Source organism: Oryx dammah, unplaced genomic scaffold (assembly GCF_014754425.2).
Source record: "Oryx dammah isolate SB20612 unplaced genomic scaffold, SCBI_Odam_1.1 HiC_scaffold_12, whole genome shotgun sequence".
NCBI lineage: Eukaryota > Metazoa > Chordata > Mammalia > Artiodactyla > Bovidae > Oryx > Oryx dammah.
In genome coordinates, this window is record NW_024070196.1 from 40,227,062 (window position 1) to 40,299,150 (window position 72,089).

Consider the following 72,089-nt stretch of genomic DNA (forward strand, 5'->3'; position numbering starts at 1 on the left):
ATTCATTAATAAAACCAATATCTGATATTATACTTTAAAACAATAATAAAATACAAGATCATGCAATAGCACAACCAAAATGTTTTTTAAATGTGCAAAGATATTAAATGCTCTTGAATAGAAAGACTCACTATTTGAAGTTTATGTATTGAATTTTTCAAATTTAACATTAAAATTAAATCTGAAAATTCAGATACTATCCCATAAATATACCAGCAGACATCTCATTGCTGTTGTATGTGTTTGCTTGAAACTTTATAGACTTATTCTAAGTTCATCCATAAAAATAAACATGCAAGAATAACCTGGAACAATGTGAAAGAGAATAACAAAGATAATGGACAAGCTAAACAATTTAAATCTATATTGTTAAGACAGTAATTACAATTCTGTGGTCCTAGCACAAAAAAATGATTACATGATCCAGAGGTTGATGATTCAAGTTCCTATAGGAATCTAGCATTTCTAAAAACATTGCTGAACACTGGATAAAAAAATTATTATTTGGCAATCAGTGCTGAAATAACTCATGAGGCGTTTGGAAAAATAATATAGGTAAGTCTTCACCCCTTACTCTAAAACTGACTATGTGTAGATTAAAATTTTAAATGTGAAACATCAAAATGAAAGTGTAACAAAAAAAAAATCACAGAGATTAAAAAAAAAAATTATCCCGAGAGTGTGACCAAAATCCGTTAAATGGAGACATTTGATACCTTTACCATATAAGAATTAAATGTATGGTAAATATCAACAAACCCAAAATAAATAAACTGGGAAAAATGTTCATCAAAAATTACAACACAGGGATTAATTATGTTGCAGCAAAAACAGGAATGAGTAATTGGTCTTTGGCACATACCAGCCAAACATGCCTGCAAGAATTAAACATTTTTGGACATTCTTCAGCTGTTACAGTAACAAACACTGGTAGCTGGACTTGTCCTTCACAAGGCTAATTACTCTCTGACTCCATATATTAATAGATTATACTCTGCACCTGGCATTCTTTCCCCCTAACTCCCTTGTGTATGCGTGCTAAGTGGCTTTAGTGGTGTCCCATTCTTTGCCACCCTGTGGACTGTAGCCCATCAGGCTCCTCTGTCCATGGGATTCTCCAGGCAAGAATACTGAAGTGGGTTCCATGCCCTCTTCCAGGGGATCTTCCAAAACCAGGGATCAAACCTACGTTTCTTATGTCTCCTGAATTGGAAAGTGGGTTCTTTACCATTAGCGTCAACTGGGAAGTCTACACTCCTTTGTAAGATTCTGTATCTCAAAAGGAAGCAGCTCAGACAATAATTCAGGGACACCAGACAGAGTTGCTGAGCCACCTAATGCCAGTTTTTGGCTCTAAACTTGTAGGAAAAAATATATATACAAGACCTTCATGAGGATATAAAACTTCTCCCTATTCCCCTGGGGAGCGGGACACAGTTCTTGAGGCACTGTGTTAATTGTTCAGTCGTGTCAGACTCTTTGCGAGTCCACGGACTGTAGCCTGCCAGGCTCCTCTGTCCATGAGATTCTGCAGCAAGAATACTGGAGTGGGTTGCCATTTCCTTCTCCAGGCGATCTTCCCGACCCATGGATCGAACCCAAGTCTCCTGCATTGCACGCAGATTCTTTACCTTCTTGAGGCGCTAGCCTGCTGTATACTCCCCTTTGCCAGGCAAGGCCATTTTTCTATTTCCTCCAAACTCTGTCTCCATACATTTTTTTTTTAAGTTGGGGGACAGGGGGCCAGGATTTTGGCAACAATTACACCAAAGAGATGAATTCTTTTAGTAAACAAAGGTATCCTACAAATTATGTTTAGACCCCAAAACTTCCTAGGAAAAAAATCAACAACAGGAGCAAGAAGAAATCACAAGAAAGGCAATACAAGGAGCCAATACACATAGAAAGGATTGATCAGTTCTGTCCACATATTAATGATCGCTTAGACACATTTAGTGGTTTAGATGCCATTTTAACCACATTGCGTTGGGAAATAAGAAAGAAAATCGTTTTAGCAAGTGTATGGAGAATCTTAGCAGTGTTAAAATATAGTTACAACTTTTTGCAAAGTATTATGAAAATATATACAGAAATTTTAAGTGTGTAACTATCTCATGATACAGTAATTCTACTGGGAATATGCCTTGTAAACAAATGTATCACAATATACAATGTATATGGAAAGATATTAATGGCAGCATTTCATTTATCTGTTAGTAACAAACAGGAAATGCTAGGACATTCTGTGTGTGTAAGAAAGAAATTGAGAGACTGGGAGACAATGAAAGCATGAATAAAGGTGCTAATTTACAGTTTTGTACTTTTGATCTTTCACTATTTTAAAAACAAACTTGTTTTACTGATAAACAAACAAACCCACTTAAACAATATCTATCTCCATTTTGGAAAGAATTTAGATGGTCAGCGTAAGATACATGAAAAAAAAAAAAAAAGAAGAACCAGAATCTTGTTCTATAAATAACTTTTAAAAGTATAATTTTAAACTCCAACCAGTATGAATAGCAATTTATGTTGATGTGCTTCTCTTTCTTGGACAGGTCAGTTGCAATCAGAATGGACTGTTTTGGCTCTGCTGGATTTTTCAGAGACTTTTTTGAAAAGTTTGCCTGAATCAAGCAGCTGGGGCTGTAGAACCCAGTAAAAATCACACAGCACCTGAGGATAATTACATTTTGCCCTTTTCATTCATGAACATCTTCTCAGGAGGAAAAATCAATCCCACATAGCATCAGAATTAAGCAGTGATTGGGCACTTAGAAGTTCTGCAGCAGTCATGTAAAAGACACCCACATAAAACAGCAGAGCATGTGGAGACAGCCTGGTTTCTGCAGAAAATCTTTCCTCTGCAAAAGTGCCCAGTACAAAGTTGCCAATAAAATGCACAAAAACCTATTAGAATACATTGAGTTAATTATATGTATTTTTTCTAACCACATAAGTTCCATGTTAAATTTGAAGGCCTTATTACTAAGACAACACTTGTATGTGACTTTGGAATTTCAGGCTTGAGGTCTTCTATAGGAAGCAACACAAGGTGATGTAAATGAAGAGATAGGATTCTGAATGACATTTATTGCATAAATGAAGAGAAATTAAGATGCTGCTGCATAGTCGCTCAGCTGTGTCTGACTCTTTGCGACTCCTTGGACCGTAGCCCACCAGGCTCTCTGTCCAAGGGGATTCTCCAGGCAAGAATACTGGAGTGGGTTGCCATGCCCTCCTCCAGGGGACCTTTCTAAAACCAGAGATTGAACCCAGGTCTCCCGCATTGCAGGCAGATACTTTACCATCTGAGTCACCAGGGAAGCCCCAAGATGCTGGAAAATGTCTCAGTTTCTGATTTGAGCATTCGAGGCATGTCCAACTTCCCTATCTCCGTGGAATATATTATGCAGTAATTTTCCACTAGGCATTTTGGCGTTGATGCAGACATCATGTTCATTTGCTATCCACTTTATGTCAAATAATTCACTTTAGTAACACATTGTTCTGTTCCCTGGAAATAGAAGCTGAGGACATGCCTTCCTGAAGACAGTGATGGCAAAACCCTTCAGAATCCATCCAAATTCAGCATTTGATTACTTAATAGCCTATTTGGAAAACATTTCTTTCTCTCGGTTGCAAAAGTTTCTTCAAAAACAGCAGGGCAAGTAGTCCCAGGTCTCTTTGACCTAAAATGTCTAACAAAGCTCAGGAATTATTAGAACTTACAGAACCCTGAGACCACTCAGCCTGATGATTTGATAATGATGTTTCTGTCATTGGGGCAGAGAATGTTGAGACTTCCAGCTCAGTATTTGCTGAGCACCACTCATAGTGTTGGCAGCACTGGCTGTGAGAATTCTTCTACATCCTTAATATTCTTAGGTAACACGTTCTTCTGTTTGAATAACTCTAGGGGTGGATTTATTCTGCGATGTGTTCAAACTTCTAGGAAACCAAATGATAGAGTGCAAATAATAAGTTATAAAGGTGTGAAAACTTTAAGAAAGCAGATGTTACAGTGAGGATTTGATTGATACATTTGAGATATAGGGTTGTTGCTCTTTAGTTGCTAAGTCATGTCTTTTGTGACCCAATGGACTGCAGCTCGTCAGGCTCCTCTGTCCAAGGGATTTCCCAGGCAAGAATACTGGAGTGGGTTGCCATTTCCTTCTCCAGGGGATCTTCCTGACCCAGAGGTTAAACCCGCATCTCCTGTATTAGCAGGCAGATTCTTTACCACTGAGCCACCAGGGAAGACAAAAAAAAAAAAAAAAAAAATTTACATTTTTAAACAGACTATCACAACTAAACCTACACTGCCCTCTGGTGGTCAAATATGAAAACATTTATACAGTTGAATTAAACGAATGATTATTTTACACATACCAAAACAACTAAAGGTAAGGCAACCAGGTGCCTCATTTTGCATTTTCAACAACTCACTTGACCCAATTTCCCCTAATTATCAAGGTTGAATGGCTTCTTTATGAAGACGTCCCAATTCTTCATTTTTAAACTTCAATACAGAAGCTTTATGTAGTAAATTGTATTGAGTACTACTACTTACATACTTGGGATTTAGGTATTTATACATGTGACAAGTTATGCTGAAATAATAAGAAAAATATGTTCCTCAATTTGTTACACTATTTAAAGAGTAAGATGATGAATTATTTAATGCCTTAATTTTATTATGCATATTAAAATGAGTATTTTAGGAATACAGACACACAATTATCATGGTATGTCAGGTCATAGACTTAATCCAGCAACCAAACCTAGTGTTCTCTTTTGTTAGATAATTTTTCTGATTGACAGTTTTTTTTTCTAATTTGAACTTTACTACTTGCACAATAAAAAATATTCTTAAAATATTAAAAAAAATACTTTTGTTTATTTATTCACTAGGCTGCACCAGGTCTTAGTTGCAGCATGTGGAATCTAGTTCCCAGACCAGGGATTGAACCCGGGCCCCTTGCATTGGGAGGCAGAGTCTTAGCTACTGGACCACCACGGAAGTACCAAAAAATATTTTTTTACAAGGAAAAATGTTAAATCAAGAGGAATCAGTTGATATGTCCACAGTTTCACTGCTGGTTGTACGTAGGTGTCCTGATACCAAACAGCGGTTTTCTCTATAGTCTTCAAATTCTGATATATTCTCTGTTGCTAACAAAAATGTAACATTTCCTCCAAACCTGCTTTTTATTAAAATGTGCTCTTGCAATTTGCTTTCAGTCACATCTCAGATGTTAATTGCTTTGGGGTGAGTGCTCAGGCATGGGACTTCAGACCTCAAGCCTCAGAGTTTCTCAAGAGTTGTTCCTGGTTGCACTTCCCAGCATGTCTCAGGGGTCACTAGTGAGTGTCCACTCTTAATGGAGGATGTAGGACAGATGAAGAAGCTTCTCTGTACATGTGTATACACTGAAAACCAGTGGAGAACTATCTGCAAGGTCAGACCAGGGCAACTACCCCCTTGCTCTCTGCCCACCTCCCTTCCTCACACCACAGACTTTGTTAGGACGTGGATAAGAGACAAGTCGGTCTGTGTGGACTGTGCTGATGCCTCAGTGAAGAGGCATCTGACTTTTCTTAGCCATGTCCTATCACCCTGCAAATTGCATAATTTGCCTCAATAAGAGTAGTCCTCAAAGTTGCCCCAAAGCCTTTTTCTTTTATTATATCACATTTTGAACTAAACGGAAACACTATTTTGAACATAGGTTTAATACAATTTCTCCCTCAAAATTTATGGAATTTTATCACATACTAAAACATTTTGTGTATTTGAAACATTTATCAAATGAGTTCACCACCAAACTCGTAATGCTGTGACCACTCACGTAAATGACAGCTTACTCTGCCCCTTTATATTTCAACAGCTTTATGTCAGGTTTCAGCTGAAAGATAAATTACACACAGAGAAAATATTGTTTCCTTTTTCAGACTGTGCAAATTTCTTAAAAGGCTGAACCACATTTTTTACATGGTTTCACGTTTAATTCTGCAGAGTTGAATTTGACTTTAATATAAGTGAGTGAAATTTGAAAAAATATCAGATCAGGTAAGATCCAGAGGAAAACTTCCTAAGAATTATATATTCTTTTGTGTGTTTATAATAAGCATATTTTAACTATAGTCTCAGACATATCATAAGCAATCTCTACCTATCAGTATTACCAAACAGTGTATTCAAGTATTTAAACTCAAGTTCTTTTTATGATTGAGGGGTAAAATATGATTGAGTACGAGAAAATATTCTCCCATATGTGTGATGGTTAATGCTATGTACCAACTTGGCAGGGCCACAGGGTGCCCTGATATTTGGTTGAACATGACTCTGGGTGTGTCTTGTGAGGGTGTTTCTGGATGAGATTGGCATTTGAATGGCAGAACGAGTGAGGAAGATTGGGTGGCCCTTATTCCATCCACTGAAGGCCTAAACGGAATAACAGGCTGAGTAAGAGAAAAGCTGGGCTTCCCAGGTGGTGCTAGTGGTAAAGAACTTCCCTGCCAATGCAGGGGATTTGACAGACGTGGGTTTGATCCTTGGGTCGGGAAGATCCCCTGGAGGAGGGCATGGCAACCCACTCCACTCTTGCCTGGAGACTCCCACTGACAGAGGAGCCTGACAGGCTCTCGTCCACAGTGTCACACACGGTCAGACATGACTGAAGCGACATAACACGCAAAAGAGAGAAGCCACACTCTCTCTGCCTGTCTCTGGGTTGGGGCAGGGGTCTTCTCCTGCCTTGGGCAGACCTGGACTCAGACCAGAACCTATTAGAACCTTGGTTTTCCTGGTTCTCTGGCCTTCAAACTCAGGCTGGGCTTGACACTATCAACTCCTTTGTTTTCCAGGCTTTTGGACTCAGACTGGAATTACACAAGCTAGAGGGTCTCTAGCTCACCAACTGCAGACTAGGGACTTAGCCTCATAATTGTTGAACCAATTACTTATAATGAATCTCTTTTACATAGTTATGTACAGGTAACTCGAGCACCAGTATAAACAATGATGAGTGAGTCATAACTCACATAATTAAAATTCTGTGTTATATTTTTCACTAGAATCCTTAAAAAGATAGGAGTATAATTATCTTCCAGAGAGACAGTTTATCTTCAATAGGAAAAAGAAAATGACATAGTTCCCACATGAGTACATCAGTAGCTAAAAAACGATTGCGTTCACGTTAATGTCCTGTTTGCTAGAAGGATCTTACTGTCAATATCAAGAAACTTTAGACAAAGTTCTATTATTTTCAGTAGAACATAAAGTTCTAGTAAAATGAAGTTCTGTTATTTTTCTTATCTAATTCCTGTTTTCTATATGGAGATGTCTGCCTAAGATGCTTTACATAACATCCCAGATCATCAGGCTTATTTCCTTTTTAAAAATGAAAACCAAACAAATGAAAAATCGCTTGACACATTTCCTTTTTACAGAGGAAGAAAGGTATGCCCCCTGTCACACTAAGATGAAATGCACAACTCTTTCGAGGCAAAACAGCCACTTTTTCAGACCTTCACAAAATGTAATTTTCTACTTAATCTATGTTTGCCCTGCAGTTTAGCCAGCATCTCTATCTTAGTAGTAGTATTGCCAGGGCTAAAGTTCATAGTTTGCATTTTTACATCTTATTTGTGCAATATCGTGTATGCTCACTGGGTTAGAGATACCTGAGTTAGTTGCTTAGGGGTGTGTGCTCTCTTACACACATCTCTGGTGGCTATCAAGTCTGAAATTAAGACCTTGGCAGGGCTGTGTCCTGAAGGATGTGGGGAAGAAGTTCTTTCTGTCTCTTGGTTTCCAGTGCCTGCCAGCAATCCAAGTCATCTCTTGGCCTGTAGTTATGTCTCTCTTATCTCTGCCTCCCTTTTAAAGTATCCTTCTTTCCTGTGTTCCTGAGAATGTCAAATAACCCTCTCCTCCTCCTATAAGAGTTAGAGTCCATATTAAATCCAGGATGACCTCACTATGAGATCCATAATTTAATTAAATCTGCAAAGACCTTATTGCCAAATAAGGTCACATTCATGGGTACTGAAAATTAGGACTTGGACTTACTTTTTGGGTAGTCACACTCAACCTGGTATAATGCCTAATTATTATCTGATGTTGCTGATAATGAAACTGTGACAGAAGAGAAGTTTCAGTAATTTAACCTGCTACAGTTTAGTAACATAATGCTCACCAGAGGGTTTCTGCTTCTGGCAAAGATGAAATAACTGAAGTCACATTAATCTTCACACAATAAAGAAATTTAAACATGAGTAAAATATATAAAATATTGGGCCATAGGCAGGACAAGACTGTGATACCTGTTATAAAGGGAAACAAGTTGAGTTCTACAATTTTCCAATTTTACTTCCTGGATAGAGTTTGCAGGCTTCAGTGCAGTAAGGGGGAAAACAAACAGACCCCAGCAATCTTCTTGAGTTGAGTAGACAGAGATAAGAATTTGGGAATGTCAAGGTACGTACAGTAAGTAAGATTAAGTACTAAAGTGGGGGACGGGAGAGAGTGAGATCTAGAGACCCAGCAATATCCAGGGAGTTTCTCAAGTCTTCAGGTCACTAAAGTGTTGCAGACTGGGCAAAGAACCAGAGAAAAGGAAAGAAACAGGTGGGGAAAAAAATCCCCCAAATGACCTAGAGTTTGGGAGATTTCAGGTTCACCACTGCCAAACAAAACAAAAAACCAACCTCCCCCAATACAAAAAACAAAACCTAACAAAGAGCAAAATATCAAATAGCAAAACCACTAAAATTCTTATAATATAAAAGGATCTGAGTATCAGAGTACACAGAAGGGTAATAAGTTCTGAACTATAACTCAAAGATATTCTTCAGGGTATATGGTAAAAAAAAAAAAATTAAATGACATTCACATTTCATAATAATTTTAACTATCAATTGCCTATAAAGCTCATATAATTCTCAAATAAAGGGAGACAAAACAGCTTTCTCTTTCAGAAAAACTTAGAGGTGAGTTTCATAATTCAGAACTTTATGGTATATGTGAAAGACAAACTTATAAAACCTTTAATTATGGAAGGTATGAATGAGTTAAGAGTACTTACAAGTATCTTGTTGGTAAGAGAAAAAGGAAAAATAGATCTCTTTCTTAGCTGTGTCTCCTCACACTGGTCAGAATGGCCACCATCAAAATATCTACAAATAATAAATACTGGAGAGGGTGTGGAGAGAAAGGAGCCCTCTGACACTTTTGGGAGAAATGCAAATTGGTGTACCCACTATGGAGAACAGTATGGAGATGCCTTAAAAAAACTGAAAACAGAGCTACCATATGATCCAGCAATTCCACTGCTGAGCATATTTCCAGAAAAGATGAAAACTCTAATTTAAAAATATATACACAACTCAGTGTTTATAGCAGCACTGTTCACAATAGCCAAGGCATGGAAGCAGCCTAAATGTCTATCAACAGAGGAATGGATAAAGAAGATGTGGCACGTGTATCCAGTGGAATATTACTCAGCCATTAACAAGAATGAGATAATGCCATTTGCAGCAACATGGATGGACACAGTCCTGAATATTCATTGGAAGGACTGATGCTGAAGCTGAAACTCTGATACTTGGACCACCTGATGTGAAGAACTGACTCACTGGAAAAGACCTTGATGCTGGGAAAGACTGAAGGCAGGAGAAGGCAATAACAGAGGATGAGATGGTTGGATAGCATCACCAACTTGATGGACATGAGTTTGAGCAAGCTCGGGAGTTGGTAATGGACAGGGAAGCCCAGCATGCTGCAGTCCATAGGGCTGCAAAGAGTCACATGACCAGGCAACTGAACTGAACTGGATGGACATAGAGATTATCAAATTAAGTGAAGTAAGTCATACACAGAAAAACAAATATTATATAGTATCACTTATATGTGTATCTAAAAAATGATACAAATGAACTTATTTACAAAACAAAAACAGACTCACAGACATAGAAAACGAACTATGGTTATCAAAGGTGGGGAAGGGATAAACTCAACATATACATACTACTATACATAAACTAGATAATTAATAAGAACCTATTGTATAGCACAGGCGACTCTAGTCAATACTCTGTAATGACCTGTATGGGAAAAGAAGCAAAAAAGAATGAATATATGACTGATTCACTTTGCTGTACACCTGAAGCTAACACAATGTTATAAATCAACTATACTCCAATAAAATTTTTTTAAAGAAGAAAGAAAGGCACATAAAAAAGAAAAAATAGCCAGTGTCTTGGAAGACTCTATGAGGTTCTCCAGAAAACCATGTGGAATGCTGTATTTGTGACTTATACCTGTAATAAGTAGTAAGTTGGGGTCAGGCTTGCAGCCTGCTGTCTCTTGAACAATTTTTCTTGATCTCAAACAATTATAATTCATTCTCAATTATTTTCCCTAGTGGAAGAAAGCATATGTGTGTATTCAAAATAATAAAAGCAAAAATGACTAACATTTGGAATTATTATATTTAAGGTGAAACAATTTTCACCTTCCTCTCCAGTTCATTTCTGGTGATTTGTTTCACTGGATCTTGCTGCAAAATATCCATTTGGAAGTTGGGATTTTTGTTTGTTTTCATGAGATCTTGTCAATATGAATTGTGTTACAGATTTTATTATTAAAGAAAGAAAGAGTCAGTTTGCAGAATCTGACATAAAAATAGATGTGGCCACTACCTGGAGATGATTCAACATATGGAAATTAAATGTTTGAACCAAAAATAATAATACAATGCTCAGTTATTATTATTGTTATTTTTTGCTAAAAATACCACTTAAATGGAATGGTTTTAAGCATTTTGTTTTTTTCTCCCCCAAACCTTCATAAAATTAAATGAATACCTGTTTTTTAAAAATGACTTTTCTCTCTTCCTCTAGAGGTAGAAGACAATACTCTTTATTTTGTAAGAACTTAGTACTTTGAAATTCTTTAAATATCAAGGTATAAGTCACAGATTCAAAAGAATTTAGAGTTCAGGTGTGATAAGAATCACCAAGAGCACTTGTAAAAAGTGCAAATTCATACTTTCCAGCCCCGAGATAGTAATCCATTGTAGGAAACCCAAGAGTATGCATTTTTTTTCAACATGCAGAAAATGGAGGTGATCTGGTTTAAGCAGCTTAATATTTTGCAGCTCCTCAAAAGAGAACATTAAAGAATGGGGATGGACTCAAAGAGTAGCTAAGAAGTCTTTTTAATTACACTGTTAATTTAAAACAATGAATTTCTGGAGCAGGATAGCATCACACACTTAAATATAATAATCCCAAATGTTAGTCATTTTTGCTTTTATTATTTTGAATACACACATATGCTTTCTTCCACTAGGGAAAATAATTGAGAATGAATTATAATTGTTTGAGATCAAGAAAAATTGTTCAAGAGTGGCTAGAACATGAAAGAAATCAGATTTGAAGGGTATATTATATATGATCTCATTTATATGAAATTTTAGAATAGGCAAAAAGTAATCCAGAATGACAGAGAACAGATCATTCATGGCCTAGAGCATAAAGTTAGCTCCAAAGAGGCAGAAGGGAACTTTTGGGGTTGAAGGAAGTGTTCTGTGTGTAGTGAGTAGTGGTGCTTATATGAGTGTTGCAAAAGCTCATATAGCACTGGTCACTTAAAATGGGAGAATTTTATTGGATGCAAATTATACTTCATTAAAGTTAATAAATAGACTGTAAGATATTTGTGTGTGTGTGTTTTTAATGAGGCCAAATTTCTGAAACAAGTATGTTCGGTAGCTCACAGGATCTCAAGCAGGACCATGGAACTAGGCTTAGATCCTACTGCACGGAGGCCGTGAAAGTGAGTTTCTGGCATCCACCTTTAGGAGGTCGGATTCCCAAGCTGGAAAATTTCCCAACTGTCTTGATTTTTGCTGCCTTTATTTGTGTGTACCTGTGTGTATGCATTCTTGTTTTGAAATTTTAACCAGTACCAAAAAGGATAAAGAGGAAAATAACAATCCTCCACACTCTCTTTGCCTAGTTTTAATTACTTCAACATTTAGACATACGCTTCCAAACTATTTTGCTATTGATTCTTTAACACATATTAACAAACACATAGATAATTCATTGCCATAAAAAGTAGAGTATTACAGGTAATGCTCAAGGTTACCTTGACCCAATGTTGCCATTTTTATCTCATTTATCCTCATTAGAAGCAAACCTTATGAGTTTGGTGTACATGTTTTTCTAACATGTTGCATACATATGAATTTATAGAAAATGTACATATTACTTTGATTTTTACAATTTTTTAAAAACGGTATCACAGTACTGTGTACATGGTTCTACAACTCATCTTTTTACTAAGTGTGTTTTTCAGAAACTCTCCCAATATTGATACACACAAGGGTAAGAGGTAGCAACTCTATTAGTACAAATAAATCAGTATAACAGGGCTAAAAGAAGATTTGGTAGCTAAGAGGAAATGCTATATTATTCATGCTTTAACACTTGTTAGGGAATTTTAGTAATCAGGAATTTTGGTTGTGGTGGTAGAAAATTCTTACTCTGGATGCCAGTCTCACTGGGAATAAGTGCTGTCTCTCTGCCCAAAGAGACAGAAAGCAAGGACAAAGTTAATGCAAACACAAGAAGCTGACCATACTAATCCCCAAACTCCAAAAGACATGGGCATTAACTTCCTAAGGCAAGCAAAGTGGAGATCTACAATTGCCCATTTAGACTAGCCTGTACCTAAAAAGGTGCTGGTTTGGTAAGCATTTCGAAAAAGCTTCTTTTCTCTAACTTTTACTAACACTACTCTCACTAACACTATAGGCACTTGCCTGGTAGCAGAAACTATACAGTGGTAATGAGATTTTTTTTTTCTTTCATTTTTCCTCTGCAACTGCTTTACTTCACATTTAAAATTTTGCATACAAATTTGCAACCTCAACTAAAAAGTAATTCAATGCCATTAATATAAAAAAATTAAATATATTTAAATGAGAAAAATAGTTTTGCTTCATATTAATTTATTCAAAGCTATCAGTATAATTAGTGACTTTCAGGTTAAAATTAAATGAGATTTTGGAAACTTAATCAAATATTTACTTATACTTGCAATTCAACAATTAAGCAGTGTCATTTTTAAACTGTACTCATAGACAGGTATAAGTAGTTGTTTGGGTTGTGGGGGAGTGGTAAGGGAAGCAGTTCTTACAATGTATTCTCTGATCTACAGACACAGGCTTTTTCCCTGAAACAAGATGTAGTAATAATAGCTGAGAATTAGACAATGCTTGCCAAGTGCCAGACAATCAGGAAAATATAGATTTTCACTAATTTGAACTTCCTGGTAACCATGTGAGACAGATGCTAGCAATAGCCCCAGTTTACAGATGAGGAATCTGACTCAGAACATTTATCGAAAGTCACACAATTAAGATGAAGCGGAGGTGAGATTTAAACCCACACAGATCAGATAGAGAGTGACACACATTTTGCCCCTCCAAGTAGCAAAGTAATGTGATATCATCAAGTGGGAGTGGGTGAAACTTACACTGCACCATTCCAGTTTTTTTATACTATTATTTTAAGAGTTCGGGAACCACTGTAATAAACATCGTAATAGCAGTTCCATTTCAGTTTTCTTAAAGACAACTATCATGTTCTGTGATTTTCTTTGATCTAGTGTAAACCACCATTTAAAAATTGAAGAAAACCACTGGTTACAAGAGAGGTTTCAGAAAAAATATATTTCAGAAAAAAATTAAATTGTACATCTAATGGAGTGTATTAGTTCCTTAAAATTCTCACTGTGATAAGCTAGAACCCTGCTTCAGCTATTCTAGAATTTCTCCACAAGTTAGAGTACATACATATATGTGTGTGTATTCATGGGTGTGTAATAAGCTAGAATCTAGCTTCAGCAGTTCTAGATTTTACCCCCAATTTACAGTAGAACATTCATATATGCATGTGTATTTACAGGTGTATACTTGTAAACATACATATATGTGTTACACACATATTCTCAACAGTGGGAAGTTTTCTCTAAAGATGGATTTTATCTGGAGATATCAAAGGCATTTTGAGCTAACTGGGTGGGTGATTGAGAATCGGGCAACATTAATTTGAAGTAAAAATAAGTCTGGGCTGAAAATAATGAAATGGCTTTTTTAACACTCATCAACTCTGACATTTACTTTTTCTCAAAGGCTCCAGATTATCTTTGGATCCTAATTCCATCATAATATACGTCTTCTTCCTGTTCCACCCCCCACGTTTTTATGCCTGTCTTCATGAATGAGGCGCATATTTTGGAAATGTGGACAGATACAAAACTCTTGACATGTGACTGCTGCACTGTTTGCTAGATTATGTACCAGTAAATACATATTGTGGTCAAAGCAGCATCTTCAGATACAATGAGCTCAAGTCCTACCTTCATAAACAGTTCATTAGAAGAACTTCTCATTTTTACACTTGACTGAAAGCTGGTTTTCCTTCAATGTCACATTTGTGGGAAAGAAAGTCATTTACCCTAATCCAGGACGGATGAAGATCCACTTGCTGTGTGAACATGAGCTCTGTTCTCAGCACAATCTCTTGTGTCCAGGAGAGAAGTGCTCTCAAGTGCTGCTGCCATCTGCTGGCCTTGTAGTCGTCAAATTTTAGAAAAAGCTGTGCATAAGGCTCCAGTCAAGATGATGCAAAATGCAAGCATCATCAGCAGGTAGTTTTTTCGACCCTGAGTAATAAAAAGAATAACTGTCATTAAGAAGACCTGAATCAAATATGTAAAAAGCACAAACTCTCAAGATTTCTGTGGGCTTTACTAACCATCTGGTCTACCTCTTGTATACTTTTTCCATTATTCCTCTGTATGAATCTTCCAGATTCTCAGGCCCTCTGCCATTACCCATTCAATAAATACATGTGCACTCTCACTATCCATCCCCATGTTCTGGGATTAAAATGGTAAGCAAAACGTGCCCCTATTCAGTGACTTATGTAATGTGGGAGATGGGAATGAGTACATGTAAACAGTGGTGGCTGTTGTGAGCGCCTCACATAGAAATCTTAAGAGGCAGATCTAGAGTTGAGTTGAGCTCCTAAGTATCACTGAATTGGGGGAAGAGGAAGGCAGCAGATACAGATTTTGAGTAGAAGGAATGTGTGTGCAAAGCTCTGTTGTAAGAGAAACATGGTACTTTCCAGGGACTGAAAGAAGGTCTGAGAGAGTGCGGCTCAATGAGGCTGGAGGCTATGCATGTGCCTGAGCAGGCGGTATCTTAGAGGCCATGTCATACTTTGGATTTACTTTTCAAGCAATGGGAAAACATGAGAGGAACCTGCAGAGCCAACTATGTTGAAAAGACAGGCTTGCATTTTGTAAAGCCCACACTTTTGCAGATTAAGAACAGATTGGAGGGGGCCAGACGGATGTGAGGGGACCAATGAGGAGGGGACCGCAGTCCTCCTGGGAAGAGAGGATGAAGTGCGGATGCAGAGACAGAGACCAAGCTAAAGGGCAAGCGAGAAATAGAAACAAAGATGACTCCCCCAGCTACACGTGGGTGCACTGGTCTTAAAGGTGGAACCACGGAGGATGCCAGCCAATCTTCATATGAACAAACATATACCACTCTGTGTTCAGTAGAAATACTGTATTTCTCACAAGTCCCATCTCTAAGAGTACAGATAGATCGATTCTAATTTCTCTCCCACAAGATAAACCCCCAGACACTGGAAAATAAGTGTGCTGTATCCCTGAAGCATCTTTTCCCTTGGTCAATATTTTAGCTCCTCTGACCATCTTTCATAGGGAACAATTTCAAGCTCCCACATAGTCTTAGCTTTTCTCCTCTGAATGACTGCCAGGCTAAACAGTCTATATGACTGTTTAAATGTAGACCCAATACTCTGAGGCAAGTGGAACAGGATCTCAATTACACTGAGATCTCCTGGTAGTCAAATCATATGATACTATTATCAGCTTTCAGTAAAACTAATGACAATTAATATATAACCAAAATGTCAAAAATGTATATCCCCATTTTTCATCTGAATAAAGAATTGAGTTAGAGTAGGTGATTCTGCATCTATCTGATGACCAGAGGGGTCTTTTTAAGTTGGATTTGGCTGGCTGAATTGTCTGATTCACTGCCAGCACAAACTCTACAAAAGTCACTCTGGTATAAGTTCTACAAGTGAAAGACAGCATAAAACCTTGCCAAGCACAGGGCAGCTAATTTACTCACACCCACATACAACACACACAGACACATAAACACACACACACACTCCTGAAGGCTTTAAGGTTTCCTGACAACTTTTTCTTAATGACTGCAGCCTTTGCCTAGATACCAGAACTGGTGCAGAGTAGGCACTCAATAAATATTTGTTCAAAGAGTCAATACACTCAATTTCCAAATGTACTGTGTGAATTAAACAACTGATGAGATCATTGACATAAGGAAAAACAATATATGGGGTCTCAATTATCAGCCCTTTACAACCAAATTATGTGAATATGTTGTAAGCTCTCTGTTTTATTGTCTTTGGAGACAGAAGAACAATGTTCTCAGGGACAAAAATTTTTTCCCTTTTAAGGTTAAGAATCTGAGCAAACTTCCTAGTTTCCTAGAGAAAAAGACCAATTATATTTGGGCAAAAGCAGTAGTTTTACTTTGTCAAAGGTGAATGCGAACTCTTAGAGCACGCTAACATTCTCCCCAAAGCAAAAAGTGTTTAATGTGGATTTCTGAGACAGGTACTAAGATAACAAATCATCTCATTCTTTATCTGGGAGTCGCTATTGACTTGTAAATTGTGGTAACAATTCCCTGCATTGGGTTTACTGTGGACATTCTGACTGAAGTGTGTTGCTAAAAATATACTGGCGGTCTAGCTTAAAATAGCTAAATATGACATTCTAAAACAAACTTTCCAAAGAGGAACAGATATTAGATATAAAAGAATGTCACAAGGGAAAAGCATCCAACCAAAGCACTAACGGCATTGAAATGAAATAAAATCTTTAAACTCTTCCACACAGTACTCGGATCTCCGATTAAGTCCTCACTGTTGTAAGTTGTGGACTTTTAAATATGTGTCTTCAAGGACTGCTTCAAGACATAGCTGATAGGACCTACAAGTCACAAACATAAAATGTTTTGCTAATAAGGACCTACCGTATAGCATGGGGAACTCCACTCAATACGCAATGACCTATATGGGAAAAGAATCTAAAACAGGGTCGATATATGTAGATGTATAGCTGATTTAATTTATTGCACAGCAAAAACTAATAGAACATTGTAAATTAACTATACCTCAATAAAAACTTTTTAAAAAATTGCTTTTTTTCCCCTCTAGGGTTTTGTTTTTAAGAAAAATAATTTTAAAAATTCAAATAAGATTTTGGTTTCAGTGTCTAGTTAAACTCTTAAACTCATTGGCATATAAAGCATTTAAAACTGTCCTTTAGGTCATCTGTAAAGAGGCAGTTAGGCATTTGCTTTGAATGATAAGTACTGTGGACACTCCTTAAGTTCTGCTTGTAGACAGATTTGTAAGGTGTTTTAACTAGAGATAAAAGGTCAACAAAACTCATTGAGCTTTCAGCTGTAGCCCTCCAGGCTCCTCTGTCCATGGGATTTCCCAGGCAAGAATACTGGAGTGGGTTGCCATTTCCCTCTCCAGGGGGTCTTCCCAACCCAGGGATTGAACCCATGTCTCCTGCTTGGCAGGCAGATTCTTTATGACTGAGCTATCAGGGAAGCGCAAAAGGTCAACAAAATTTGCTGTGCTTTCAGCTTGCCTTCCCTCTCTCTATTTGGATACATACTTGGCCAAACTCAAGCACTCACCTGCACATCTATAGATGGAACACCCTGGGATTTTATTGGAATTACACTGATGGTGAATGGAGATGCTGCCCAGTAACAACAGGGAGCTGTTCTATCAGGGATATGGTGAGTTGCTCATTTGTTATGACAATCTTTTTGTAGTAAGCTTCTGCAGTATAGGAAATTATTTCATAAATCCAGCACATTTCTTGCTATTTTCTTACATTTTTATCATTTTTGTTGGTATTAATAGCATTTATTTTTTTCTTTTTAATTGGTTCTTGACAGCATATTGGAAAGTTACTAATTTAATATTTTTATGTCAGTGCCTTACAAAGTGATCTTATTGGTTCTCCAGATTTTCAGCCGATTCTTTTAAAGAAGAGAATATTATATGCAAACAATATTTTTTCTTAGTTTTCTCTTATGTCTTAATTTTCTTAGCCCACTGGCTATGATCTCCAGAAAATACTGAGTAACAGCAATGATGGAAAGATCTTTGACTTATAGAGAACTCATATTCTTTCAGTTCTATTGAGATATAATTGACAGAGAATGCTTATGTTTCACTTTAGTTATGTATTTACATAGTTTTTGATAGACATCTTATATCAACTAAGCTTCCTCTTATTTCCCATTCCTCCTATTGTTAAAGGTTGTTCTCTCAATTAAAAACTGGTTTTTAATTTTAGTAAATACTTTTTGAATATATACTATTATACAGTTTCTTTTCTATGTAAAAACAGTACAATAAATTACATTATACATAATATGATCCATCATTGCATTCCTGAATTAAACCCTACTTGAAGTGAAGTGAAGTCACTCAGTCGTGTCCGACTCTTTGCAACCCCATGGACTGTAGCCTACCAGGCTCCTCTGTCCATGGGATTTTCCAGGCAGTAATACTGAAGTGGATTGCCATTTCCTTCTCCAGGGGATCTTCCCAACCCAGGGATCGAACCCGGGTCTCCTGCATTGTAGACAGACACTTTACTGTCTGAAAAGCCCCTCCTCTAATTGGTCTCAGCTTTTTTTCCAGGTATCTTAAAAAGTCATTTTGTCTTTTATGTGTCTCTTTAAAAGACTCTCAAGAATTAACAGTAGGCCCAATGGTTAGGTATTCTCTTGCTCAAGTAAGTTCCTCTATCTAGGGAAGAAGATTTTAAATTCAGTATTGTTATACTGTAAAATAATTTTTACATGCTTCATAATAAATCTATTCTTAGTTTATGTTTATTTATACCTACAGTTGTAAATAGGCTTGTGATTTTCTAAGGTTTCAGCATGTTATGCTGAATAATACCCAGTTCTTAAATAGGAATCATTATCCTTCATGAAGCAGATGAAATATTTGTGAAGAGATACAGACTGTGCTTTGGCATAAAATTATTTTTTTGTGTGGAAAGCAATCCTAACTAAAATAAGTAAAAAACATATTTAAAAGAATAACATCTATAAATGTTTTAAGTTGTCTTGTAAATTTAAAAATACAGCAATCAAGATTGTGATCCAAATATCTTCTAAACAAATTTATTACTTCTTTAACCTGAAAATCTTACTTAACATCTTATGACTTTCTAAGTCAACACATTTCATTTGAAATGAATGAAATGACTTTTTAAATCTAAAATTGAATAATCACTTTAAGAATTTTCCAGGGACATGTTCACTTTATGGCTCCCAGAGATTAGCAACATCAGATCTTCTTAGAGATAGGAATTATTTGCTTCTTGTTAAGGCAAAAAATATTATATCCATAATGCCTTGACAGTGTCTCTAATTTATATTGTTTTCAGTAAAAACTACTATGAAATATCATTCACATAGCCTCAACTGAAGGCTTTTGCCACAAATAAAGGTAAAGGGGAAAAATCTTAAAAACAATTTTTAATGAAAACACACACACACACATCCTAGAACTACTTGGTAAAAGCATTTTAAGTCACCATCATTTACACTTGAGAGGGTGTTCTATAAAGATGTTGGTTGGATGTGGAGGACTTTGGAAGGTATGAGATTCAACAACAACAAAAAAATCTATTCTCAAATTCCATTTGCTTCAAGGATGTTTTAATTTGGGGGGTAAAAATTTTCATCTTGTTTATCTAACATTTTTCACTAGATAAAATTTATATCTATCTTATTTTATTGGATGATTTAACCAAAATCTCTTAAGGGAAAATAAAGTCAACTAAAGCATTTTTCCTCTAAGGTTGGGGTGGAGAAAAACATCCATAATAATTATCATATGGTTAGTATTTTCTTTTCTAATTAGAGACGGTAACACTTTGAATATCTGACCTGTCAAATTCATTCACATGTTTTCTGCTCTGGGCTTTGGTGTTGCAGTTTTCAGAAATAACACACAGTATTAAATATGTTTCTTGACTGGATCTACACCTTTTGTGTACATACCTGTATTTCCTTAAACACGAAGACACCCCACATTGTAGCTATAAATCCTGGACCCTTAAATTAAAAAAAATAATTAAATTGGCTATTTTTCTGTGACTGTACTCTACACAAATACAGTAAGTTGGACACTTTTATCAAATAAACTTTGATTGTAAATCAATATAATAACATTGTTAGGAAAAACTATTCATAATTTTAATTCAAACTTAACATTAAGTTAAACTAAGCAGCATTAGGAGAAAAACGAAGACTTTTTTCCTTTTTCTCTTTATGGTTTTCATTTTTATTTTTTTGATGATGATAGAATATTGTGTGCCATAGAATGTTTTTCTTCAATGTGATTTATAACAAAATATTTTCATAAGCAAATAGATAATCTTTTTCACTAGTTCCTCAAGATACTAGAAATGGGCTTAATAGGAAAAAAGTGTATGAATAAACATAACTTCCTTCAGCATGGGATAATCTCAAAGCTGAAGAAATTCTAATATGTTATTTTGGACCTGAAATATAGCACATACTTTAAAGTTTTCCTTAACAGGAGAAGGAAATAGCAATCCACTCCAGTGTTATTGCTCTAGAATTCCATGGACACAGGAACCTGGGCGGGTACAGTCCATGGGTTTGCAAAAGAGTAGGACACGACTCAGCAATTAACACTTCAACTGATATTACTGGACAGTAATCAGCTATATCTCACATCTCACTCTAATGAATGCTAAAGATAGTATTATGGCAAGATGGAAAAATCATGATGGAAAAATAAACAGTGGGTTAGTGAGCAGGAGACAAAGATAGGAATGAAATAATATAGGACAAAAGAGAAGAAACGAGATGGAAAAAAGGTTTGCAATTTGAAAATTTTAAGCTCTTAAAGCATATTATTATTATCATTATTATTATTTTTTGCTGAGAAAGGAAAACATTGGAACTTAGATCAGTTGCCGTCTTTGTGGAAAAGATGTATTGCAAGTCCTGCACGAACTCTGGAAGATTTCCAGATGAACAATCCCAGCCTGTTTCCCCTGTTGCCCAGTCACACATGACTGGATCAGCAGAGCTGTACTGCACTCCTGATAGGTAAGCCAAGCAATGGGAACACATTCCATTCTGTTTATCAGGTTCCAGAAAAGTCAAGAGCCAAAGAGCCAGAGAAATAGGTCAAAGGAACTGTCTTCCACCCTGATGTATGGTCTTAAGCCTCGAAAATCCAAACCAAACAAGAAACACCTGGGCCCTTTAGCAATTCCACGCTGACTTTGGGCAGGATGGGAGGGAACAATAGCACAGGGCACAAAATATTAATGTTATCATGCCAATCACACTTTATCCTCTTCAATCTGGAAACTCATTTCCCTTTCAGAGTACGTGGGTGAAGACTATACCATGAGGCACCATTGACCTCTGCAGGTTTTTGGCTGATGATTTTTTAAAATAGGAGTTTGGCCGTGGCCTACAGGTTATTGCAAGGAGCAATGTAGTGCTTTGCTAGAAGTAATCCAGGCAGAAGTCAATGTGCCTGGCTCAGCTCAGGCAAAGGAGATCCGAGTAAGGCTGTTTCACACCCGAATCTTTGCGAGGAGGGAGGGCATCTTAAACAAAAGAGACAACTGTTTTGGCATTGGGATCACGCATTTTTCTGCTGTAAATTAACACAAATTACACATTTATAAATTGACCTTTGAAAAGAAGGTGAGCTGGAGCCATCTGGAGAGGCTGACCCTTCTGGAGAAGCTGATTTGGCTGTTAAGCTCCTTGAGGAAGACTGGAAACAGAGCCCTTTGTCCTGCTACATGGGCTTTTCTTCTTTCTTCTCCTTTTTGCTTTTTAATTGAATATTTGCCAAGGAACTATATAGATAATGCTTTCAAGGAACGCCCGGTTTAGTCACCAATGGATTCTAACAATAGAAATACAGGTCCTTGGGAGGAAAAGTATGCTGCTGGGATGTGAAAAATGTACTCCTGATGAAACAAGATTAGCCAGATCCATACTTCTTAAAGCTGGGTGGTGGGTATTGTCGAAATTTTCCATCAAAAAGTTAAGCTTAAAGCAAATCTAGCTCTATGTGGAAAATAAAGAGGAAAGTAAGATCCTGGAGGTTATGGCTGAACTTTTTCTGCATGTGGATAAGGCCATCTTTGAACTGAATAATGACAATGAAACCAAGCAAGAGCCCAGTAGCAGTAAAGACCTAGGCCCTCACCTCCCAGAGATACCTGTCCCTCCCAGGAGACAATCCTCAGGCACCAGAGGAAGCCACACCAGGGGAGTGAGATGCCTGCTTCCATCACGGTGGTCAAGAGTCATCCTTCTGACAGTCTCCAGATGCCACAGAGACCACTCCCACCGGCCCTCCACCCACACCCATCTGCCTCAGCAATATGTTTCCACTGCATTTGGCTGTCATGTCTTGCCCTAAGTCTTCACTGTAATTTAATACAAGAAAGAATAGTAGGAAAATCATATCTATCTGCTATACAATTTTTGTGAAGAATATTATTATTGTTCCACATCTCCTGTATAAGGACCCACAGGATAAATTCTATTAAGAATTCAGTATTTTTTAAAGAACCAAAAAAAAAATTGTTAGAAAATAATTTGTCTTTTCTGAGGAAATAATGTTACCAGTCAAAAAGAATTAACTATCTCACTGTCTCACCCGCTTCTGTAAGCACAAAGCAAAACAATGTTTAAAAAAAAAAAAAAGCTAAATCACATGACTGTTTAGCCTCTGTGCTATTTGCTTACTCTCTCATTTCCCTCAAACTTTGATTTTCTATTTGTGTTTGTATTTCTCTTTGCCTTGTGTGACTTAATTGTATCTGTGTGTTTTACAGAAAGTTGCCTCAAACTCATTTTGAAGAATCCACATTTGTTCAAGAATATAGCTTGATTGAGTGACAAAATCACCATCATATGACCAAGTTTAAGTTTGATGTGATGAATGACTTACCTATTTCAATATGTGCCATTCTTCCTTATAGAATGGCACATGACTGCCATGCAGCAATTGCATCGCTAGTCGAGGTGCATCTCATATCGTATACTTTGCTCTACAAATTTAAATTTGTTTAATTTCATTTAGTTTTAAGTATTTCATTGATAAGTTTTATATCCCATTGCCCATTACTATTTTTCCCGTTATATTGGTCAATTCTAGCACTACATATCTTTGAAAAAATGAAAACCAAACACTTTTGGGGGAAAAATTCAGGTTTTTACCACCCCAATGATGAGGACTTAAACTATTCCTTATAATTTGCTCAATTTTGATAACATTTTCCCTCAGTACAGATTAAGAATGTCAAAATGTGAGTCCTTTAAGTTAAAAAAACCCCAAACCTTTATTATGTGAATTTAATTGTACACTAAAGCTTACTATTTTATGAACACAGTAGAACTGTCAAAAATATGCTATTTGAAACCCAGGTTCCTATTAAAATTGAAGGATGTTTCAAACTTTTATGTAATTGTATTTTAGACTAGACAATGTATTTTAAAAATTCAGTTTTGTATGCTTGCACAGTTGTGTGGCTAAAATGTTTCAGGCAAATTTTATTTATGATTATGATTTAGGAAGCAGGGGAGGCAGGTAAACAACTGAACAATCTCAGATACCAAGAGTAGAAATAAGAGCAATTAATTCGTGTGTAGGCATGTCAGTCCTGGCACCAAAAGGAACCTGAAACATTCTAAACTGGATTTTATACTGAAGGCAGAAAGCAGTCCTGTGTACAGTAAACTCTATACTAAGAAGCCTTGAGGTGTCCCGTGGCTGTGTCCCTTCAGATGCTGCTCTTAGCTATTGTCTCAATTTTCTCATCTTCAAATCGGGGACAATCCTATCAATACTAGTCTTATCTATATCAAAAGAAACATTTTTGTTTTTCTGTTACCTGACTATGTGCTACATGTCTGGCACTCAAAAACATCAGATGAAGCAAATTACATTATGAATGCATGATAAATGGCACCATCAGGAGACAATACTTTACTTCAGAACTTTCTGAGAACCTTCTTTAAAACACTGACAAACACTATGAAGAGGGGCTGAAGTACTCTCTGTCTCACAAGGATGCCATGAGATTCAAGTGTGACAATATACACAAAAGCATTTTTATATCTATAAACTATTACATAGAGATACATATTGTTATTAATCAGATTCCCAGGTGACTCAGTGGGAAAGAATCTGCCTGCCAATGCATGAGACACAGGAGATGTGGGGCCCTGGGTCAAGAAGATCCCTTGGAGGAGGAAATGCAACCCACTCCAGTATTCTTGCTGGGAAAATCCCACGGACAGAGGAGCCTGGTGGGCTACAGTCCGTGGGGTCACAGAGTCTGACACTACTGAGTAACTGAGCACACACATTGCTATTAATAGCATATTACAATGTATCCCAAAAGAAATTAGGCAAAATGACCAAACAAAAACTGCAGATGTATCGAAGATGAACAAACTTGTTAAAATGAAGTTAGCAACATTCCCTTAGCAATCAAGGACATGAGATTAAAGGTGTCAGTTTATCCACATGAATCTGTTATACTGACTATACTCCTGAAAAATCAAACTCCATGACAGACTTCAGTGATTCACTAAGAAAGCTTCAGAAAAGTGTGATTTACATTTGGAAAACAAAAATCTGGAAATGCAATACAGCTACTTACGGCAGTGATGATTGGAAAACTGACCACAGCACTGAGAGAGTGGTTCGCTATGAACCAACAGCAGGTGGCGATCGCCCAGAGGACTCCGGACAGGAACCCTGAAACACACAGACAGCACACGTTCGCCAACCACATACCTCTCCAGAAAAGTCCACACTCCAGGTGGAACGGGACTACTAAAGTGAAAACATCACACACTCCTATCAACACCGACAGCCAACATGGGTTTTTGAGTCATGTTTATGACTATTTTGGAAAACAAAGCATTTCTCTTTTTGTGACTGCACTAGGTGTAAGGATCACCTTTTACCTTAATGACATTAAATCAAGTACCCGAAGTAATAGGTGCAGTAAAGATTGGGTAATGGAGCGGGACCTAGGGAAGGTACTGGGTCTGAACATTTTCTGAAAACACCATTTACTCTAAGCCATGTATGTAAAAATATGTGAAATTCAGAATGATGCTTAAATAAGGGGGGAGGGACTTGGAATCTGAATAAAAATTTCAGCTTAAAATGTTCAAGATACCTTAGCTAGACATTCAGTAAATATTCTACCATTCTTCTAAAACTGTATAGTGGAGTAGTGGCCCTCTTTGGCTTAAATGAATCAAGCACTCAAAAGTGAATCTCTGATACATGCTTTGTTTTGTTCTTTAAAAAATTTTTACTTGTGGACCTACATTCTATATTGGATTATAGTAAATTCTCAAGTGAGAAATTATAATTTCTTATTATATACAATGTATTTTTATAATTAACTTAAAATATATTAATTTTAATCTTTTAATATATAATACATATTTAAATTGAATTATAACTTTTAAATAATTTACATATTTATAATTCTTATTATATATAATTTCTCATGTATATGTGTGAGTATATATATATGGTCTTATATGGGCTTCTCTGGTGGCTCAGATGGTAAAGAATCTGCCTGCAATGCAAGAGACATGGGTTTGGTATATATACAATTACATATAACTTTCTTTTTATAATTTATATATTACTTATAATTCTTATTATATATAATTTCTTGTTATATATGTGTGTGTATATACATACATATATGAGCATATATGGGCTTCCCTGGTGGCTTAGATGGTAAAGATTCTGCCTGAAATGCAGAAGATCCATGTTCTATATATATATATATATATATATATATACATACATTACCATCAATGCCTAATAGATTAAATTCAAAAGCATGTATATTTGACATAACTTTTTTTACACTCTGAAATAATTTCTCCTAACTTTTTTGAAAAAGATACTTGTTTTCCCTAGTGACAATTTAAAAATACGTGAAATTCAGAATGATGCTTAGCTAAGGGGGAAAAAAATCTGGAATTTGAATAAAGATACTAGCTAGAATTTTCAGGACATTCAGTAAGAATTCTACCATTTTTACATCTACTAGTACACATTATACCATTACTATAATGTCTGAATTATAGTAAACATTCTGCACTATAAAATGGTACAATGGTGTAGTGGTATACTTTGGCTTAAATGAATCAGGCACTCAAAGTGAATCTCTGGCATATGTTTTATTTTGCTCTTTAAAAAATTTTACTTGTGGATCTATATTCCAAATTGAATTACAGTAAACACCTAAATAAGTGTGAAATTATAATTCTTCATCATATGTGTATGTGTGTGTATAAAACCAACAATGCCCAACTGATTAAATCCAATAGCATGTTCATTTGACATACCTTTTTTTAACTCTAAAATAATTTCTCCTAAATTTTTGGAGAAAATGCCTGTTTTCCCAAGAGACTGCCGATTTGTAGTTGTGGCTACCTTTAAGAATAAAAGAGCCCCAGCACTCTGACTTTTAATGTGCATCCTTAGTGAAGAAGAAATACTAAAGCCTCATGCCCATCACACAAGGTACTTCAGCAGAGGAAACAATCTCAGACTCACTAGTCCAGCTCTAGGTTTAGTATTAATGACCTGGCATTTCAAATCCAGTTTCATAGTTTTTAAATCCTCCATATTTGGTGGTGAACTGAACCAGAGCAATTGAGGGAAGGAACACACACACACACACAGACACACACAGACACACACAGAGAATGGCTTCATTTCCTGAAGATGAGTATTCAAGCTAAATTAATAGGGAATGATACTTTCAAAGTGTAGGAAGATTTTCTCTAGTAAAGATTCTTACCTGGCAAGACTGCTTCAGGATGTAGTTTAGGATTATTTTTCATGGCTACACAGTAGGCCAGAAAGTAGACTGTACTTGTGAGGAAGATGCCGCTGAAGTGTGCAAAAACATAGTCTAAATCTGGAAGTACAGATTATAAAAATCTCAAGCGTATCATTTTAGTCATTTCAAATATATTTAGAGTTCCAAGAATAAAACAAGCTCACCAAAATTAACCTTAACTGTAAAGGAAGCATTCATTATATTTTATCATACTGTTTTTCTGCATGCTATTTATATAGAATTTTAATTAACATATTCAAAATATTAAGAAGTCAGTTACTACAATCAAATCTAAAAGGCTGGCTTTTATATTGTCTTGGAAAGCTAAACAAGAAATGATAAACATTATGTGAATATAACATGAATATCTCATTTTTTAAGAACAGGTATTCAGACTTAATATTACTGATGGCTATAGAAACTAGCAAATCTCCAAGTAGACAGTATTTAGGGGGTAGAATGTAAAAAATTTTGGCAGAGCTGATTTTATAGGTTGTATTGATCAATCTGGAAACCAGTGTCCAGGTTGCAGCTATACAGAAGGATATTCAGGAAGTTATTCCAGAGGAATTAATTATTTATTATAAAACTAATTACATGGGGAAGTTAATACACAGACGGTGGCCCGAATTCTGAGAAACCCAACTCCAATGACTAAAGCAGATGGTCCTTTTCCATAGAGATGGGTGTAGCAGGTTCTTGGCCGGGAAGGTCACTTTGGGCCCAGTGTTTCTCTCAACTAAATCTAGAGGATGAGCAGCCATGCTTAGAGAGGAGAGCTTGAAAGTCAAAGGGCTTGCCTATTCTTCTCAAGTCTTACATCCTACTTCTGAGTCATATCACAACACGTCTGTCCCAAGACCATCACAAAAGGCAGCTTAATCTAGCGATCAGAAACACAGACGACCTGGTGAGACTCCTGAATCCACTATTTGCTAACTTGGAGACTTGAGTAGATTAACTTATATCTCTCTGACTCATCTTATTGTAAAACCAGGATAATAATGGTACCCAAACAGTAAAGCTGCTATGAGCCAATCAAGTTATTATTGTAATTAGAAGAGTGCCCAAGACACAGCATATACTACTTATGTGATCATTAAATAAATGAAATAAAAACTATGCCCCCTCGAATTAGTTTTGAATGAATCAAAATAAAGTGTGTTTCTATCAGACTACATTTGAGTTGCCATAAAAAGATCCCTTAGACCCGATTGTACTATTTATGTGAAGAGATTGTTAAGGACATTGTTCATTATGCTCCAGGACCAAGAACAACTGTGCTTCTGAACAATCAGTTGTTTTTATCTTGTGTTTGCTGAATTCTGGGACTGATCTGATTTCCTTTGTCGCTTCAAGAATCTTAGAGCCAAATTTATGACTCATTACTAGCAAGTGTACAAGTGTGGTGCAGTTTTTAAGACTCGTTCATGGTTACATTATACTTTGTCATTCATTTTCCCTTCCCTCTTAATTTTTCCTAAGTGATTCTAAGTTTATTAGCTTTTATCCTTTAAAACAAAAAGAATAAAAATATAAAAAATATTTGCATAAAATCTTAAAAAACACAAAAGGTAATAAAAGTACTTTGGGAACTGTTTGTGGGGCTGAACATATAAGGGAAAAAACAAACCATGGTTATCTATTCAAAGTTAATCCATTCAATTAGAGTTCAGATCCCAATTTTTCCATCCATCTTTCCCTCATGACTTGCCCTCCAAACTTCTCCCTTATCTGAACACAGATGACATTTATTTTCCATGCCACTGAGGTAGAACTGACCTAACCATGATCTCTTCTTTTATCATCATAGATGTGAGCCACATTTCAATATAATCAGAGGATCCTGAACTAGACCCTCTCATCTCCTTCTGAGCCTGTAGAAGGCTGTTGCATGCAGTGTGGAGGTGACATCTGAGAGATGAATTCTATCACTAGAACCTGAGACAATTTGCAAGCATTACATTGGGTCTTTCAATGTACTACTTTGTGCTTGAAAAATAATATTCTAAGCAGGTTATATTTTGACCTTTACTTGATTTGAAAGCACTGTATGCCTCACTTCAGTTACTTTTTTAAAGAGGAGAAGAACACACATTTTCCCAAAGATCATCAAACTGGAAAATAACCTCCAAATCTTGCAGCAAAGCCAGAAACCATATATCCCAGTAGCTGAAATGAATCTTGACTAAAATAGATTCCATTCATATGTTGAAGATCATATGAAAATATTGAAATAGTCCTTTATTTCTTTTAGTTTCCAGGGCCCTTCTAATTCACCACTTACAATGACAAAGTAAGATCAAATCTGATGAAAGGAAATTTATACTTTAAGACGGGATGAGAAAGCTTAAGCATAAAATTCTGTGTCTGTCTGGGCTTTCTCCCTCTCTAACACAAAGTGTGCACCTGCCTTTGACTTTAATCAGAGCTTCTCAAAGATGAGGGCGCTTGCTTGACCATAAAGATCAATTTCTTTCTTTCTTCTCATGCTAGTGATGTATTAATAACTTCTTAAAAGAATAACATTCTTTCCCAGCGCTGCAGGGGGTCATGGTGACTCGCTGTTCACTTTGTACTATGCTTCCCTAGACTATGTGTCCTTGGTGAACTTTAGGTGAAATGTCAGTATGTCATTTTGATGTACATCCTTTGTCTCAAAAGTGCCTTCAACTTTTAACAGGTGGTATTGTTCTCAGAGCTTCAGAGAGTGGGTCTCCCGGGTGATAATGCTCAGTTTGGCTCAGATAAAATTTCCTTTTTTTCCTTCTTAACTTGATTTTTCATTGTATTTCCATCAACCAATCTATGTACCAATATCTACCACAGTCCATTTCTTTTTATAGTCTTAAGTAGAAACACAGGTATTGAGTTTACTTATGAAGTAAAATGACTTTTCCTCTCACCATTCTGGCTTGCCCCTGCATATATACTATCATTTCTTTTGCTGTGGTCCTTGATGTAAATGATGGGCACAAATGTAGATCCATAGAGAATTCCAGATATCACTGCGAGACTGCAGCCCCTTAAAAAACAAATACATTTCTATTCATCTTGGCCCAAAGCAATATTTCTGCCAAACATAAATGGAATCATATTTAAAGCATGCTTCAAAATGTAAATCACAAGGCATCATGTAGCAATTACCCTTCTATCTCAAATGGGGTGATGAGCAAAAGTCCCAGGAATGCCCTGCAGCATCCAGGTACCTTGCTGGGACACAGCTTCAGCCCTTCATTATCTAATGGTGGAAGGACATGACTTACAGACACTGTAAAGGATTATTATTATAAATTGTCATTACATAGCTGAGAATATTGCCATCATAGTCTATAAGTGACATGAAAAAACATGGCTCTCTAACTAAATTAGGACTTCACTGGTGACTTGGAAGTAAAGAATCTGCCCGCAGTGCAGGAGACTCGGGTTCGATCCCTGAGTCAGGAAGATCCCCTATTTGATCCCTGAGTCAGGAAGATCCCCTGTACTAGGAAATGGCAACCCACCCCAGTATTCTTGCCAGGGAAATCCCATGGACAGAGGAGCCTGGAGGGTTACAGTCCATGGGGTCCCAAAAAGCTGGACCATCCCGGGTGACTTGTAGAATCTTAGTTCCCCAGACCAGGGATTGAACCTGGGTCTACAGCAGCGAAAGCGCCAAGTCTTAACCAATGGACTGCCAGGAAATTCCTTAATAAAATAATTTGAATATTTTAGATAAAACATTACTTTTGTAAAAAGAAAATGTTTTGCCTTAAGTAGTAGAGTCATGTTGGGCCTTCATACTTGGGCTATATCTGCATGAAGCAACAGTCTTCATTGACTTTGGTGGGAGATAATATTTTAGAACAGTCCCTTTAGCTTAACATAAAGGAGAATGGAATGAAACAGGAAAGAGTTTTAGGCAAAAACCATTCCTTTCTAAGCTTAAAAATAAATTCTTAAAGTTTATGTTAGTGGTGCTTCGAGGAATATGAGACTGTAGGTACTCAAAAGACCAGTGAGCTCTGTTCATGATGGAAACCTCTACATCGTGGTAAAGACCACGAATCCTGGAGGAGGGTCCCAAACACAGACCAGACTAATGGGCTAAGCTGTCCAATGAGACAACTGAAAGAGTGCTTAACAACTATTCCCTTAATGAAGGTGATGCTTTGTGAAAAACGTTTTGTTGGAGAGATCGATTTTATTTCAAAGCAAAAATAACATATTTCTTGCTTCCAAAGCCTATCGGTTAGTTCATTCTTTCATTCATTTAATTGATTCAAATATTTTTTGAGCATCTATTATGTGCCCAGCACTGCTTCTTTCCACTGTGAAGACAGTGTATATACTAACAGAGGACATGCTTTCTGTTCTTAAAGTATCACCACATAAAGTCTAAAATAGCCCTCAATTGAAAAATGCAAGCTACATACTATTACATATTCATATTTCTTATATAAACATATAAAGGTTCATACATAAAACATATCATTCTCATATTTCTTTGCTAGCCCCCCAAACCCCTAAATATAGGAGCTATTGTTGAGCCTAAGTCTTTCACTCTTTACAGAGACAGCGCAGGGGTGGGGACGAGGACCTACATGGACACAAAATATTCTACCATATTTGACGATAAATACCTCAGGATTATAAAACCCTCTGATACATTAGGGGAGGTATTCCTAGGGCACAGTGGTCATCTTGGCTAGATGTGGATTGCCTAATTTGACAGTGATTGCTGGGAGCATATTGGTTGTCACGCTCTGTGGCCTGTACTTTTCCTTTCCTTTGCTTTTTTTTTAAATCTTTCCTTTTACTTTAGGCATGAAAGTCCTGCAAAATGAGATTGCTTCTGTGAGTAACTTATTGACTAGAAACACTGCAGGGGCTTGGGAATTCCTTGAAGCACTGAGACCAAGGCCCTCTGTGCTGTAAAATTCCGCAAGGGACCAGAAAGTGTCTCTACCATGAAGTTAAGAAGTCAAAGCTTGTGTTACCATTTTTATCTTAAGCTCAAATGGATACAACTCCACTCTGCTTATCCTTGCTGTAACCATATATGAGACAGAATAACAGAACCTCTTCTTACACTAAGCGGCTTTGTGCTGTGGAAAGTTTATCCACCCAGGAACAGTCAGGATCTGGATCAGGATCTTGAGTTTTGTTAATCACCTAGTGAAAACATTGGCAAAAACAGAAAAAGAAAAACAGCATTCAATTAATAGCCACACTGGTGACAAGATTTTCAGTGTTTTTCTCTTCTGTCTCAAATACACTTTAAAATAAAATAAAACCATGTCACCCTGTATTCTGATTCTGTGGGCATCACTAGATCACATGTTTCCGATTCTGTTTCTCTTTTACTCAGAATGGTCTGGTCTCTTTTAAAATGTTTTTCACAGTTTAATATAAATGGCTACTTTGATACACCTATCAAAACTAACGAGGTTATTAGTGCTTACATTTTATTTGCAAACTTTGATAATCTGTCAGAGGACGAGATGGCTGGAAGGCATTACCGACTCGATGGACAAGAGTTTGGGTAAACTCCGGGAGATGGTGATGGACAGGGAGGCCTGGCGTGCTGCGATTCATGGGGTCACAAACAGTCAGACACGACTGAGCGACTGAACTGAACTGAACTGAATAATCTGTCAAGAAATTAGAACTTAAGACTCTTCTACTACGGAGTACTTAAGATCAACAGGCACATTTTTATCCAGATTTTTAAAAACTAAATTGGTTGCTTAAACATTTCCAGCCTTGTTTCAGGATTAGCTCATATTCTAACTTAGGGAAAATTTTGCCCAAGTTCATAATATTTCTATCAAAGCAATCATCTTTGTCTTTTAGCTGAGGTTTCCTTGATGCTATACTCCTAATATTAAGAGATGAGAAATTAGAACTGAATTCTTTGTTATGTGCTAGGTCAAGCTTTCTTCTGACAACGATGCTTTCTTCCCCCATGAGGACCTCTGGATGTATGGCTGCATCGTAATCAACACTTTATGCATCTTTAATCTTAGTTGGCTTACCTACTGCCAGCTTGATGGAAAACTCTAAGGCAATTAGACTCCTCTGTAGCTTCCCCCAAGTTGCATTTATTTCCTCCCCTCCTCCATTGTTTGAAGGGAGGCTGGTTAGGAGGTATCTGGAACACTAAAGTACACAAGGACACCAGACACCTTCTCCCCATCTCTCTTCTCCATCCTGTCTAAAGAGCTCCCTGATTAGAGATGCCTGTGGATGAATACATCTCTTTCCTCTTACACCTAAGCTACTGATTATTTAACTTAACTCCCCTGGTGACTCAGATGGTAAAGAATCTGCCTGTAATGCAGAAGACCCAGGTTCGATCCCTCGGTCGGGAAGATCCCCTGGAGAAGGAAATGGCAACCCACTCCAGTATCCTTGCCTGGAGAATCCCATGGACAGAAGAGCCTGGTGGGGGCTACAGTCCATGTGGTCCCAAAGAGTCAGACACGACTGAGTGACTAACATACTTAGTGTCAATTTAACTAAGGTTTCTGTCACCTTAGTTGAGAAGAGTTTTGATATGGGAAATATAAGAGGGGGAAGAAAGATTAATTTTGAAGTAAGGAGTAGAGGCTGTGCCTTCCAGGGGGCCATTGCCTGAATGTGGGGGTGGGCTGGGGAATTGAGGCCAGCTTGCTAGCACTGGACCCCGGCAGGTGGACAAGATAGGTAACAGGAGGACAGGAGTCTGTGCTCACTGCCGTGGGGGTTTGCCCTGAAATCGCTTCTGTAAGGTGGAGCCACTGGGACTGGTGCTGTGTGGGCTGTCTCAGAAAGACTGTCCCTGCTTAATCTAGGTTTGCTATGTGCAGACTCATTTAGCTTCTTTAAGGTCAAAACACAGACTTCTTACATAGTTCCTGTCTTCTCCTTTGAGTGGAAGACATATGGCAGAAAAATGAGAAGAAAACCAAGTCTAATCCCTACATTCACATGACCTGATTTACCTTTTCATTAACTTCCTCTGATCGGTTACCTGCTGCCCTCCCTGGAGTTATTAAAACCTCCTCCCTCCTCCTTTCTAAGTACTTTTCATACTCCTCTTTAGTATTTAGAATTCCTGTACCAAGACATCCTTAAGTTATTACAAAATATGGGTTTGTATGAACATCTCCTACTAGGGATCTACCATTAATAAAAACAACTAGACCTCTGTGTTCGTTGAGAAATTTTACTGTGGAAATATGGATTGACTGCTACATAAACCTACCCATGATAAATATGCTAAGATATTTCAGATAGCCTTGATTTAACAACATACCCCACCATCCTCTCATCTGAGTTCAAATCCATGCAGTTTCCTTTTATCCTAATTTCATGTTTCAGTCAGGGCAGTTCTCATTCTGTACTCACATGCTCTGATATCAGTGGTGTGGTGTCCACGGAATATGTGTTATTTGGTATTTCACTTTTGATGAACAAAAATATGAAAGCACTGTAAAGAAAATAAATTTTAGAGACATTTATCATAACCCTGGTTCACATTAAGATGCCTGCATTTTAAGGGAAAACAGAGCTAAAATGAAGACCTAATGGTATTACTTCCAAACTGCCTTTGCAGGGATCCTGCCATTTCTCCAGCACTGACATTCTCTTTGATGTCTCTCCTCAACCTTATTTTAAAGTAAAAAAGAAAAGAAAAGAAAGGTGGATTCTTAACCACTAGACCACTAGGGAAGTCTTCTCACTATCTGTATTTGTAAATAAAATTCTGTTGGAACACCAAGAAAAAAAAAAAAAAAAGCTAAACTCATAAGCTTCCCTCCCAAATCAGCTCTTTCTCCCAGTTTCCTTGTTTCAGTCAATGACCCCATCCTTCTTTTTATTCCTGCTTAGTGCTGGAATTGCATGGTAAGAAAAATACAAATGAAAACTACATTGAAATATATGTCTCACCTATCCTATTGACAAAACCCCAAAAGCTTAACATGCTTGAACAGCCTGGAGGAGAAAAGCACCACTGACACGAGTGCAGACTGTGTGACCCCCAGGGAGGAGACTCTGGGGCCAGGAACCAAGGGCACAGGTGTGTCCACTCCTGCCCTTACCAATGCTGCTCCAGGCCCTATAACATAGGCACAGCCACACTCAGGTGAGCTGATCTGCATGGTCATGTGATGGAATACAACACAGCCATAAAAAAGGAACAAGGCTACCCTCTATGTTCTGACATGGAAAGACCTCCAGACTATATTTTAAGAGATAAAAACACATGTAAACCTAATGATCTTTTTTTCCCTTGAACCTCTCTCTCCTAATTTATTAACTATTCATGTCCAGCATCTTTGTAATAAATACCTCAATGACCTTGACTTTTAAACTATGCAGAAATGTTAAAATGTGTTAAAGTATTTAATTAACTGAAGGAGAGTTACAACTCTAGTATTCTTTTGCTATTTCTGTTTTAAAACATTTGCATGGCTCAAAAGTGAAAGCAATATAAGAAGTTTTCAAAGCACACGAGACTGAAATAGTATAGATAGCTGGGTGCAGACTAGGGCACCCAGATATGCTATCATGTGTATAAAAATTAAAAATGTCTAGTGGCTTCCTTACTTCAGTCTCTTGTTTGCCTTATACACTTAACTGGCTCCATATTCCATCCCATAGGAAAGTCAAGTTTCCTTTTGATTTTTTAAAAATGTGTTTATTTATTTATCTTGGGCTGTGCTGGGTCTTTGTTGCTGTGTGCAGGCTTTCCCTAGTTGTGGCAAGTGAGAGAGACTCTCGCTAGTTGTGCTGTGTGGGTTTCTCATCGCAGTGGCTTCTCTTGATGCAGAGCACAGGCTCTAGGTACGTGGGCTTCAGTAGTAGTTTTGATGCATAGGCCTATTTGCCCTCTGGCATGTAGGATCTTCCCAGACCACAGATGGAATCTTGCCCTTGCACTCGCAAGCAGATTCTTAACCAATGAACCACCTGGGAAGTCCTTCTTTTATTGCTCTCTACTTCATGCCACACCCAACCTTCCTGAACACAACTCCCCTGGACTTCTTTCTCTGACCAGTCCCTACTCCAAGCTTTCATGTCTTGCTTGCCAGCCTTCCTTAGCTGAGCATACCATATTCTCGCCTCTTACTCACACTACAAAAGAGGTGACTACTGGCTGTGAGAGGGGAGCTCTCCCCAGGCCAATCATCCCCAAATCCTCCTCTTTTCTGAATTCCTGCAACACTGAGAACCGTCATCACACAATCCAGACCATTTTCCATGCAATCTTTTTTCTCTAAAGATGTTCCAATTCCATAGAAAATTGAATAGGAACCACATTTTCTATCTCTTTCAAGGTCCTCAAAGTACTTGTCTATCTTAATTGTTAAATATGTAAACACGTGTGTGTGCTCATATATATGTTAATTCGCAAAGCTAATATTAGACACTACCTTTGCATTTTCTCTACAAAATTACCAAGAAAACTTTCTACTTTGTATAGACCAGTCTGTTTTCTAATAACAATAGAGAATGATATTTTAGAAATACTTGAAGGCGCTTCGGATCTGCCATCTGCGGTGGAACCGCCGCCAAGATGCAGATTTTCGTGAAGACCCTGATGGGGAAGACCATCACTCTCGAGGTCGAGCCCTCGGATTCCACAGAAAATGTAAAGGTCAAGGTCCAGGATAAGGAAGGAATTCCTCCTGACCAGCAAAGACTGATCTTTGCTGCCAAGCAACTGAAAGATGGATGTACTTTGTCTGACTACAACATTCACAAGGAGTCCACTCTTCATCTTGTGTTGAGACTTCATGGTGGTGCTAAGAAAAGGAAGAAGTCTTACACCGCTCCCAAGAAGAACAAGCATAAGAGAAAGAAGGTTAAGCTGGCTGTTCTGAAATACTATAAGGTGGATGAGAATGGCTAAATCAGTTGCCTTCACCGAGAGTGTCCCTCAGATGAATGTGGTGCTGGAGTTTTTATGGCCAGTCATTTTGACAGACATTATTGTGGCAAATGTTGTTTGACCTATTGTTTCAACAAACCAGAAAACAAGTAATTGTATATTGGTTAATAAAATATGAGCTAACATTAAAAAAAAAAATACTTGAAGGATCCAGAGAAAAGTCCTTGAACGCTTCTTCAAACACCTGTACGGCTTTCCAACAAATCAGTTAACCTCTCTGACCTTCAACTGTTTTCATCTAAAAAATGGGGAGAGACCCACTTTACAGAGCTGTGATGAGCAACTGTCCTCCAATAATTATGTTTTGGTCTATACTTCTCAATAGTGTACAACTATAGTCTTTGATAATTAAAAAAAATGGTCACAAAATTCTCAAGGTACTTATTGGCACATGATAAAAGCTCAAAATATGTTAATCAGTTGAGACTCTTAACTATAAACTGGATGGAAAAGAAGGGTGCTGAGCATATGAAAGAAATCAAGACTAAGTCAGCCATCTGAGCCTGGATGACTGGACACAAAATGGGTAAGTCGGAAAGAAGAATCCCAGCTAAGTCAGGTCAAGAGAGGATGTGGTGGCACTAAGTTAGGGCAAGGTAATGAGGTATATCATATATGTCAATATATTAATATGAACATAAAGGTAAATAGATCACATGGTCTTCTGGGCTATAGATGCAAAGAACTTGGTGCGGTTTGTCAAACACAAAGTTCCATGAGAAAGTCTAGAAATCTTGTCAAAAGCATGGGAAGCAAAAAAAGAAAAAGAAAAAAAAAATCAATTATATTACAGGCAAGGGTGCTTTTCTACATTTTCAACCTTTCCAGTTTCCCTAGATCTGCAACTTTCTATGAGGAAAACTCACGTGCGTGTGTGTTTACACTGACAACTGATTTCAACAAGCATTTATTCTGAGTCAAGCATTGTCTGATAGTGATGGTGGGGGAGATGGGGAGATGGTACGCAAAGAGCAGACTTTGTCCTTCAGGAGCCCATGGTTTAAGGATAAAATGGTCGTGTGAATAATACAAAACAGACCTGGGGGATGTGGATAATATCAGTAGAAGAAGGGCAAAATACAGTAGGGATTTAGGAAGCAGAAAACATCATCAGATGGAAAATCTTACCTGAAATTTCAGGGTGGCCAATGAAGCAGAGGAAAGGGCTTTTGGGGCTGAGGGAAGTGCCAGATATGCTGTGATAAGTAATTCCAGGTCAATGAGGTGACAACACAGGAGAAACCATGCTAGAAGGAAGCACCAGATCTGTAACTATGGGGGACATGCCCGACTAAGGCAACAGATTTATTGTGAATCCAGTGGGCAGCCTTCAGAGGTTCTTAAATAGAAGAGTGATGTCCTGATTTGACAACAGATACAAGCAAGTCATTCTGAGAAAGGAAAGAACAGAACTAAGGAAATGAGATGAGAGATTTTTACAACTGTATACAGGCGAGTAGATAGAAAGGGGCCAAGGCAAAGGAGGGGAGGAACTTGTGAAGCATTCAAAAAGAATTTTACAGAATTAGATATGGGGGGTTATAAAGGAAAAAAATAAGCCCTCGTTTCTGAATTTGGATGACTGTGACTAATATCTTCCATGCAGAGAAGAAATGCAAGAAGAGAAATCAGTTTTCAGGGAAGGCTAAAGTAAGAAAAGTATTCACTTTTTAAAAACAGTACTTTTAAAATTAATTAATTTATTTGAACATACATGATGTGGGAATCTTAGCTCCCTGACCAGGGATTGAACCTGTGCACCCTGCATTGGAAGAACAGAGTGTTAACCACTGGACCCGCAGGGAAGCCTTAAGAAAAGTAATTCTGATCGAAAATGTTGAAGGCAAAGAGAAAGGAACCAATAGCCCAGGGTTTGCACAGTCCTGGCCTTGTTCCTGACCTGGCAGGGTCCCCTTCCACAGGGAACCCCACCTGAAATGGAATAGGAGGTGCCCAGAGAGCATCTACCTTAAGATGACTAGCCTGCTCCACAGTTCCATGTAAGGACCATGGCTCTGAAGAAAGGTAGGGGCTGGAGTCCAAGACCTGGGTTTCTTCACAGAGCCGTTCTCCAAGGAAAACAAGTTAAGGAAGTAAAGAATGGAGACAGATTCAAGGATAATCTAGAGCCTGCTTTTAACTGAAAAGGAGATCTGTCTTTTTATGAATTCTGACTCCTGGATCCTCACTAAAGCATGTCTAAGAGAGTGTCTTAACTTTGTTTCTTGGCATCAGTTCCACTTCTCTCCTGAACCATGGAGCCCAGAAGACTGAAAACTATGTTTTCCCAAACTGTGCTTCATTTTGGCTTTGCCAGCAGGAGACACATGAATAAGGCAAAAGTAGGAAGGCACTATATTGCCTTCGTGGGGGCTCCAGTAGTGGCAGTAGCTCAGGACAGGGGAGTCTGTCCCCACAGCACCAGCAGGAACAGGGGCTCTGGGGCTTCTGGTGAGGCCACTTTCCTCCCTCTGCTGCTTTGGCCCTTGTAACACTTTTGTCAACAATTCCCTCTGTTAAATCCTCTGCTGCTTAGGATGCCTGGAGTGGTCTGAATGTGGAAAGTGACTGATCCTTACAATAGATATCAAGTAGGAAAAACATAATGCTAGACCTGACCTAAGCAACCCTTTAAAAATGATGGTCAGGAGGACTGAAGCAATCACTGCAACTTTAAAAAGAAAAGCAACATCCTAAACCAAGATGACCATATGTCAAGTTTCCTTATACTGACCATGAGTCTCCAAGGTATTTCAGTGAATCCCACTCAGAATAAACTATTTTATAAATTTCTCTTAGGAAAGCATAAAATTTTTAAATAAACAGAACCTTTAATTAGACAGAGGGAAAGGAAATTTCTCACACCCTGTGAGGACGGTAGAGCCAACAGAAAGGAAAAGGTGCCTCTTCCTTCCCGGCCAGGACTTAGTCAGGGAAAATCCATGCACTCCTTGCTTACTCTAGCCTTCCCAGCTTCCTTCTCCCCTCTATAGAATTCTCCTCCCCTTGATGTGGGAGACTGGTACTGGCTCGTCATGGCTGCAGACTCCGAATGGCAATTCTCTGTTGATCCCGAATAAACCCATTTTTGCTGGGGACGATCTGGCTGTGTAGTATTTATTTTAGGTCAACAAAAGAGAGCCAGGATGCACCACAGGCAGAGACCATTGCATCTCCCTGCCTCAGATCAAGCTGCAGGCCAAACTGGGAGACTCCCCAGGCACTCTGACTAGCTGACTGCAGGGAGGGACAGCACAGGTCCAAAGAGGAAAGAGTAACTGAGCATGCAACAGTTACTAACAAAAGAATGACTACTGTAATTTAAATTACCCAACATATAGAGTATTAGCTTTGTGCCTACCATATTTTATTTCATTTCATGCTCAAAATGTCATATAAGTCTGGTGCAACTATTATCCACACTTTATCCCCAGACAAAGAAACCAAGATTTAGAGAAATTAAGGTCACACAGGTGGAAGTGGTAAATCATGAATAATCTGTCATTTCAAAGAATGTACACTTTCTAAAGGAAGAAGGAATATTGAAAAAAAAAAAACAATGTCTGATGGACTGGGTAAATTGGTCTTAAATTACCATTAAGTCAAGATAAAGGCATGCCACATTCCAATTCTAGGGAGTAAAGAAATGGTTGTTGAAAGAGCTATTCAAAGCTCGAATGCTATGTGAATTGTACAAAATGCACAAAATTGCTTCTAACCAAAAATGTCAAGAATCTGCTATTGTAGAATAATCTATGTTATTTCCTTTCTGATTGGCCTGGAACCACTCTTGAAGGCAACATTTCAATGACAAAGAGATTGTTCCTGAATGTGACTGGGTAAAAGTCATCACCACAGGAGGAAAAGAAATATAGTGTTCTTTCCCTGAAGAATAAAAAAGTACTAAAATCTTCGCAGGCAGTGTTATCCATTATGTGAGGTGCTGACAGGAAATATAGACGGCGTCTAGAGAGGAGAAGGGAGTGAATCAAAGGTGACCTAATTCAGCAATGATTTTTATGGACTGAACACTGCCATGCAGAGACTCAGAGTCACTTTCACCCTCGTTCATACAGTGACTATAACTAGACATCCCCAAAGAGGTAGCTACAGAAGTGTGTGTTGTCACAGGTGAGAATGTGCTTATCTGAGCAGGCTGAGGATATGGGAGTGAGGCCACGGGAAAGCAGAAACTGAGTGGCAAAGAATCTGTATGAAATAAGAAGAGAGCGCCATTAGCTATTTCAGAGCAATAGGAAGCCAGCACAAAGCTGATTCATATAGGATTTCCTAGTTTTCAAAATATTGGGTTGGCCTAAAAGTTCATTTGGGTTTTTCCATAAGTGCATACGGGAAAATTCGAATGAGCTTTTTGGCCAACTCAATACATAACTGCCATTTGATCCTCATTTATGAGCCATGTTTTAGGACTTTCTGAAAATTACAGATAATGAAAGTGAGCTTGACAACAGCTGAACAGTTTCCCGGGGTCTCAGAGCTTTCTAGCTGTGAAGCTGGGGCTCCAGACCCCAGAGCTGGCATTTTCTATCCTCTGAAGTCATGGCTGTCAATGTAAATGAAGGATCTGAGGGAAAAATCATGCTGATTGATGAGATGTGGATGTAAAACAATGTAAACACATCAGGATCTCTAAAAATGGTGCTTGATGTTGGGAGGAAGAATTAAATGATTATAAACGGCCACGTACCTTACTACAGACAGCCCAGCTCCAATATAATTGAGCAGTGGCTTTGCCACTTCTTCTGCATCCATTCCAAACCAGCCAAACCTGGAAACAGAGAAAGTCACGTCAAAGTAGATGTCGCGCTGTTTGCAGAGACATGGATGGACCTAGAGACTGGCATACGGAGTGAAGGAAGTCAGAAGGTAATTTACCATAAAATATCGCATATCAGCGCATATGTGGAATCTAGAGGAACAACACAGATGAACTTTTCGCAAAGCAGACATAGAGACACAGGTGTAGAGAACAAACATATGGACATCAAGAGGTGGAAGGGGGGTGGGATGAATTGGGATACTGGGACTGACATATATAACCACTAGGTATGACACAGGTAACTAACGAGAACCTACTGTATACAGCACAGGGAACTCTACTCAATGCTTTATAATGACCTATCTGGGAAAACGATCTAAAAAAAAGTGGATATATGTGTAGGTATAACTGATTCACTTTTCTGTACAGCAGAAACTAATGCAACATTATGAAACAACTATAGTCCAATAAAATGAATAAATTGTAAAAAAGCAGATATTTTTGAATATGTGTGCATCACGCTGTTTAAGGCCATGGACTCAAGGTCAGATTCCTGATTCAAACCCTAGGTCCATGATTTATTAACTGTGACTTGGATAAGTTAACTACCTTTATTGTGTCTCAACTTCTCATGTTTAAAATGGGGATAATTATATCTATAATTATACCTAATTACAGGTTTCTTATGAAGATTAAATGAGTCAGTATATGTAAAAGTACTTGTCTAAAAGAAAGCTCCCTTTCACGCTAAGACTAAGAAATAAATAAGAAAAAATAGGTTAAGTGGCTAACTGAATGCTGATAAACTGACTGCAATTTTGTACAGAATTTGAAGTAAACTTCAGTGACTATTTGGTTAAAGATCTCTACTCTTTCGCATTGCTTTAAATTCTGTTTTTAATCTCTTGATCTTGCAGTGACCATTACCAATAATCACTGTGAACCATCCAAAGATGAGAAAAATGGAGACAAGAAGAAGAAAACAGCAGACTGGGGGTGGAGAAAGGACAGGAAAGAATGTCTTGGAGGTTAGTTTGTTTCATTATTACTGAGGTTGCTGTAGTGCTTTGAGTAGGAAGAGGAGCTGGAAAAGTAAGGTTAGAATAAAATCCTCCTTCTATTTATCATCCCAAACTCAACTGGAATGTTCATCTTAATGCTGACAGAGGGTGGTGCAGTCCAACAGGACTTCTCTAACGTTCCATGGCTGTTCCATGGTTGCACAGGGCAGCTTCTAACCAGATACAGTGATGGAGCACTTGAGATGTGGCCAGTACCACTGAGGAACTGAATGCTTAATTTTATCACATTTTAATGAATTTAAATATACACAGCCACGTGTTTTGTGGCAACCCCATCTGACAGCTCAACTCTAGAGCTGAGGGGTTGGCTACCTTTCCCATAAAGGGCAAGAGTAGATATTTTAGGCTTTGTGGACTGGATGGCCTCTGGTAACTGCTCACCCCTGCCTATATGGGGTAAAAACAGCCATGCTGTAAATGTCCCTAAAATGGATGTGTTTGGCTGTGTGCCAATAATATTTTATTTACAAAGTGGAAGCTGGGCAATGATTTGCTGACCCTGGCTCAGACCCTACAGGGAAGAATATAGGCTCTAGAACTACTGGACGTGGGTTTGAACTCGGCTCATTAGCTCTGTGGCCTTCAACAAGTCACTCATCTTTTTGCGTGTCAGTTATCTTCTAGGACAGCACCTACCTCATCTGTTTGTGGAAATAAGATTAGAATGATGATGTATACAACACGTGAAACAAAACAGTCACACACAGAAAAGGAAAATAAATATCAATGCCATTTCTCTCTCCCTATTTCATTCTCTAAAGAAAATTATTTATCTTGATTGGCGTGTTAGATCACTTCTTTAGAATTAAGGCAAACAATTCAACAAACACATGTTACGTGTATGTCTTACAAGAAGTGACCTCTGTGAAGGCAGGAATCAGCGTTTGCCTTACACAGAATGTGAGTGAAGAGAATCTGAGTTGAAAACACCCTGTTTTGTGTTACCTTGAGCTTGCCCATCCAGTTAAGGCATTAAATGATCCCCAGATTAAGATTCCAAGGCCCAAACCAATGGTTTTGATAATTGGGACAACAGCTATGTTACCTGTAGATGAAATATACAGAAGAAAGGTGTTATTTTTCAATACAGAAAATCTATTTATAAATTAAATTAGTTTTAATTTCAGATGAAGCTTATGGGATTTGGACAAACTTAGTAAAGCCTAATTCCTCATTTTAAAAATAAAACAACCAATGTTTGGCCTTAACCTCATGATTATGATTGCTAAAAGAGCCAGGCTTAGGGCAAAATCCTACAAAGCAAATGTTAAATTAGCTCTTTGCTTAACTGCACCAATGTTCTTCATCTTTAGTGTAGGTCTCCATCATGACTTTTTTTGCAGAAGTTGGTCAATGATAAAATTAATGGTGATCATCCTCTTAGACTGGAACTAGACCAATCATTCACAGATGTCCTTGGCTCAATATGGCCCCAGACTTTGCTCTCTCATGCTCATTTACTTGTCTTTTGGATTGCCCCACCCAGGGCTTTGTGTTCTTGAGGGTCACTCAGGACCAAATTCATGGTCATTTTTTCCCCCCAGTTCCTGATCTGCTATCTGCACACAATCAATATCTTCTTGAAAGGTTTTCTCTCTTGGTTTTCAAGATGACTTCATCATCAGCTTCCCTCCTGTTCCTCTCATTCTTTGGCTGTTCTTGCTCATCATACCATCTGGATAGAGGTACCCTCTAAAAATTATCCCTAAAATACACTCCTCCTCTTGCTATATTCTTTGGGCACTTGACGAGTTTCATGATTTCAGACACATGCTTCCAGCACTAGCCTGGACCTTCTCCAGAGCTTTAGTGCCAATAAGAGATTACCGACCAGATGTCCCCCATTGTGGGAATATTAGGAACTTTAAACTAAAAAGGTTCCAAGCTGAAGTCATCATTTTCCCTTTCATCCATGTTCTTTTCCCTTTTCTCCTCATCCGTGTCAATGATACTGTCACTCTCCTAAATCACCTGCAATAAAATCTCTACATCACTGTTAACTCTTCCTCTTGCTCTACTAACCATATCTAGTCAGCTACTGTGCACTACACTGTAAGATGGTTAGACAGCATCACTGCATCAATGGAAATGAATCTGAGCAAACTCCAGGAGACAGTGGAGGACACAGGAGCCTGGCAGGCTGCTGTTCATGGGGTCCCAAAGAGTCAGACACAACTTAGCAATCCAAAAACAATACTGTGACCCACAGCATCCCAGTCTGCAGCAGTTCTCAAATTAAACTTTTCCCACCAACTCCTTGGACCATAAAGAAGCCTGAGGGCTGAAGGACTGATGCTTTTGAACTGTGGTATTGGAGAAGACCCTTGACAGTTCCCTGGACTGCAAGGAGATCAAACCAGTCCATCCTAAAGGAAATCAATTCTGAATAGTCATTGGAAGGACTGAGATGCTGAAGCTCCAGTACTTTGGCCACCTGATGCTAAGAGCCTGACTCATTAGTAAAGACCCTGATGCTAGGAAAGATTGAAGGCAGGAGGAGAAGGGGACAACAGAGGATGAGATGGTTGGATGGCATCACCAACTCAATGGACATGAGTTTGAGTAAACTTTAGGAGATGGTGAAAGACAGGGAGGCCTGGCATGCTGCAGTCCATGGGGTCGCAAACAGTCAGACACAACTGAACGACTGAACAACAACCACCACCAACTCCTAGGGTGAACAGCCGTTTGAATAGAAATACTGCGGTGGTTGTCAAGATCTGCAGGATGAATGACTGGTTTCTCTGTTCCCCTCTCCTATTCAAAATGATGATCACAATCATACTAAAGTATACATGAGGTATAATAATTACAACTCTAGTGCAAATTTAACTCTTTTGTCCTCCAACTCATCATCCTCACTAAATCACTTAATTCTGTAGAGATTCTAATTAAGTAGGTGCCCAATAAATTTTTAACATTTAAACATCTATTTGCTTTTAATCAAATTACCTCTAGAGATCCTTGATTTTCTTTGTTAAAGAAAAGAAAACTCTCCTGGGGTTATATTAATAGAAGACAAATATTCCTGATAGGCCAAGCAAAGGCATAAACTCTAGCTATAAAATTTCAGGCAATAGTGATAAGGCAACAGCAGGAAGATTTTTGTCTGTCTTTGTTTTTCTACCAGTGCTTTTAAAATGATACTGTGTTTGTGTTTGTCTACTCTAGAAATGCTATTAGTAGAGAGGATTATTTAATAAGTATTTTCTGATAAACATGCTAGAGAAAGGGCAGAGCACTTATGCTTGAACAAATAGCAAGTGAAACATTTTTCCTATAATAATTTTATATAATAATATAAATATAATAATTTTGCTATAATAATTTTCTAGCAGGAACAAGAAAGAAATCATTAAAAGGAGAGTCAGGGAAAATATCTGAGTCAAAAATATGAACCAAAAACATTTATGGAGCATACAAATGAAAGAGACAAAATCATTAATTTCTAGTATCTATCATCATTTCCTTCTATTATGATCATAGTATCAAATGATTAAAGGATAAGTTATATCATACATTACCTGTTGCCCAAATGCAGCCCCCAACCATTGCAAAAGGCCAAAATTTAGGGCAATGTAGTATCAGATTTACCACCAAGGCAACCAACCATATGGCAGCACAAAGTACCCACTGGAGAAACATTCCTAGAAATAAAAAAATGAGTATTAGGGAGTCAACCTGATATAAGAAAGTTAGTGCTCAGGAATATCAATGAGATGTTATAATAACAGTCACAATTTATTGCATACCTATATTCCAGATACTTTACACCTCTATTATAATACCTGTAACTACTACACATCATAATTAACCCTAGTTCAAAGACAGAGAAAACAAATCTGAGATGAAGCAACTTGTCCAAATAGCTAACAGTTTGTAAAACTAGAATTCCTTACTTGGCTCCAAAGCTAGTTCTACACTGTGCATTCCTGCTTAACAGGGATCAAAAATTTTCTGCCAAAGAGTAAGGGCAAGACCAAGTCAATATATTTTTATCCAGATGTCATACTTTGTGCCATTCCTGACCAAAGAGAATGGCATTAAGAATTTCAGAATAGCACGATAGTAATTTGAACCTTTGGAGATCATATGAGTCACTCTGAGATAAACATAAAGTCCTTTATGGCCACGTGTAGGATCCATGCACTTGGAGTCGAGTGTCTGTGATGAGGCAGACATTCCAGACCTGAGAATTAGCCTTTCTACTCCCCTTCCTATGCTCTCGGCTGCTATCTGCCAGTTACTGGAAGGTCATGTGGTGATATGGGGTATATCTGTACCTTTCTGAGCCTCAGAAAGAAGGTTCAGGGATTAAAAGGACACAGAAACATCATCCTTGGAAGAAATACTAAGGTTGTTATAACTCAATGGTATTTATAGCACTTTAGACTTTATTGGAAGATTTTTGCTTATTTCTACTCAATCTCATGGTGGAGGAGAGAAAAACATCTGTTAACTTCTAAAATTAGGAACACAGAGATGAAAGGGAACTTCATTTTACAAGTCCTTCATTTTACAAATGAGAAACTGAGAACAAACGAGCTGATCAGGCTTCCCGGGATCACATGGTTCTTGTAAAACCTTGAAAGCCAGGTCCTCTACCCTTTAGCATCATTTTTGTTCTTTTAGTAGTTTTCATTCCTGTTCTGACTCCAGTGGGAAAAAGAAGAAAGGCTATGGAAGGAAAGGCTTTGCAACTCTATTGTCCAGGTAGTATAAAGACGTAAGCAATTGGGATGATAACACAATGCTTCTCACCAGACTTTCACCATAACATCCCCAATTCCTTTTCTTGGCTTTAATAGGAAAAGCAAGTGGATAAAAACAACTATTACTTCTCCTTCCTTGAATTCACATTACAGGCAATTCTATGATAACGTGACACATATGGTTCAAAAATCACTGCACTAGGTAAAATCATGTGATAAAACCCACAGAGCTCATGGGGGAAATGGGACTAAGGACACAACACTTGAAAACTTCATTAAAAAAGGTATTAAAAAAGATAGGAGGGCTTCCCTGATGGTTCAGTGCTAAAGAATCTGCCTGCCAATGCAAGAGACACAGGTTTGATCCCTGGTCCAGGAAGACCCCACATGCTTTGGAGCAATTTAGCCCGTGTTCCACAACTATTGAGGAGAAGGCAGTGGCACCCCACTCCAGTACTCTTGCCTGGAAACATCCCATGGATGGAGGAGCCTGGTAGGCTGCAGTTCATGGGGTTGCTACGAGTCGGACACGACTGAGTGACTTCACTTTCACTTTTCACTTTCATGCATTGGAGAAGGAAATGGCAACCCACTCCAGTGTTCTTGCCTGGAGAATCCCAGGGACGGGGGAGCCCGCTGGGCTGCAGTCTATGGGGTTGCACAGAGTCGGACACAACTAAAGTGACGCAGCAGCAGCAGCAGCAGCAGCAGCCACAACTATTGAGACTGTGCTCTGGAGCCTAAGAGCTGCAGCTACTGAAGCCTGCACATCTGGAACCTGTGCTCCACAAAAGAACACTGCAATGAGACGTCCTCGCACCGCAGCAAGCAGTAGCCCCCGCTGCTGCAATTATAGAAAGACCCACCCAGCAGCAAAGACCCAGTGCTGTCACAAATAAATAGATAAAATTATTTTTTTAAAAAAGAAAGCCTAACAAAAAATGGTAGTACAGCTTTATACTGGTTAAATGACTAAGAAGTTCACAAATTCTGTAATAAATATGGCACTTTACCTTGTAAAAGACATGAAGTTTACTTAAGCAAATGAGTGTCAAAAGTGTTGCAGCCCATGAATTATTTGCAAAGGTTGGGTGGGAGGGTTTGAACACCACATGTGGATGGGTGTGGTGGTTTGGGGCAGAGGGTGTGAGCACATTTTGTGCATTGCCATGCACCTTTATCCATCTGGGTGCAGTTTTCTATGTTCACATGTTTGTCAGTCAAAATTGTGTAGGAGCAAGCACAAAATTTGTGTTATGAGCAAACTGCTTCCTTTTATATCATGTGTGTTGGGTTTTAAAAAGCAAGTGTTATTACAGAACTGACTTTCTTCCTTTATAAACATAGCTTTTGTTGCTGTAGTTGTTCAGCTCCTCTGTCCACAGGATTGTCCAGGCAAGAAGACTGTCCAGGCAAGAAGACTGCACTGGGTTGCCATTTCCTTCTATAGTGGATTTTCTCGGACCAGGGGTCGAATCTGTGTCTCCTGCCTTGGCAGGTGGATTTTTTTTTTTACCATTGAGCCACCAGGGAAGCCCACAAACATAGCAGGTATGGCTAAAAAGCTTCCTTCATCCTAACTTTACCATGAAACAGAATAGTAAGGTTATCCTATACTGACTAGCCCTTGGATAACCTGGCATGGGCCTTATCAACTGCTTGAAGCTCTATTCACTTGGCATCTGGCACAGCAAAATTCATTTTTACAGTCATCATTTAAAGAAGACCTAAACAGTGAACTTCACATTTAAAATTAACCTAAGGTTAACAATGAAGAAAACAGAATTACCATCTCCAGTCTCATATTTTTTAAGTGGTACAAAGTTTGAGCCGAATAAAAGGATGGCTGCAATAGAAGCGATGAAACCAGTGGTGAGGTCTGTTGCATTACTGCTCATGGCTCTGGTGCTGCCCAAGAGCAAGCTGATTCACTTCTGACTTGATCTTCTTTTCAAGAACTTCTGAAATAAAAGAAATAAAAATGAAATAATTAAGAAGTTGTGAATCTGTGAGCACGTTGTGATCAATACACGATACTATTCAGTTTTTCAAAAGTATGGTAAGATTCCTTCATCTAGATTAAAAACTTAGGACATTATGAATTTATGTCCACACCCCACATTAATTCATTTTCTTCTTTTGTTTTGCCAACAAATATTTTCTGACTACTGACCTAAATTAAAAAAATCAAACAAACAAACAAACAAAAAAAAAACAAGCAAACTTTATCTTCAGAGTTTGAAAAACCTAACTTCTTCTAAGATCTGGCTACAATTTGTATGATATTTTAGAGAAATTCTCCTGTGTGGGTAGACTGGTATAATGAAGATTTGTGGGCCAAAATTCTATTCATTTCAATTGGGTCTTGTGACAATTAAGTGACAGAGCACATGTGAAGACAGAAGGTACATCGTACCTTCTGAGCACAAGCTCTTCTGCTATTTGAAACACAAGCTTAAGGGCATAATTAAGTTGTATTGTTGCTACATACTCAGGATCCCCTAGAGGTAGTGTCATTTATCTTCATCAGTAGCACCCTTTCAGTGTGCAATAGTTCAAATAGTTTAGTTCATCAAACTATCTTTTATGAATTAAAAAAAAAAACTGAACAGATAGAAGAATCTCCTACAGACTTCAACAATCTCCTAAATCTCTTGAAGGTAGCCAACACGGTGGAGCGGGAAGATTTTGAACTCACCTTCTCTCATGTACACACCAATCTCACAATTATTTACAGACAAACTATCAGTGAAAGTGACCTGAATACTAGCAGAAACAATCTTTTACAACTAAAGAAATAAAGAAGGAACCACAAGGGGATTTCCTTGTGGTCCAGTGGTTAAAACTCTGTGCTTCCACGGCAGGGGGCATGGGTTTGATCCTTGGTCAGGGAACTAAGATCCCACATACCATGAAGTGCAGCAAAAAAAAAAAAAAAAAAGAAAGAAAGAAAGAAAAAAGAACCCAACAAGGACGGGAGGAAGGGTGGAGACACAGTAGAGTTGAGACCCATACCTGTTTGTAGGTGACCAAAAAAGAGTATGATAATCATAACTTCTGGGATTCTGCCAAGGTGAGGGGCCCAAGTCTCACACTGGGCTCCCCAGACTGGGGCTCCTGCATGGGGAAGAGGACCCCATGCTTTGGAGAGGACCCCTCCAGCTTTGAAGGCCAGAGAGACTTGCATTTGGGAAACCCAGAGGGCTGTAGAAAACACAGACTCTGCTCTTAAGAGGACACACACAAAATCTCACATGCTCCAAGACCCAGAGCAGAGGTTGTCATATGAAAGCAGCTGGGTCAGACCCCTTGCTAATCTTAAAAAGTTGCCTGGTGAGGAAGGAGGCAACTAACGCTTACTCTGGGGATGTAGATGTTGACAACAGCCATTTTTGGGACCTCAGTCTGCCAGGAAGATGCTGGAAAGCATCATTTTGAAATCCTCCCACTAACCCGGCCTCACCCAAAGGCCTGCTGGCACCATTCCTGTGATGACCCAGGCCAAGCAACCAGCAAGACAAGGACATAGCCTAACCCACTAGCAGACCAGTAGCAGCCATAGGTAGGCCCCTGCTTAGTCCCCAGTATTCCCAGGACTTGACCCTGCCTACTGACACCAGCACTGGGGCCACCAGGACCTGGCCCTGCCCATTGGCAAGTCCAGACTAACTCCAGAACCTCTTGGCTTGCAGCTAGCTACCACAGGACTTGACTCAGCATTAGGGGGTCCTAGAGCTAGTCCTAGCCCACCAGTAGAACACATGAGATTTTGCATTAACCTTTTAAAAGCAAAGTCTATTTCCACCAGTGCAGAGCACTAGCCCCATGATCTCCCGGTCCACTTCAGTCAGCTGCGTTAGGACCTGGTCTCACCAACCAGCAGGTGGGCAGCAGCCCTGGGATGACCTGGGCCCCATAGCCAACCATGCTGGGACTTGGCCCCTCCTACCAGTGGCCAGTAGTCTAGGCACTAGGCAGGGCCTGGCAAACAACTGATTTGAGGGCCAGCCCCACCTAGCAGTGTACCCACAGTAGTTGGCTTTAACACAACAGAAGGGCTCATGCAGTCCACATAGGGGGCACCACTAGAGCTCTGGTAATCAGAGAGGAGTGTTATGCTGGGATGCATACTACTTACGGCTACTTCTCCAAGATCAGAAAATATAGCCAACCTACCTAATACGGAGTAACACAAAGAACTGGAAAAATGAGGTGACAGAGGAATAGCTTCAAAACAGAAAAACAAGATAAAACTAAACAAGCAAAGCTAAGTGAAGTGAAGAAAGAAATTTACCCAATGAAGAGTTCAGGTAATGATCATAAAGACACTCAAGGAACTTAAGAATGGATGAAACAATAGGAATTTTAACAGTGAGCTAAAAAATCTGAAGAACCAAAGAGAGGTGAAGAATACAACAATTGATATAAAAAGTACACTAGAGAACAATAACAGTTGATGATTAGATGATACACAGGATGGGATCAGCTAACTGGAAGACAGAGTAGTGGAAATCACCCAAGCTAAACAGAAAGAAAAAACTGTAAAACTAAGGAAAGTTTAAGAGATCCTTGGAACAACATTAAGCATCTAACATTCACATTGGGCTCAGTCACTTCAGTCGTGTTTGACTCTTTGCAACGTTACGGACTGTAGACCCCCAGGCTCCTCTGTCCATGGGATTCTCCAAGCAAGAATTCTGGAGGGGTTTTCCATGCCATCCTCTAGGGGATCTTCCTGACCCAGGGATCAAACCTGCACCTTTTATGTCTCCTACACTGCAGGCAGATTCTTTGCCTCTGAGCTACCAGAGAAGCCCGGTACTCATATTAAGTGGTCCCAGAATGAGAAGAGAGAGAAAAAGGGTAGAAAACGTTATTTGGAAAAATAATAGTTGAAATTTACAAACAGCTCATGTAGCTCAATATGGGGGAAAAAAATCAAAAAAAGGGCAGAAGACCTATAATATGATCCAGCAATCCTGGGCAGAGAAAAATGTGGTTCAAAAGTATACATGCACTGCAGTGTTCACTAAAACACTATTTACAAAAGTCAAGATATGGAAGCAACCATCAACAAATGAAAGGAGAAAGATATGATACGTATATACAAAGGAAGATTACTCAGCCATAAAAAGAATGGAATAATGCATTTGCAGCAACATGGATGGACCTGGAGATTATCATACTAAGTGAAGTAAGTCAGACAAAGACAAATATCATATGATATTGCTTATATACTCAATCTAAAAAAAAAAAAAACTGATACAAATGAACTTACTTACAAAACAGAAAGAGACTCACAGACTTAGAGAACAAACTTATAGTTACCAAGGGAGGAAGGTGGAAGAGGAGGAATAGTTAGCTTGAGATTGATAGGTATACATTGCTCTCTTTAAAATAGATAACCAACAAGGGCATATTTTTAAAAAAATAAAGAATAATAATAATAGCTGAAACTTTCTATAACCTTGGAAAAGAAACAGAAATCCAGACCCAGTAAGCAAAAACATCCCAAACAAGATCAAATCGGAGAGGTCCACACTAAGACACATTGTAAACAAAACAGTAAAAATTACAGATAAAGAGAGAATATTAAAAGCAGCAAGGAAAAAGCAACTAGTTACATACAAGAGAACTTTGCAGGCCACAGGGAGTGGCATGATATATTTTAAGTGATGAAATCAAGATGGCTTTATGCCAGGGATGCAAGGATATTTCAATATCCGCAAATTGATCAGTGTGATACACCACATTAACAAATTGAAGCATAAAAACCATGTGATCATCTCAATAGATGCAGAAAAAGTTTTTGACAAAATTCAATATCCATTTACAATAAAAACTCTCAAGAAAGTGGACGGAGAGGGAGCAAACCTTGACATAATAACAGCCATATATGATGAAACTGGGGCTTCTCTGGTGGCTGAGAGTTAAAGATCCGCCTGCCAGTGGAGAAGACACAAGAGATGCAAGTTCGATCCCTGGGTCACAAAGATCCCCTGGAGAAGGAGATGGCAACCCACTCCAGTATTATTATCTGGAAAATTCCACGGCTAGAGAAGCCTGGCAGGCTATAGTCCATGGGATCGCAAAGAGTTAACACGACTAAGCATACCTACACACTCAGCTAGGGGGTGATATGTGCAGCAGGCACAGGCATGAAGAATGTACAGCTAACAGCACTCAATGGTGAAAAGCTGAAATCATTTCCTCTAAGAATAGGAACAAGACAAAAGAAGCCCACTCTCATCACTTTTATCAAATGCAGTATCGGAAGTCCTAGCCATGGCACTGTGGACAAGAAAAGAAATAAAGGGAATTCAAGTTGGAAAGAAAGATGTAAAACTGTCACTGTTTGCAGATTACATGGTAATATCTATGCTGCTGCTGCTGCTGCTGCTGCTAAGTCGCTTCAGTCGTGTCTGACTCCGTGCGACCCTATGGACAGCAGCCCACCAGGCTCTTCTGTCCACGGGATACTCTAGACAAGAATACTGGAGTGGGTGCCGTTTCCTTCTCTAAAAATGCATCAAAAAAGTGAGAACTAGTATATGAATTCAGTAAAGTTGCAGGGTACAAAATTAAAATATAGAAATCTCTTGTATTCCTGTACACTAGTAATGAACTATCAGAGACAGAAATTAAACAATCCCATTTACAATAGTATCAAAAAGAATAACATCTCTAGGAATAAATCTAACCACAGAGGTAAAAGATCTGTACTTGGAAAACTATAAGACACTGATAAAATTGAAGAAGACACAAATGGAAGGATATACCACGCTCATGTATTAAGAGACTTAATGTTGTTAAAATGACCATACTACCCTGGGCAATCTACAAATTTCATACAATTCCTATCAGAACAGCATGGCATTTTTCACAGAAGTGGAACAAATAATTCTAAAATGTGTATGGAAACACAAAAGACCCCAAAAAGCCAAAACCATCTTGAGAAAGAACAAAGTTTGAGTTATTATGCTCCCTAATTTCATACAATTAAGCTGCAGTAATCAAAACCATATGGTACTGGCACAAAACTGGCACACAGATCAATGGAACAGAATAGAGAGCCCAGATATAAACCTACAAACACATAGTAAACTATTTTATGACAAAGGAGGCAAGATATATAAAATGGGGAAAAGAAAACCTTTTTGATAAATGGTGTTGGGTAAACTGGACAGCTACATGAAGAAATATCAAATAACTGTTGTGTACCTGGAAATAACAGAGTGATATAAGTCAACAAAGCCAGTGGAGGTGATGGAATTCCAGTTGAGCTATTTCAAATCCTGAAAGATAATGCTGTCGAAGTGCTGCACTCAATATGCCAGCAAATTTGGAAAACTCAGCAGTGGCCACAGGACTGGAAAAGGTCAGTTTTCATTCCAATCCCAAAGAAAGGCAATGCCAAAGAATGCTCAAACTACCACACAATTGCACTCATTTCACACGCCAGTAAACTAATGCTCAGAATTCTCCAAGCCAGGCTTCAGCAATACGTGAACTTCCAGATGTCCAAGCTGGTTTTTGAAAAGGCAGAGGAACCAGAGATCAAATTGCCAACAACTGTTGGATCATGGAAAAAGCAAGAGAGTTCCAGAAAAACATCTATTTCTGCTTTATTGACTATGCCAAAGCCTTTGACTGTGTGGATCACAATAAACTGTGGAAAATTCTTCAAGAGATGGGAATACCAGACCACCTGACCTGCCTCTTGAGAAACCTATATGCAGGTCAGGAAGCAACAGTTAGAAATGGACTTGGAACAGACTGGTTCCAATAGGAAAAGGAGTACATCAAGGCTGTATATTGTCACCCTGCTTATTTAACTTCTATGCAGAGTACATCATGAGAAACGCTGGGCTGGATGAAGCACAAACTGGAATCAAGATTGCTGGGAGAAATATCAATAACTTCAGATATGCAGATGACACCACCTTTATGGCAGAAAGTGAAGAGGAACTAAAAAGCCTCTTGATGAAAGTGAAAGAGGAGAGTAAAAAAGTTGGCTTAAAACTCAACTTTCAGAAAACTAAGATCATGGCATCTGGTCCCATCACTTCATGGGAAATAGATGGGGAAACAGTGGGAACAGTGTCAGACTTTATTTTTTTAGGCTCCAAAATCACTGCAGATGGTGACTGCAGCCATGAAATTAAAAGACGCTTACTCCTTGGAAGGAAAGTTATGACCAACCTAGACAGTATATTGAAAAGCAGAGACATTACTTTGCCAACAAAGCTCTGTCTAGTCAAGGCTATCGTTTTCCAGTGGTCATGTATGGATGTGAGAGTTGGACTGTGAAGAAGCCTGAGCGCTGAAGAATTGATGCTTTTGAACTGTGGTGTTGGAGAAGACTCTTGAGAGTCCCTTGGACTGCAAGGAGATCCAACCAGTCCATTCTGAAGGAGATCAGTCCTGGGTGTTCTTTGGAAGGATTGATGCTAAAGTTGAAACTCCAATACTTTGGCCACCTCATGTGAAGAGTTGACTCATTGGAAAAGACTCTCAGGCTGGGAGGGATTGGGGGCAGGAGGAGAAGGGAACGACAGAGGATGAGATGGCTGGATGGCATAACTGACTCAATGGACATGAGTTTGAGTGAACTCTGGGAGTTGGAGATGGACAGGGAGGCCTGGCATGCTGCAATTCATAGGGTCACAAAGAGTCAGACACGACTGAGCGACTGAACTGAACTGAACTGATAGGTCAACTATATCTCTATTTAAAAAAAAATTAGCCACTGGGAGGAAATATGTCAAAACAGCAAAGACAGTTACCACTGGAGGGTAAGGATTATGAGTGAATTGTAAATTTTTACTTGATGCTTTTATGTGTTTCTAGTAGAACATATGGGCTCCCCTGGTGGCTGAGCTGGTAAAGAATCCGCCTGCAATGCAGGAGGCCTGGGTTAGATCCCTGGGTTGGGAAGATCCCCTGGAGAAAGGAACGGCTACCCACTCCAGTATTCTGGCCTGGAGAATTCCATGGACTGTATAATCTATGGGGTTACAAAGAGTCGGACACAACTGAACGGTATAGCAGAACATATGTTGCTTATAAAATGAGAAACAAAACAATGTCATTAAGAATGAAAAAAATTAATCTCTTAAATCCCTTCAAGAGTAATGTCTTTGCAAAATACCTTCAGGACCATCTGAAAATCCAAGGTCAGCGGTTGTGTCCTGCACGATACTATAACCAGCTACTAGAATAAAAGGTGCAATGGCACCCCACTCCAGTACTCTTGCCTGGAAAATCCCATGGATGGAGGAGCCTGGTAGGCTGCAGTCCATGGGGTCGCTAAGAGTCGGACACAACTGAGCGACTTCACTTTCACTTCTCACTTTCATGCATTGGAGAAGGAAATGGCAACCCACTCCAGTGTTCTTGCCTGGAGAATCCCAGGGACGGGGGAGCCTGGTGGGCTGCCATCTATGGGGTTGCACAGAGTCGGACACGACTGAAGCAACTTAGCAGTAGCAGTAGCAGAATAAAGGGAAGCAGCTAACTAGCTGTCTGTGCAATCGGGTAGCCATGGGTCACATAAGGATAACTACATTTTCATTAAAATCAATTAAATTTAGCAAAAGAAAAAATTTCAATTCCTTAGTTAAATTAACTACATGTCAAGTGCTCAATGGCCACATAGAGCCAGTACCTATCACAATGGACAGTGCAGATTGTATGCAGAACATTCCTATCACTGCAGAAAGTTCTACTGGACAACACTCCTAAGCTTATTAAAAAGCTCTGGTTTACTATGAAGAAAAGGACCAAAACTCAAAGAGCCAAGACCCAGACATTTTTCACAAGATAATATCTGGAAAAGGTTATTGAACATAATTCACTTTTTTAGCTGTAAAAGCTACATGAGAAAAATACAACAGTCATTTTATCACAAGAGGTAACCAGAGTCATGCCACAATACCACTCTGAAATCATATTTGGCACAATGACCTTTTGTTTCACTCACTTCTGTATATAAATCCTCTGGAATGTAATTTAAAACAATCCACCTCTTCCCCCCCGCCAAATTTAATATTATAGTGATATCTTCCTATGAATATGTAATGAATAAAGCATTTTATACATCTAAAATCACTTTTATTATTTTATTTTACAATAATAAACATTTACTTTCAAGGTGTTTCATTTTGTTCACTGTCAAAGAACAATGCTCTTTTCAGAGAATATATACAACTATCTACTTATCTTCTTTGGTATTATTACAGGGATAACTTCAATACTGATCAATAAATTTTAGTAAGAAAGCTATCTATTTGAAATTTTGTGTGCTTTCTTAAAATGAAACAAAATGCTGGTCAGACTATATCTTCCATGAGGATGTAGTTGAGAAAGAGGTGCTGACATATTTAACACTGACAGACTAAAAAAAGTCAATAAAAATACTACAAATCTTAGATGCAAAGAAAGTTTCAGCCCTGTGGTTACCATCAGTGGCTTACATGAGTTTGGTTCAAAGATCAAGCTGGTGGATTGTTGCTAAATATCAGAGGCAATAGTTCAGAGAAACAGGAGATATCCAGGAAAGATATCACAGGACTAAAGAAACATGATTAGTTTCAGCTAAGAAAGCAATTTTGTTTCCATTTTAACTAAACTCAAGGAAGGGGCTGGGGTGGGGGTGGGGGAGTCAGAATCCTTGATAAGCACATTGCAAAAAGAATGCCCACCCTTAAAAAACAGCAAAGTGAGCAAAAAGATGGTTCTATTGAAGAATACTGAAAGCCCAAAACCGCTTAGATTTCCTTGAAAGAATAACCTGGTATGCTAATCACAATGGATACACTGCATTTTGACTGCTGGGTGAACATTAACTGAGTTACTTAGTTATTACGGGCAGATACAGACAAATGAAGTTTACTGCATGCGCCTCTGGTACATTGCAGAAAGCATGCGATCTAATCTCATCGTGGGTTGGCAACGTTTATTATCTTTAAAGAAGAGTCTATTCTTTCTAAATCAATGAAATTTTTGTGGAAAAGAAAACACCACTCTAGCACATTACTCCTAGGTTTTTTTTTGTGTGTGTGTGCAAACTTAGCGAGTTAACCGGAGAAGGCAATGGCACCCCACTCCAGTACTCTTGCCTGGAAAATCCCATGGGCGGAGGAGCCTGGTGGGCTGCAGTCCACGGGGTCGCTGGGAGTCGGGCACGACTGAGCGACTTCATTTTCACTTTTCACTTTCATGCATTGGAGAAGGAAATGGCAACCCACTCCAGTGTTCTTGCCTGGAGAATCCCAGGGACGGGGGAGCGTGTTGGGCTGCCGTCTATGGGGTCGCACAGAGTCGGACACGACTGAAGCGACTTAGCAGCAGCAGTATCGAGTTAACAAGGCTCAAACTTTTAATTATAATGTTTAATTTAATTTAAATAATGAAAATATTTAAATTAACATGCTCTAAAGTTTTTAAATGGCTATTTACTGATATATTGTTAAAGAATATTTATTTATTTTTGTTGTAGCACTTTTGATTTACTGAATAGTACTTCTTTAAATCTCTCATGGTAATTTAAACTTTTTCCTCTAAATCCCTCCTAGCAATTGAAAGCTTTTCCTCTATTAATTCTCTCCTAACAATTTAAACCTCTATAGAGACCTTTTTTTTTGGCTAGTCTTTGGTACGCTCTGATCAATTTTGCTTGCTCCACTTCACCTAAGATTTCGGTTTTAGTTTCATGTTAATTTCCTCAAATCTCCTGGCAGGCTGCGCCGGTGTCTTGGCTAACATTAGCAGTCTTGAATTTACTTACTCTGAGACTTGTTTTTTGTTTTTTATTTCAATCAGGAGCATGTTCTAAAAAATCATCGGACCCTCCCCTGCCCAGCTACCCGGGTTTCCTTAAGTTGCTGTCCTCACGCTGCTCGGTGCTCCAGGCTGGGCTGAAATCCCCTGGCGCTCTGCAGCGGCACAGCCGCCTCCCCAGCGCAGATGCCGAACCAGCACCGCCTTACTCTTCCGGCGCCCAACCAGCCTGGACTTCCTGCGCGAACTTCCTTACCTGTTCACCTGCAGAAAGTGAAGGCAGGGCTCCTGCACCCACGTTCCCAGGCTCGTCTGGCCTCCTTTCCTGCCCGGGAGGCAATGACCTGCACACCTTGCCGCAGAGGACCGAGAAGAACTTAATAAAGGAGATCCCGGACCTGCGGGGCGTTAGGTTGGGAAACACCTTCCTTCAGCTGCCGGGCAGTGCAGGTCACGTGACTTTGTTGTGCGGTCGACAGGCCCCTTGTCAATCAACCAGCAAACTAGAAAGGCTTTTGTGTATTTTAAAACGTGATTGTTTTAGGGAACTCAAAGTGTCACCCTCACTAAATCTCCCAGAGCATGCTGTGATTGATACTGTTAATGGATAAAAGGGCAAGGAATTTCACAACTGTTAAAGATTATCTAAATCTGCATTTTCTTTTTTACAGAATGTGAATAAATTCATCTGAACCACCAATGTCACAAATATCTCTTGTAACATCACAAGATTTTACTTGATATCACCACCCTTTATAAAAGCTCCCAGACCATTTATCTGTATATTTATTGGGTCTGTTTTGAGGAGCAGGTGAGAACACATCTACTAGACTCAAGCTTGGCTGCCCATCACAGTCCTCTGGGGAGATTTTCTGTTTTGTTTCATTTTTTAAAAAGACTAATACCTGGGGGATTTCCTTGTGGCTCAGTGGAGAGGAGTCGACCTGCCAAGGCAGGAGACATGGGTTTGCTCCCTGGTGAGGGAAGATCCCACGTTCCATGGAGTATCTAAGTCTGTGCACCACAACTACTGAAGCTGTGCTCTAGCCTGGGAGCTGCAGCTATTGAAGCCTGCCCTGTGCCTACAGCTTGCACTCTGCAACAAGAGAAGCCACTACAAGAAGAAGCCCCCGCTCACTGCAACTAGAGAAAAAGACTGCACACAGCAACAAAGACCCAGGGCAGCCAAATTAAAAAACAAAACAAAACAAAACAAAAAAAACAACTAATACCTGGACCCCGCTCCAGGCCAACTGAAATATAATCTCTAGAAGTGTAATTGGGACAGATTTTCTTTTAAAAGTTCCTTCAGGTCAGTCTAATGTGAAGCCAGGATAGAGAATCCCATTCTAGACCAATAGTTGTGAAAATTATGTTGAATTACCCAGAGAATGGGTCACTAAGCATCTTAGGGACGTCTTGATTTAGATTTTGAGAAACACGGCTCTAGCCCCCCACTGTCAGAGATGTGGCCACAAGCTGAATTTAGCTATTTAAATTTAAATTAGGATAAAAAATTCAGTACAAGTAGCCACATATGTGGATTACAGACCATTTCTATTCCTGCAGAAGTGTCTAGTGGACAGCACTGTCCTGGACTGTCTGTCCTGGGGATCAGCCATGACTTGTGCTCAGTCTACCCTCGTGAAGATTCCAGAATAGCAACAGACAGAGCTATGAACACACAGGTTCGGAAAGAGGAAGTTCAAGGAAGGCATCTCTGAGGAAGTGACTTTGCACTGAGACATTTCAACGGTTGGTAATGGTTGTGGAGTTACAATGAGAAAGCCTAAGGACAGTTCAAAGACAAAGGAAACGCTGGAAGGAAGTCTTGTTTTAAATATCAATCACATTTATAAGCTATCAGTGTAATTAAGCCGATGGGAAGGTAAAGTGTCATCCCATTTAAAGAATTAAAGAAGCTAAGGCTTTTCACTTCAGGGAAAGTACAAATTTAACAGTTCAGAAAAACTGTGGAGAAATAAGTTCCCCTTTCCACATATCCATACTCACAGACACACATATACAAACTCTCTCTCTCTTCCAAAAACACAGAGCCTAAATACAACCTAGAATTGCTTCTTTTTGTGATTACAAAAGACCTCAGTGAATGATCACATGACACGTCACCGCTTCCCTGGTGGCTCAGACGGTAAAACGTCTGCCTCCAATGCGGGAGACCCAGGTTCGATCCCTGGGTCGGGAAGATCCTCTGGAGAAGGAAATGGCAACCCACTCCAGTACACTTGCTTGGAAAATCCCATGGACGGAGGAGCCTGGTAGGCTACAATCTATGGGGTCACAAAGAGTTGAACACGACTGAGCGAATTCACCTCACCAGATTCATTGAGAAACCGAGACTCCCATTGTTGTGAATTCCCTAAAATCTGAGTATGAGTTAGGGACTGAGTCAAGCTTGAGGACACATTATGGAATATCCCTCTCCAGGGCTTTTCACATCAGGCTGCAGAGACACCTGAAACATGGACAATCCAGATGCTTTTTTCAAGTTCTTTCATGTACATTAATGCCTGAGCATGAAGTTTTGTGTTGAAGGAGTCTTGGTAACCTCTAGAAGATGTGGCTTACCTTCACCTTCTGACCCTTTATCTTGGCAAAGTCCTTCATTCTCTCTCAACTTCAGTTTTCTAGTATGTAAAATGCCAATAATAAGACCTGAGTACTTTGCCCTTGTGAAATAAAATTCATATTTTATGGCAAGACAGGGATTCCCAGATAGCTTAGGGGTAAAGAATCCATTCTTTTGCTATTGCAGGAGACCATCACAGTCCTCTGGGGAGATTTTCTGTTTTGTTTCATTTTTTAAAAAGACTAATACCTGGGGGTTTTCCTCGTGGCTCAGTGGAGAGGAGTCCACCTGCCACCTGGGTTCGATCCCTGGATCAGGAAGATCTCCTGGAGAAGGAAATGGCAACCCACTCCAGTATTGTTGCCTGGAAAATCTCATGGATTGAGGAACCTAGCAGGCTAAAGTCCATAAAGTCACAAAGAGTCGTACATGACTAAGTTGCCCACACATACACATACATGGAAAGACAAGAAAATTTTAAACATAAAATTTCTCCTCTGACCATTGACTGCTCCACACCCTGCATTGTGGATGTGCATTTTTGCATGGACCAGACCTCCCAAATCAGCAGGAACACTTCAGTTAAGTTCAGTTCAGTCCACCTCTTTGCAACCCCATGGACTGCAGCACACCAGGCCCCCCTGTCCATCACCAACTCCTGGAGTTTACACAAATTCATGTCCATCAAGTCGGTGATGCCTTCCAACCACCTCATCCTCTGTCGTCCCCTTCTCCTCCCTCCTTCAATCTTTCCCAGCATCAGGGTCTTTTCAGAGGAGTCAGTTCTTCGCATCAGGTGGCCAAAGTATTGGAGCTTCAGCCTCAACATCAGTCCTTCCAATGAATATTAAGAACTGATTTCCTTTATGACTGACTGGTCTGATCTCCTTGCAGTCCAAGGGACTCTCAAGAGTCTTCTCCAACACCACAGTTCAAAAGCATCAATTCTTCAGCACTCAGCTTTCTTCACAGTCCAACTCTCACATCCATATATGACTACTGGAAAAACCACAGCCTTGACTAGACAGACTTTTGTTGGCAAGGTAAATCTGCTTTTTAATAAGCTGTCTAACTTTTCTTCCAAGAAGCAAGTGTCTTTTAATTTCATGGCTGCAGTCACCATCTGCTGTGACTTTGGAGCCCCCCAAAATAAAGTCTCTCAGTGTTTCCACTGTTTCCTCATCTATTTGCCACGAAGTGATGGGACCAAATGCCATGATCTTAGTTTTCTGAATGTTGAGCTTTAAGCCAGCTTTTTCACTCTCCTCTTTCACTTTCATCAAGAGGCTTTTTAATTCCTCTTCACTTTCTGCCATAAGGGTGGTGTCATCTGCATGTCTGAAGTTATTGATATTTCTCCTGGCAATCTTGATTCCAGCTTGTGCTTCATCCAGCCCAGCATTTCTCATGATGTGTGCTGCATGTAAGTTAAATAAGCAGGGTGACAATATACAGCCTTGACGTACTCCTTTCCCGATTTGGAACCAGTCTGTTATTGCACATCCATTTCTAACTGTTGCTTCCTGGCCTGCATAAAGATTTCTCAAGAGGCAGGTCAGGTGGTCTGTTATTCCTATCTCTTTCAGAATTTTCCACAGTTTGCAGTGATCCACACAGTCAAAAACGTTGACATAGTCAATAAAGCAGAAGTAGATATTTTTCTGAAACTCTCTTGCTTTTTTGATGATCCAGCGGATGTTGGCAATTTGATCTCTGGTTCCTCTGCCTTTTCTAAATCCAGCTTGAACATCTGGAAGTTCATAGTTCATGTACTGCTGAAGCCTGGCTTGGAGAATTTTGAGCATTACTTTACAAGCATGTGAGATGAGTGCAGTTGTGCGGTAGTTTGAGCATTCTTTGGAATACTTGCTCAATCATAAAGAGTAACATTCTTCCAGCATTGATAAGACAACTCCTTAAAAGATAACATTCTTCTCAATCTTGTAAAGGGCCACGTAATCTACTATGATGATGTTTAGTCTGGATTATGTAAACTGTCAATAAGATGTCATTTGATATATAGCTCTCTGTCTCAAAAAACTTATGTAACTGTGCTTGACTTCTGAGATGCTCTTCCTGGTAATAATCCTCAAAGTGGGCTCAAATAAAAATTTTCATTTCTTTCTTTGATTGATAATTTGTGTGGTCAAAAGATATAATGGATATAAAATATTATTATTACGACTTTTGGTTTCTGCTCTGACATATGAAGATCTTGAAAACTGTCACTACTGCCACAATAAGAAAAAAGCTGAACCAACTGAAAATCAGTGATTCTTTTTACACCTGCCAGAGAACTGAGGTCATCGGCCAAATCACCTGTCTGGAAATTGAAGCAGACAATCCCAGCTGACTAGGAGCAGAAGCCACTGTGGCTAGTCACGGATAGGGGCAGTAATCAGAGGACAGCTTGAGACCAAGTGTGAACTTGAATGAGAGTGGAAAACTCTGAGGCAGCAGGATTTAGGCTTAGGTCAACGCCCATACTTTCATGATTTTTACCTTGAGGAGCTCTACCAGTGTTTCCTGTGAAGATAAGAGAGGAGTTCCCTCTTGGGTCCGGCAAGGAGGAGGAGCAATAGCTTTGAAATGCACATAGAACTTCCTGTGCCTGAAACAAAGACTGCACGAACACTCAGTCGCTCAGCCATGTCCAACTCTTTGTGACCCCATGAACTGTAGCCCGCCAGACTCCTCTGTCCATGGGATTTCCCAGGCAAGGATACTGGTGTGGGTTGCCATTTCCTTCTCCAGGGAATCTTCCCCACCCAGGGATCGAATCGGCATCCCTCACATCTTCCTGCAGTGGCAGTCGGACTCTTTACCACTGAACCACTTGGGAAGTTGAAACAAAGCTCGTCCTCAAGGGTCATTTCTGTATCAGAGCTCTATCTGACCTTGAGTGAGAATAATTAGACAACTTCTGCTCCTTCAAGTCACGTGAGGAGAAAAAGAACTGCTGGTTCCCACTTGGATATTTGAAGATTTTGCAAGTTGTCATGCCTGTCATCACAAGAAAGCTGAACAACTATTCATAGCCCAGGGATTTCAGCTCGCTAAAAATGGAGATTTAATCACAAGATGCATCCCCTTCCCAATTCCTTATGATCGTATTAAAAGTTTTCCAGTTGCAGTAGCAGTGGATTATAACTGAGAGCTGCAGGACACAGACACAGTTCAGGAAGAAGTTTCTAAGAAAACAAAAGAGCAGACAAGACAAATGGCATTAAAGGAAAGTGAAACCTCTGCTCAGCAAATATTAAACACAGCTTAACTTGTGGCCATTTTGACATAAAAGCTCACACTAAAGACTTGCTTATCTCAGTTCCTATTACCTGATACATTATGCCTGGCTTGTAAAAAAATTTTAACACATGCTGAAGGGTGAGCAGTCTGAAGAAATAGAGCAAGCATCAGAAGCAGGCTTGAAATTGGTAGAGGTTTTGAAATTATCAGAGTGGGAACTTAAAATACTTACAATTAATATGCTAAGAGGTTTACTGGAGAAATTAGACAACATGTAAGAACAGATGTGTAACATATGCAGAGAAATAAAAAACTCTAAGGATCAAAAGAAAGTGCTAGGAAACAAAACACTGAAACAGAAATGAAGAACACTTTTCACAGCTGAGAAATATTCCATGAACTTGAATGTATGTCAATAGAAACATCTCAAATTTCAGTATAAAAACAGATTTTTTTTAAAAAAAGAACAATATTCAAGAACTATGAAAAATTACAAAAAAGTGTAAAATAGAGGTAATGTGAATACCAAACAGAAAAGAAAGGATACGAATATTTGAAGTAATAGTGCCTGAAAATTCTCCAGAATTGATGGCAGATACCAAACCAGAGACTCATGAGGTTCAGAAAACACCAAATAGGATAAATACAAAATTATCTACATGTCAGTATATCATATTCAAATTGCAGAATGTCAGACAAAGAAAAAAAATACTGAAAAAAGCTGGAGGAGAAAATTACCTTACCCATGGCAAAGCAAGAATAGAATTACATCAGATATCTCTCCAGAAACCAGGCAAATGAGTGGAATGGAACATTTAGAGTGCTGAAAGAAAAATCCACCAATGGATAATTCTGAATCAAGTTAATTCATTATCCTTCAAAAGAGAATAGGAACTAGACTTTCTCAGACCAAAAAAAAAAGGAGGGGGGAGGATCTATCACTACTAGATCTACCTTGGAAGAAATATTAAAATAAGTTCTTCATAGACAAGAAAATGATATAGTTGGAAACTTTGATCTACATGAAGAAAGGTAGAACATGAAAAAAATAATGAATAAAAGTAAAAATAAGATTTTTATTCTTAATTTATCTAATAGATAACTTCAAAATAACAATAGCAACAATATATCTGATAGGGACAGAGTGAAGGGACAAAGTAGGTGATTAAATTGTTAATCCCACTAGAGGGTTTAAAGTAAAAAAAAAAAAAAAATATATATATATATATATATATATATGTAAAAGACCCCTGTAAGTTAATGACCATTCAAGAAAACAAGTTTGCTAAACCACAAAGCCAACCATATTTGCTTAGCAATAAAACCATGCAGTAGAAGCATGAGACATTCCCCAATACAATAAAGCCAGTGGTGCCTGAGAACTGCTCACTGCCCAGTGCTCAGTAAGTTAATGATCTCTGTGACATGCTGTCTGCACACATACAAAACAATAATTTCTGGAACTAGCTTGACCATGTAGGGACAAGGAAACTTCCTGCTCAACCTGGAGGAGAAACTGCGTACTCAAGAGAGACAGATAAGGTCTTCCTCTCCCTCTCCACTTTTCCTTTGATTATAACACTGTAGCCCAGTAGGTTCTCAGAGCATAGCATTTCTTGCCCACCTGCTTGTAAGCCTCACAAGCTTCCTATTCTAATACATCACTTCTTATCTACCACTTTGCTCTCATTGAATTCTTTACACCGAGACATAAAGGACTATGGTAACGAAGTTCTTTGGAGCACTCCTGAAATGACACTTAAAGATTTCACATTGGGTGATTATAGCTTATGGGTAAGTGAAATGAATGACAGAGTATTATAAGAGATAGGAAGGAGGAGCTAGAAATAGTTTATAATAAAGAAATTGCATTACCTGTGGAGAGGTATAGTGTTATTTGAAAATGGATTTAGATTAGTTCTAATTGTACTGTATACTCAGGCAATTCTTAAAATAATTGTGCAGAAAGAATAATTAATATGCTAAGAGAGGAGAGAAAATGGAATCACATAAATCCTTAATTAAAACTGAAAAAAAGCAGACGGGGAGGGAAGAAAAAAGAAAACAAAGCACAAAGGCAATAAGTAGAAAAAAATTTATGGTAGATATCAATCTACCTCTATTAATAATCACTTTAAATGTGAGTTGTTTAAATACATCAACAATAAAATAAAGACTGACAGAGTGAATAAAATATAGGACTCAGTTACATGTTGTTTACAAGAAACCAACTTTAATTATAAAGACACAGATGAAAAAGGATAAAGATACACCATAGTAACACTGATCAGAGGAAAGTTGGATTAACCATTTTAATTTCTGACAAAACTGACTTCAGAACAAGAATATTTTTAAGGACATATAATGATAAAGGGTCATCTCCCCAAGATGACATGACAATCCTGTGTCTGCATCTCACAGTACAGCATTGAAGTATATGAGGCAAAGCCAGATAAAACTGCAGGGAGGAAGAGACTTAAATGGACTATTATAGGTGGAGTCTTCGGCAACAGATTCAGCAGGCATAAAATCAACGAGGATATAGTTGAATTGAATGCCGCCATCATCATCTGGGTCTGTCAGTTGTATATTTCACCCAATCTGAGGAGATGATGCATAAAACACTAACCTCATACAGAAAGTTCTTCAAGCGCGCATAAAACATTAACCAGAATAGTCTACATTCTAGGCTGTACAGTACATCTCAACACATTTAAAAGAATGAGTATCACACAAAGTACTGAGAGAGTTAAAGCTTAAGGCCCTTTAAGGGGGAGGTGAACATTCTTGCTCATGCTTTCCTTAAGCCTTGGGCAACAAGGTATCTAGCCCCAGAACTGGCCTTTCTTTAGGTTTGGAACTAATGATCACACAACACAATGTATTATTCATGGAAATGCTTTTTATGTTAATGATTATCATTGTAACAGATCTTGCCTGGGAAACTGTTTCTCGATACTTGTACCCCTGATTGCACAGCAATAATATATCTCACCCAGAGACATTGCCCAAGTTATCTCACGATGTATGCCTTGGGAAAAGGTCTGGTGGAACTCTTACAACCTCGAGGTATTCTTTTTATCTGTTATCAGCAGCTAGTTGAGAAGTATATAAGGTTGTGCTTAAACTAGTGAGGCAGGTACTCTCCTGCCCCCTTCTGATGTCTATGTCAGAAGCTTTCTCTGTCCTGTCACTTTATATAAAATTTTGCACACAAAACTCTGAGTGATTAAGACCTGTCTTTGGTCCCAGAGTTAAATCTTCTTCAGATACCATGAATCCAGCAGTACCATTCACCATAATCTCTCAGTATGCTCTCAGAGCACACAAAAAATTAAGTTACAAATAAATATGGAAAATACACAACGCATTTCTAAATAACTCATGGATCAAAGAAGTGCTCTCAAAATAAAATTTATTTCAAGCTAAATGAAAATACTGCTTATCAAGCTTATGGGATGCAGTGAAAGCAATATATATAGAGGAAAATTTATAGCACCTAATACATACATTAGAAAAGAAATATCTAAAATCAACAATCTAAGATTCCATAAGAGGAAACTAGAAACAGAAGAGCAAAATAAGTACAAAGTAAGAAGAAGAAAAAATAATAGAAATCAATGAAATTGAAAACAGGAAAACATTAGAGAAAATAAAGGTAACAACTATTTATTTGAAAAGATAAATAAAATATATAAATCTCTAGCTTATGCTAACTAAAGAAAAAAATACACAAATTACTGTCACTAGAAATGAAAATGAGGACATCACTACTTATCCCAAGGATGTTAAAAGGGTAATAAAGAAATGTTATAAACAGTCCTATGGCCATACATTTGATAACCTGGATTAAATGGAACAATCCGTAAAAAAGACATAATTGCCAAAATTCAACTAAAGTACACAATTTGCATAAGAAATGTTATGCAAAGAAACTGAATCAGTAATAACTTTTCAAAACAGAAAGCACCAAGCCCAGGTAAGTTCAAAGGGGAATTCTACCAACATTTAAGGAAGAAATGTGTACCTATTATCTATACTCTTTCTGAAAATAGAAACAGAAAAACACTTCCTAACTCATTCTATGAGACTCAGTTCAGTTCAGTCACTCAGTCATGTCTGACTCTTTGCAACCCCATGAACTGTAGCATGCCAGGCCTCCCTGTTCATCACCAACTCCTGGAGTTCACCCAAACCCATGTGCATTGAGTCAGTGATGCCATCCAACCACCTCATCCTCTGTCATCCCCTTCTCCTCCCACCTTCAATCTTTCCCAGCATCAGGGTCTTTTCAAATGAGTCAGTTCTTCACATCACATGACCAAAGTATTGGAGTTTCAGCTTCAACATCAGTCCTTCCAATGAACACCCAGGACAGATCTCCTTTAGAATTGACTGATTGGATCTCCTTGCAGTCCAAGGGACTCTCAAGAGTCTTCTCCAACACCACAGTTCAAAAGCGTCAATTCTTCGGTGCTCAGCTTTCTTTATAGTCCAAATCTCACATCCATACATGACTACTGGAAAAACCATAGCCTTGACTAGATGGACCTTTGTTAGCAAAGTAATGTCTCTGCTTTTGAATATGTGTCTAGGTTGATCATAACGTTCCTTCCAAAGAGTAAGCGTCTTTTAATTTCATGGCTGCAATCACCATCTGCAGTGATTTTGGAGCCCCCCAAAATAAAATCTCTCACTGTTTCCACTGTTTCCCCATCTATTTGCCATGAAGTGATGGGACTGGATACCATGATCTTAGATTTCTGAATGTTGAGCTTTAAGCCAACTTTTTCACTCTCCTCTTTCACTTTCATCAAGAGGCTCTTTAGTTCTTCTTCGCTTTCTGCCTTAAGGGTGATGTCATCTGCATATCTGAGGTTATTGATATTTCTTCTGGCAATCTTGATTGCAGCTTGTGCTTCCTCCAGCCCAGCATTTCTCATGATGTACTCTGCATATAAGTTAAAAAAGTGCTATGAGGCTAGCACTACCCTAATAATAAAACCAAGTAAAGACATCACAAGAAAACTACAGACCAGGATCACTCGTGACTATACATGAGAAGATTCACAGTAAAACATTAGAAGCCAACAATATTATAAAAAGAATTATGCCCAGTGTCCAAGTGAGACTTATTGCAGGTATGCAAGAATGATTTAATATTAAAAAAAGAATTAATGTAATGCATCATATTAACAAACTAAAAAAATTTTCATGATCACATCACTAGATATAGGTGAACCATTTGATGAAGTCCAACATCCATTCATAATGAAAATACTCAGTAAACAAGAAATTGAGGAAGGGGAAATTTCTCAGTTTGATAAAGAACATCATTAAAAACCTACAGTTATGATCATACTTCATAGTGAGAGACTAGAAGCTTTTCCACTGAGATCAGTAACAAGATAAGGATAGCTCCTCTCACAACTACTTTTCAACACTGTAATAGAAGTACTAGCTAAAACAATAAGACAAGAAAAAAATAAAAGATACACAGACTGGGAAGGAAATAATACAACTGTTTTTGTTCATGAATGATTTGATTTTGTATGTAGAAAATCCCAAAGAATTACAAAAAGAACTCCCAGAACAAGTAAGCAATTATAGCAAGGTTCCCATATACAAAATTAGATTATATATGCCAATTGTTTTCTATATGCCAGCAACAGACAGTATAATTTGAAGTTAAAAGTACTATACCATTTACATTATCACTAAAAAAAATACTAGTATAAATATAACAATATATATATATAAGCCCTATATGAGGAAAAGTATAAAATAATTTTGAACAAAATTGAAGAACTAAAGAAATGAAGAAATATTCCATGTTCATGGATAGAAAAAGTATTGTTAAGATGTCACTCCTCTCAAGTGGATCTGTAGATTATAAGCTATCCAAATAAAAATCCTAAAAACTTATTCTGTGAATATTGATGAATTGATTCTAAAGTTTATACAGAAAGACGAAAGACCCAGAATTGCCAACACAGTACTGAAGACAGCAAGGAAAAATGATAATACCAAATTTCAAGGCCTACTGGAAAGTACAATAATCAAGATAATGTGGTATTAGTGAAAGAATAGACACACAGATCCATGGAAGAGAACGGCAAGCCCCAAACAGACCCATATGTAGAGAGTCAATTGTTTTTTACAGAGAAGCCGGTAGAGAAAGAATAGTCTTTTCAAGAAATGGTGCTGGAACACCATGTGCAAAACTAAGTTAGCTGTAGACCTTATAATTTTTACAAAATTTTAAGACAAATCATATACCTAAATATAAAATATGAAACTTAAAAACTTGTAAAAGATAGCATAGGAGAAAACCTAACTGACATTAAGTCTGGTGATGAGCTTTTATATGCAATGCTAAAACCACAATGAATAAAAGAAACAATTAATTGAACTTATTAAAATTAAAAATAGTGCTCTGTGAAAGATGTTAAGAGAATGGAAAGATAACTCTAATATGGGAGAAAATATCTGTAAAATTCATGTCAGACAAAAGACTTGTATCCTAAAATATACAAAAAAACCCTTAAAATTCAATAGTAAGAAAGTCAGCAACACAATTTAAAAAGTGGACTCAAGAACTGAACAGATAGCTCATTAAAGATTTTAAAACAGCAAATAATTATATAAAATGATGCTTAGTATCATATGTTACTAGAAAGTTGAAAGTTAAAATATTTGAAAGTTACATCACACTTTTAAACCACTATTCACCTACTGCTGCTGCTGCTGCTGTTAAGTCGATTCAGTCGTGTCCGACTCTGTGCGACCCCATAGACGGCAGCCCACCAGGCTCCC

The 72,089-nt window shown here is 38.5% G+C and overlaps 2 protein-coding genes across 3 annotated transcripts; one reads left to right on the plus strand and one right to left on the minus strand.

Moving 5' to 3' along the window:
- Window positions 1–10,911: 10,911 nt before the first annotated feature.
- On the minus strand, window positions 10,912–59,900 carry TMEM144 (transmembrane protein 144). Of its 2 annotated transcripts, none has more exons than XM_040251656.1 (12): window positions 59,694–59,900; window positions 49,446–49,617; window positions 46,469–46,591; window positions 43,890–43,989; window positions 41,791–41,871; window positions 34,535–34,616; window positions 32,235–32,317; window positions 30,067–30,185; window positions 27,119–27,238; window positions 24,938–25,035; window positions 20,265–20,318; window positions 10,912–14,743 (listed from the first exon to the last, which is right to left on the minus strand). In XM_040251656.1, exons 2-12 carry the CDS (start codon window positions 49,552–49,554, stop codon window positions 14,660–14,662), a joined length of 1,053 nt encoding a protein of 350 aa, XP_040107590.1. In that variant the 5' UTR covers window positions 49,555–49,617; window positions 59,694–59,900; the 3' UTR covers window positions 10,912–14,659. The 2 variants fall into 2 exon arrangements, with proteins under 2 accessions (XP_040107590.1, XP_040107591.1); XM_040251657.1 differs by lacking the exon at window positions 59,694–59,900 and adding an exon at window positions 59,445–59,586.
- LOC120871609 (ubiquitin-40S ribosomal protein S27a-like) lies at window positions 36,669–37,220 on the plus strand. Its single transcript, XM_040251658.1, has one exon. It carries the CDS (start codon window positions 36,708–36,710, stop codon window positions 37,041–37,043), a length of 336 nt encoding a protein of 111 aa, XP_040107592.1. The 5' UTR covers window positions 36,669–36,707; the 3' UTR covers window positions 37,044–37,220.
- Window positions 59,901–72,089: the final 12,189 nt, after the last annotated feature.

Bases quoted from the DNA above. Each gene is read 5' to 3' on its own strand.
- LOC120871609 (XM_040251658.1), top strand. From the start codon at position 36,708: ATGCAGATTTTCGTGAAGACCCTGATGGGGAAGACCATCACTCTCGAG.
- TMEM144 (XM_040251656.1), bottom strand. From the start codon at position 49,554: ATGAGCAGTAATGCAACAGACCTCACCACTGGTTTCATCGCTTCTATT. The intron at 46,592-49,445 runs GTAATTCTGTTT...TTTTATTTCTAG, and splicing joins AAAATATGAGACTGGAGATG to GAATGTTTCTCCAGTGGGTA. The intron at 32,318-34,534 runs GTGAGTACAGAA...TGTTTTCACTAG, and splicing joins CACCACTGATATCAGAGCAT to GTGATTAACAAAACTCAAGA.